This window comes from Pholcus phalangioides, unplaced genomic scaffold (assembly GCF_987345545.1).
Source record: "Pholcus phalangioides strain wild (caught in Gottingen) unplaced genomic scaffold, Ppha-v1.0 ptg000015l_1, whole genome shotgun sequence".
NCBI classification, from domain to species: domain Eukaryota; kingdom Metazoa; phylum Arthropoda; class Arachnida; order Araneae; family Pholcidae; genus Pholcus; species Pholcus phalangioides.
Genome location: NW_028301608.1, coordinates 104,368,508 through 104,425,634, shown reverse-complemented (window position 1 = coordinate 104,425,634; position 57,127 = coordinate 104,368,508). Strand labels below are relative to the sequence as shown.

The window sequence follows — 57,127 nt, the reverse complement described above, 5'->3', positions numbered from 1 at the left end:
GAATCGAGCTCGTTCTTTCCTATTGAGAGAAACAAATGACCAAATCAAACGATAATATCTTCAAGAGTGAAGTCAAGCTGACATTTTTCTACGCTATCCTGTATGTTAAGAGCAAAGGCATCGAGTATCACACTAATGCTAATGCCAAGTCTCTGTGGGTGCCAACTTTCACAAGGAATGTATCATATTTTGATTAGTCTCCACACAACGCTATGGTTTTAGGCAGAACTCCCTAAGCAGATGGGATGGCAGATGAAGAGGGTATGGGCCGCTATTGCAGCGGCAATTGGGATCCCGGCAGACCGCTTATGGTTATGGTATGCGAACGTTAAGGCCTTTTATACATGTTTAGTTGGTAAGTGATTAAATGATTTAGCGGTTAACCACAGGGTGATTCAAAATTCAACGTAGTTCTTAGGGGAGATAGAAAGCACAAAACAGAATCACATAGGAATGTATCCCAATTTTTTTTGTGCATACCTGTGGAAGGTAAGAACTTTGAGCATTTGTTGTGAAACTTAACGTGTACATATACTGTCCTCGTGCAAAGCATCGCTAAATAAAGAGTTTTTCCGCCCATTATTGCCTTGTCATTTCTGCATCTTCGTTTATCCTGCAGCTGATCAGGTTAGGGGGTTTCCGGTCATACATTCCTATGTGATTCTGTTTTGTTTTTGTGTTTTCTACCTCTCCTGAAAGTTTGTACGTTGAGTTTTGAATCACCATGTATAAATAGATAAGTAGAAAGGGATCAGGCTTATTTTTTCGATTAAATAGGCATTTGCGCGTGCAGCAGTGGGCGTGGCCTCGTATTATTCAATGATCATTCACAACTTGATTACCTACGTTACACAGATTTTAGAGCACTTGAGGACGTAAAATTTAGTCAACTTTTTTATCAATTAACGTGTGTTAACGGACCTTTACAGTACCAGCTGACAAGACATCATCCTATCTCCAGGGGTGGGGAGAAAAAACTCACGAAATTCACTTCAAATTGAAAATTTCACCCCCGCGTAACTTACTCAAACAAGATCAAGAATAAATTTATTTTCGAAACCACAGAATATACACAAGAGCGAAATTGAGATTTGCTAATAGATAAGTGGCAAATGCTTGAATTTTCGTGTTACGTAAGTGTTGTGTTGAAGGTCCACCTGCTCTCTGCGGAGAGACCTTTTCAAATTATCGACCGATTCCCATTCGCAGCTGGAGAGAAACAAACTTCAGCCGAATACTATTGCGCTTATTCAAACCTGAATTTTCGTGATGCTAGTCCATCACGATGCCCACATGACCGCACAGCAACGAAATATCTAACCCCAATTAACAATATATCGGTGATTTCGAAACAGGAAAATTAGTGTTTTCGTTTTCGAAGCTAGGTGTTTTGGGAGTTTTTATCGCAGTGAACGACATAATGATTAGCTTAGCTTCCGCCATCGTTTGAGAAGATTGTAGAGTAACGGTGAATGGACTGGCAGAGGTGTTACGATTTCTCATGGCAGTGGCATTCACCGCTCTGCAACTCCATCCACTATTAACCAATGATCAAACAATGGTTGCAGATGTGTTTATCATGGTGTTGTTCGCTATGGCAGTAGCAACCGGACTACCCTTTTTTGAAAACTATTCATTCCTCCCTCAAAGTGTTTGAATCACTGAAACGTTGTATGTATATTGGGGTTAAACATCATCTTCGGCCGGAATTACACTATAGACGTTTGATAAAAGCTCTTTAATAAAACTTGAAAATTGCAACCAATAGGCCTATTGTTACATTCGAGCGAATGTAACCAATAGGCTTAATGGTAGTTTTTCTAAGTTTTGTAAAAGATTTTTTATCAAACTTTTATAGTATAATCTCGGCCGTAGGCTTACTATAACATTTTCGTAGCTGATGTTTGATGATCTAATGCCAACGAATGCAGCCTGCATATAGCTAGTCAAGAACAGACTCTATTTTACTTTGGCGGGAATTGAATTGTTTGTAAATAGTATGTTTGTGTTTCTCATTTCAGTTAAATGCGTTTAGTTTTCAGATTTATTTAAAATGTTATTCCTTCAAGCAAACGATTATCTGAGTTGTTATCGGAGCTTTACGTCACTTCCTCATATCGTCTGCATTCTTGAAAACAAACGATTATCGATCTTTTTCGACTAGCCATCGTAACTCATCGAGAATGTTATTCGAGTTTTTAGCATTGACTGTAAAACCATACCAAAGAAAAAAAATCTTGTCTATAAATTGACCCACAAAAATAAAAAGAAATTGAATTGCGTTTATAAATGTGCGCTGTCTATGTCCTCCACCCCTTTTATCATAATCTTATCTCAAAACAAACCCAAACTATGTTTTTGATGGGATTTAAACCTTCAACTGTGGAATATTTTTCTGAAAAATGCATAAAAAAATTGAAGTTTTTCTCCTCTTTTTAATTTTGTGCATTATATTAATAAGAAAAGCTGAACAAACTAAATTTTGCCACAAAAGGAAAAAAATCGTCCAATCACGAACATCAACTTTAATAATTTCTGGGCATGTCAATGCTAAAATAAGAGGCCTTTAAGGTGGCGAGATACCTCGTCAATGCTGGTTAAGGGGTTAATCATAAAGTTTTAATTAGATTAAGTAGTTATTTTGCTGTGTTTGCGCCTCGAAATCAGAAAACTGCAGAAAACCAAAAGTTTTCCCATGAATTATTGCAGTTGACCATACAACACATGCACAAAATACGTGCTTATATTCTTTAAATTTTTTCCCCAACGTGTAAGTTGGGTATTTCTTTTCCTCTTATTTAGTTTTCCTCTGTTCCTTATTTAGGAACATCCAACGCTAGGTACGCCCCAACCAGCTTCATACGTATGGTTCAAAGTTTCGTTATTTGAGCCTTAATTATGGTTCGATCCTCATCCTGGATGAATTTCTCACTAAAAAGGCCGATAAGATTCCAGAAACTGAGCCAGAGATAAACGCTTATCACCGATAACGTGTTTCGAATAATCATCATCATTCAGAAAAACCTGTTCTCAATATTGCACCACATCCCGTTACTCTTTCTTCTCACACAATTGTGTAACATTCCCAAAAAAGAATCACGAGAAAAAAAGAGTCAAGGCTTTTTTGTTTTTTCAAGACATGGTGCAATTTATGGATAAGTTTGTGAACGGTGAGAGAAATAATAAAAATGTATAGCTTCGTTTTATCTTTGATATTTTAGACACCGGGTACACGTGGTGTTCATGAGTCATCCGTTTCCGTTGATGTGAAAAACTATGCAGTTCTGCTGATAATCAATGAAATGATATTATCTGTATATTTTTAGTTCGAATGAAATGCGAATCTAAATGATAATATGATAAATAGTCAAATGTGAATAGCCTTTAATCATGCGTTCATGTGAAAATTCAGATATTCATTATTTCCGTAAACATTCAGGAACTATTGAGGAATTTATTTTATAAAAGAATGACAACATACATCGAGGGCGGCTTAAGCGAGGGTGTCAAGGTTGCTGTGCATCCGGGCGGCAATTCAAGCTTTAGTGAGACACAAATTAAAAAAAAAAGTCCCAGTAGTGAAAATGCACATGATATCACGATTTTGAGCCATACCTCGACGACGAAGATCTTTAGAAAACTTGAGGGAACAGAAAAAAAAACCCTAATATCAGAAATGAGGTGGTATGGCCATTGGCAAGAATATACTCTATCGCAAATGGGGCAAGTATGGGGGTCATTCAAGTATTACGTCAGCATCGATGGAAGGGGGTGGGGGTTCGGATTTGCTGACTTTTGATGACAAGGAGGGAGGGGGGTTTGAAGGTTGCTTACGTCATCAACCACCCCCTTTTTGAAGATATGAAATATTCTAAGCTGCTGACGAAATTTTGCTGACGGGGGGGGGGGGAAGGGGGGGTCAGTGTTTTGCTGACAAGCGGGGGAGGGGGTCAAAAATGGCTGAAAATCTGCTTACGTAATACTTTAATAGCCCCTATGCATTTTGGTGCCCCCACCCAGTTATTTTTCTGGAACGGTCAAATAAAGGCAAAGAAAAAACTTGGCTTCTTCCTTGTGCGACTCTGGAGCAGCAGAAACTAATTTGAAAAAATTTCATAATGAAACTCGCCTCGTTATACGTCTTTACGGGCAGTGGCGTAAGAGCCGGGGATGGTGCGGCATAACAGGCATTTACGGCACGGGTCAGAGCATCCACAGAACTGGTTCAGAAACTAAATTTTACAAGGATGAAATTTTACTGCAAAAGGCTTTAGACGAGCACCCACAGGTTAAGAAATACTTCCGACGTCCCTGTTTTTACGGAAAAAGTAAGTAATGATCATAGCCTCTTCACAAAGGAAGGGCTGGCACGGCTCCACAGCCCTGCTGCAGATCAGCAGGTAATGATTGGTAACGATGGCTCATCAATAAGAGCTGCAATGTGGATCAAGTCATCTGCCGGGATATTTATGATTTATGAATTTTTTTTGATTTAATTCTGATTACTTAAGAACGGTTCTAATCCGGGTTCTAAACGGTTCTAACGGTTTAAGAATCCGGGATCTAAATGCCGAACAGTTTCTTAAAAAGCGGAACCTATGGTCATGGACATTGGTTCGGTAAACAATGGGGTGTGTGTGTGGTTTTATGCTAAAACATGAGGATTATCGCAGGTCGAACTAGTCTAAAGCCCTGTCGGCCTCCGCCATTGTTTTGTTTAAAGGCGGCATATGAGGCTTTGCACCCGAGCGGTGCGTAAGCGTGAGCCGCTCCTGATATACATACAAAAACAATTAAATAGAGAAAAATAAACAATTTATTTAACTAAAAATAGCAATTATCACATGCTTCTTCCGAGAGGAATCAAATTTGTTCTAGCTCTCTAAGCGAAGTTTTTGTCATTTTACTCGAAATTCTTGTTCACGATTTCGCGAGAAGAGTCATTATGATTTCAATTTTTTTCCCAATGTTTGCGTCTTGTTAATATTATCTATACTAACATTGGCATTAACTGGAAAAAAAACCATTTATGGGTGTTAATTGTTTTGGTTTTGGCGTTATTTGTTTTTCTGTCATGTATTTTGAATTAAATTTTTGAGATTATTTCTTAATTGGAATATCACTTCATTTTTTCCATGTAAGTGTACATTTTCATCTCCATTAAAATTTAGTCTCATAACAAATATTACATACGTCACTGTGAAAGCCCGAAGACTACTTCACCAAACACCAACTCTGACGCCATATCGCTACTTGCAACTCACTGCCATTAATGAGATGGAAATTTAGGCGCTGTCTATCCGTGGTCTCCCCAAGCTCGTTAGGGCAAAATATCTTATCTATATCCTCCCTCGGGTTTGAACCTGGGACCGTGACAGCAATCTTCACGGTGGTACCCAAGCATCTTACATCACTCAACTCGGGCAAAGCCAACGCCATCTATAGCTAGACTTCTGTAGTTATAGGAGGTGTTGGTAAAGCCCGGAAACTGGAAAAACCTAGGTTATACCAGGGTGAGTTGGTAGAAGCCTTAAATACGCTTGTCAACGTTTTCATTTCGAACTTTCACCAAGGCAAAGCCCGTTTTTAATGAATCAATAAACCATCATGAACGAACCATCCTGACGATCATCCAATTAGTTAAGAATTATAATCACTTGATAATTACAGTTAATTAATTATTAACAAATAGACATTTTAAGCAACATGAAAGCTTACATAGTTCCTGATGCTAACTATGTAATTAATTAATACTCTAATTACCATAAACTCATTGGTTAATTGATTTAAAGTTCATGCTGTTCGGCGAAAACTAAAAAAACCCGTTTTTAATTAATCAGTTGACCATCATGAATCTATAAGCTCCTGACACTAATTAATAAAAAATTATAACTATTTAATAATTATAATGGCGTTATATTGGCTATCTCAGTAACTTGTACATGTTAAATTAATTGTTTATAATGGTCAATCATTAATTATTTCATTAATTAAATCATTGCATTAGTTGATTAATTAATTATATGGGGTATAATTAATATACCCACACATGACAAAATAAAAGTTTAACTAAAAACTTACAATAATCAATTATTAATATTATCAATTATAAGTATAATTGATTTGTTAGTTATTAAAACACTATAATTGTTAACTAGAATTATTAAATAACTACAATAAATTATAATTAACTGTAATTATTAACAGGGCCGTCTTAAGATCATCATGGACTCCCGGGACAAGTGGTTTTTCTGAGGCCCTACCCGGTAAATTCTAGAAAACTTCGACCTAATCTCATTTTTGTGAGGCCCCCCTCTTTGCTTGAGGCCCCTGGGGGCCATGCGTTAAGACGGCACTGGTTATTAAATAATTATAATTATTAAATAATAAGTGTCAGGAATGTTCATTCATGACGGATAATAATTGATTCATTAAAAACGGGGTAAAAGTCAGAAATGAAAACGCTTACAAGTATATTTCGAACTGTTACCAACTCGCATTGGAAAAACCTAGGCCTTCTCAGTAAATCCTAGGATTTTTACCAGTGTGTGTGTCTTTCGGTTTTTAACACATATATATTAACAAAATAATTTTGGATGCTATCTTAGTTACTTTCAACTGGTTATATATATATATATTTCGTTGTCCGTGAATTGGTGAAGATTCCATCATATTGGGACTTTATAAAGCTTCGGAGCTTTCCTCGAGGACTACGCATCAGTATTTAGAACTGAATTGCAAAACACAATAATTTCAACTCTAACTCAACTTTATTAAAAACCTTCAGACATCAATGACAAAAAAACATTCAGACTTTAATGGGCCACGCGCGTGTTTTTCATGGCCTCAGTTTACTATCCTTGACCTGGACAATACCTTCAACATGCATACGATTCTTTCAATAACAAAACGTGAAAAAGAAAGATGTGGTCTCATATATGTGATATGCAAGTTATGCATAGCATAGCCGGACAGTTCGGGACGGTCGGAAGGATAACTAAATCGCTAATGATCTAGTAATAGAGAAAAATCTCGGTAAATCTCAGGCCTTTTATCAACCGAGGCAAGAAAGCGCGGCGAGTGACAGGTAAGGAAACAAGACAAATTGGTGTTTTTAAAAAAATATTCTTAAATTTATCTTACATTTACCATTATGTACCGAAGGTGCATCATTATTATTTTTTCGTAAATAAATTTACCTGTGATATCGGTATGTTCTTTTATTATATACATTTTCGAGGATCGTCTCCATTTACCGAGGATCGAGCTTGATCAATTAAAGTAGGCCGTAGGTAGTTAAGTCTGGTAGGCTTACCAGATATCATCGAGAAAAATCCGGGAGATCACTAACTGTCGCTAATAAAAAGTTGCCAGACTTGTGGAAAATTGCCAATTACGGATAAAATTGCTAAAAGAATTGCCGATTGGGCGGGAAATAGACGGTTACTGAAAATCGCAGTGTATTCAAATATATAGGCGTGGAAGCCCAGGTCGAAAAGATACTCGCCTAAAGTACCAAAGGATGTTTAGAGGTGGCGCGAGTTCGATAACCAGAGTTCGTTCTTGCCATAAACTTTCCTGACGCTGAGGTACAACAGAAACGTTGACAAGACCACAGAAAAATATTGCTACCGCAGTGAGTCCCACATCGAGGGTTTAGTGCACCAACTCTCGATGGTTATAAAAAAAGGTTGCCATTCGGAATCGGCCATAAATTGTAGGTCCCGGTGAAAAGAAAGATGTGGAAGCCCTCGTGTGCCGAAAATGGCCGTGATGAGACAAAATCATCAAATGATATTAAAATATCTTAACGAAAAACATTGAAACATGACAAAAATGTGAGATGGATATTTATTGTCACAACTATCATAATAACAATTTACACATGGGCGGAAATACGGAGGGAGGATACATATAGAAATCGGGTGATACACACAATACATATGTGTACGTATATATTGAAATAATCATTATGTCCGACAATCATTATTGGCATTAATCCCCGCCCCCAAACTTTCACGTCTATCTCCGCCTATGAATTTATACGTTGCGAAAAGAAACACTTTCATCCCGATTTTTCTCACTCAGTAAACAACGAAAATTCAATTCTCATTGAAAAACGGGACATTTTTGTAATAATCGGTACGATCACGTGAAAAGATGGGGGGGGGGGGGGGAATGTTCCTTAAAATACAAATCACGATGGAGCTGCACTGACACCCTCTATGAAAGTGATGGGGAAACTTTTTTTGGAACGGGCCAAAAAACGAAAAATTTTTTGTGGGGCCGGACATATTCGGACATTGAATCGCAATTGGTAGTTTTATACTTAGAAATTGAAGTGGCGGGATGTGCTGTATACTGCCACGATTTCACTGTAAATGAGAGACAATGGTTTTTTTTCCTTTACAAGTATGAAAAAATAAATAAGTATGCAGTCGAATCGTGTGTTGTAAAAATGTTCGTTTTAAAATGAGATTTTTTTCCCCCGTTTTAACGAATACCGTTATATGGGGGAAAAAAATCTCATTTTAAAACGAACACTTTTCTAATTCCCCAGATACGTTTACATTGGAACAACGCAAACAAACGTGGAATTCCTTTATAACGAAGTGATTTCGCCGGTTTTTTGGGGGTTCGTTATTACGTTATTCTACTGTATTTCGATAACTTTATGCATACTTATTACGTGTGTCTTTCATTTTTGGCGTTTCCAATTTTTTTAAAATCAATTTCTATTTAAATTAGAGCTATATTTCCAATGTGCAAAAAAAGGAACATCCCCTCAAAGTAAGAGATGAAGTTTTTTTGCCCAGAAATATACTGAGAATTCGAATTTTCTGGATTTTATGCCGAAATGGATATTTTGGAAAGAAAAGTGATTTTTCTCCTCCGGGAATCGAACCCTTGCTCTAACTCCGGATTAGCTCATGTTCCCGGTATGCAAGGGGAGCCGGGTTCGATTCCCGGAGGAGACAAATCACTTTGCTTTCCAAAATATTAGTTTCGGCATAAAATCCAGAAAATTCTAATTCTCATCCCCTCAAACTATTTTTTTTTTAAATTTTAAGTTTCAATACTATTATTTTGAAGTATTGTGGGCCAGATAGAACCTCCATGTGGGGCGTAATTTTCGTATGAGTAATCTATACTATGTTTATCGTTTGCATTTTTGAGAAAAGGTTAGGTATTGGGTCTCGCACATAAAGTAATCACACAATAAGAAAAATAAAAAAAAAAATCCTTTATATTGCTGTTTTGAAAAATAATTTCTCACGGTCGCTCTCCTACAACAAAGAAAGAGATCACACGATACTTTTAACTTTACGAGTTTTATCACACTTCCAATAAACAACCGTCCATTACGTTCCATTTTATCAAACAATAGCAAGGTTTGGCGCCGAGTTTTTCAACCTTTTCAACAGTTTATTTTCGTATATTACCGTCTGTTTTTCGTTTTCCTTAAAAAAAAATAGACGACGTAAATAAGTTCCGTGATATGTAGAAAAATATCCCTAGACATACTTCCTCCCTTTCCTTTTAAATCCTTCACACATATTTCGTTTTCTCCCTCCTTACTTGGTACAAGGGCAACCAAATTAGAAACTGCTAGAAAAAGAGTTCTTTGGACTGATTTTATCTTTATAACTAATTTCTCTCTCCTCTTTTCTTTTCATTTATTATTAAATTAGAAACCAATCTTTCATCAACTGGAAATCTCTCGAGTGGTATGTGAAGAATAAGATGTACCATGTGTCCCAAAAGTTTATGAAATCTCGAAAAATGTATTTTTCAGACGAATGAACATAAATGCGTGAACGTGTAATAAATATTGTATATTTACAGACCAGATGCGATTGACATTCAACAACTCATTTGAAAGAAAAAAAAATTTTTATACAAAAATGAAGAGGCTGTCCCAAAAGTTCATATAATAATAAAGTGCATTATAATTCCTGACAAACACATGCTAATTAATAACTGATAACTTTCCTATTATTTTGAACGACATCAAATAAGCGATCTTCCATTGAAAGAACTAAACTTTCTGTGGAAGTTGTGTGTTTAAACTCTGTCCCAGTAAATTTCTATAGCGTGTATTATCAATGCATTGACCGAGTTAACTACTGAACCAAACACCAACTCTGGCCATATCGCTATATTGCAATTTACTGCCATTAGTGAGATGGGTTGGAAGTGAAGGCGCTGTCTATCGGTGGTCGCCTCGAGTTCTGACCGAGTTAACTGTCGCCTATTAGAGTAGACTTGATGAGTATATTGCTGAGATCAGGGCTGATCGGTGGCCAGTCCAGTAGAGCAGTGGTGAGCAAACCGTAGGTCGCGATCGCCCCTCTCCTCCCCCGGGAACTAGACTAGAGGGGGGTGCGAGAGATTCTTCAAAACAAAAACTTCAAAATAAGAAATTCATTTTTATTTAAAAATATGTTAATAATACTAAAGAACGCCTTTATTCAGCTTAGCTAATTACCATGTATCATTCAATGTCATTTTATCGAATTCTACTTGTACAATATATCGTCTCCGTCATGCCATAATCACGAATGTGCATTGCCCTTGCAAAACAGAACATATGGGAAATGACGTTTGAATGTTTACTCTACCCATGTTACTCTATGGAAGTTATTTTCCTAAACTGTTTTGTAACGTGTGTTTCAATAGGGGATACACATTCGCGTTTCAAAGACAACTTGGACAGCAAAACAAGATATCCAAACAGCTGATAAAAAAGAAAAAAATTTGTACATTCGTGCTTCTGGCATGCGGCGGACGATTTCAAGTTAGTACTTTTACAGGGTGAATCACCCAATTTCCTCAAAATTGTATATTTATTACAAGTAAAAACACAGAATCTTCTATATATATAAAATTGATTTTCTGTCTGTCTGTGTGTGTGTATGTTCTCTATACAAATCTACAATTTTAGATCGATCGTCGCCAAATTTTGCATATATAGCAAATGGGACCCGACTTGAACGATAGGCTACTTTAAAATTTCGTCAGAGCAGGGCAAACGTCCCAAATGGGCAAAAAACTGCCGCGCAACAATGGGTTTTGGGCCTCAACAATCACTTTCCGAACGTTTACTTTGGTTACCGTGGTTCCCTAGCAATGCGTTTCACACGTGTATATGCCTTTACAATGGTTTGTCATTTCTTCACCCTTGCCATTGTACGTATAATATTTATGCCTTTATAATGGTTCGTGCCACATTTTCAATACTCGCAGTAATGAGGTTTTTTTGAATGACGTCATAATCATCAGCATCACTTTGAGGGTCAGGAAAAGGGTGATCCTCATAGAAATCAGAGTTAAAATTGCCGATTTTTATGCAGAAATGTGGAAATTTGGCGGGGTTTATTGTCACATCAATAATTTTAAAAATTGTATAGAATTCTCGATTTTTGAGATATTGAGTTCGCTTAGAGATATACAAAGCCCAGAAAATTAAATATGATGTAATTAGCCGGACCTACGTTCGAGTTAGATATTCATGTAATAACATTGATTTCAACTTTTTATTTATATCTTCTCAAGCATGAACATTAATGTTTCCGTATTGTCTTTTAATATCAACTGCATAAATTCATATAGTTTAGGATGTTTTAAAATTAATTATGGACCCGTAAAAAGTACATCGAAAAAATTCCACAGCTTTATTTAAGCATTTTTTGAAGTTCAAAGGCGCAATATTGATGAACTTGGACACGGTTTGCATGTCCCTCAAAGAAAGAGGGAGATATCACGCGTGATCTAAAAAAGCCTCATTGAAGAAAACCCGGGAAACGCCGGGTATTATAGCTAGTATATATATATATATAGCCAGAACGGGGCAATTGACATAATTTTTTGTTTTTGAAAAAAAATATATTGTTGTTTTGTTTTCTTACAATATCATTGTATTTTTGTGATTATTAAATTGTAATGTGTTCATAGAAACATTTGCAGCTCTCTTAACTAACCCATTTGTATTTTTAAAGCATATTTTCAACTTGGTACCCCGTTCTACCCCGGGTTCCCCTATATAAGTATATATAGAATGATATGTAATATCATTATATAATACAAGTGAGTTTTGAACTTTTTCTTTTTGTGGAAAATTGAATCCTATGACCTCCTGTAAATTATTACCAAGTTTGATAACATTTTGTCCAGTAGTTTTCCTTTTATGGCCATTTCAAAGTGGAACTTTAATTATAAAGACCCTGGTACATTAAAAAAAAAAACATATATATGTAGTAAAACCCATCATAACGGTCATCCTCAGATGTGATCATCCCTCTTTTACGGCTAAATAATAATTTCCTATGTTTAGTCATTATCTCTCTGTACATTTGGATGTTAAAATATGATTTTTTTTTCAATATGCAACCTCTTCAAATTGCCGGTTATCAGAAAAGCATTCTCTTGAAGAGGTTTCATTGTAAAGATTTATTAAGTTTTCGTCAAGTAGTGGTAGTAGTATTTCATAAGAAAGGCCTCAACACGTTCTGGAGAAATATGAATAGTTTTACATTTCTATATATTCCTACACACATCTATTGTCTACATAACTATAATTTGAATTTTTGTACCACTCTGTTTGGCTTTAGAATTGAAGCCAAGTTCAGAAAAGTTCTTGAATGCGTCGTTAGAGGGCGTTAAGGTGGTGTTATCTGATAAGATATGTTTATTTTATTATACTTAACCTCTTTTCGGTTGCTCCATCTGCTTCCGTTCAGGAGATATGAAGGGTTTTATCCTAATCTTATAATCTATATTGCTGCGATGGAAGAGAAGCATTGTCGGGAAACTTACTTTTTTCACGTGGGAAATTTTGGACACCATTGTTGCGTAGTAAACAAAACCAGTTCAAGGTCATATCATAACATTGTTCGAAGCAGACCTTGCTCAAGGTCATCGAGAAAGCATTGTTGTTGAATAATGTTTGTTTACCAACACAATCGCTAAGCAGCAATGGTGCTGTTTTTTGGTGGGAGAAAAATTTTAACGGACAGCGGCCTCCAGCGGATCTTATTGGGAACTAGACTCGTGGCTTTCTTATCAGGGTTGTCAGGGCAGTGATTACCAGATGCGGGGCCCTCAGCAGAAATTAATCAGAAAAGATAACTTTCTATCATTTCTTAAATTATTCATTAGGGGTCATTCAAGTATTACGTCAGCATCGAGGGGGTTTCGGATTGGCTGACTTTTGATGACAAGGGGGGGGGGGGGAGGGGGGTTTGAAGGTTGTTTACGTCATCAACCACCCCTTTTTGAAGATATGAAATATTCTAAGCTGCTGACGAAATTTTGCTGACGGGGGGGGGGGGGAGGGGGGGTCAAAAATGGCTGAAAATCTGCTTACGTAATACTTGAATGGCCCCTTACTTTCATCTTTTCGTGAATGATTCTCCTGAAAATTTGTTCGTCGCTGCTTTCGAAGATTAAACATGATATTTATCAGCTTTTAAAAAATGGAAAAAGAGACTTTTGTCAGCTTTTCAGCCAGCAGCACAGTAAGTCTGAACCTCCATGAAGGCTACCGTCAGATCCAGCAGGTTCGATCTCAAGGATTAGCCAAGAAAAGTCCTTTCTCTGTCGGACCTGAGAAGACAAACGATAGATGACGTCTTCTCAATAAGCCCTCATCAAAAGTCCCCTCCATGCCCAAGACGAGGTCGTACGTATAATACAGTCGAATCCCGTTTTTACGAATACTGTTATAGTGAAAATCTCGTTTTAACGAACACTTTCCTAATCCCCCAGAAAGGTTTACATAGGAACAATGCATAAACCTGGAATTCCTTTATAACGAAATTTCGTTATAACGAAGTGATTTCTGTGGTCTCTTGGAGTTCGTTATAACGGGATTCGACTGTATCGCTTTGTAGAGAAAGATTTCCTACCCAACTGGATCGGTGGTAAATTGCGCTGTGGTGTTATGACAGGAGTTGGCGTGCGATGGAAAAGAAAAGAGAGATAAAAAGAGATTCGGTCCGCGCGGTCCAAAACTAGGCAGTTTGTGAAATATTTTCATGGAGGCAAAACCACCTATAGAAGGTGTGTTGCATCACCTGTAGTATTTGTCAACCTTCTATAGGTGGTGTTGGCTGGTGTCCTTCTGGTGTTCAACTTCCCTATTTTAACTACAAAAATGCATCCCTACGATTAACTTTCTTTCTTTAGAACCGAGCACAACTCAGGTCTATCGCCATGGGCAATTTACTACCTAGTAAGTTGTGCCGGAAGTGTGTACCTAACAGTCTGAATGTGTATCTGGTGTTGTGTCTGATTTTTTCTGTACTGCCATCTATATTTCAGAAGTGAATTGTAGTGATTGAATATTTGTACCGTTTGTAGGCCTGTTGCTCTCTGTGGCGAGACTATCCTATGGAGAGATCGGCAAGCATTCGCACCTCGAGTTTGTTTTTAGGACCAAAGTTTTGGAAACAAAAAAAAAAAAAAAAAAAAACAACTACAGCTTATCACCACTGTGGCAACAGTGGGGTTTTAACCCGGTTGCTCGCGATGCGAGTCCGTCCTCATGACCACTAGACCACCACAACTGCACTACGATTAACTGAAGTAAAGACATCGGAGCACCAAGTTTCGCCTTCGCTGCGAGAGGTGAGCGGCGTCTGAGAAAATGCGTGAGAGATGGCCGGCCAATCGACACACTAGTACTACTTAACCGTGCATGCACCTCGTGTACATTCTTAAATACAAATACAAATACAACGCCACAACAGGCAAATTGCCCAACGAGGTGGCTGACTTAAGAACATCATGGATCCCCGAGCCCCTACCTACTACTGTTACACCACACATGCACCCCCCCCCCCACCGCGGAACCCCCCCAACGAATCGGTACATGCGGGAATGTGCGTGTACGTGTAGTGCTACCTGACGTAAAGTTTGTTTATGTGTAATGCTTGTTATGTGTAGTGCTGTCATCTGCCCCCAGTTTTACTAACTATGAGTGAAGTGTTATGGTTGGATGATTTACCGTTGTAGGACTGTTGCTCTCTGTGGCGAGACTTTTTAACGGGGAGATCGGCTCGCATTTGCGCCTTGAAGTTGGGAACCACAGAAAACCAACCTCAGCCGACCACCACTGTGGGGTTCGAACCCGGATCCTCGCATCACGAGTCCGGCACTATAACCACTCGACCACCACAGCGTCTTCTAACGAACCTGTACATGACAGAATGCGTGTTCTGAGTGTATGTGTCGCCCTAACATATTTGTGTTGTCAGGGTTATGCTTGTTTCAGGTTCTTGCTGGTGCTGCCATTTGTCTTCCATATTTTGAAGCGAAGATGATAAGTGCTTGAGTTTTCGTATTGTGTAAGGGCAGTCGCCTGTCGTTATACCGACTCTTCCATTATAACGACCGTTGCGGCAGGCCGTAATTCTTTCCCTATTTCAGCCATGTCATTTTTTATCCAATATAAGGGCTGGTAAAATTCATTCATTCCATTACAACGACCGAACTCCAGTCGGTTTTCCGTTTTTTTTTTGTTTTTTTTCGCAAAGAAATGGACAAAATCGGTCGTTGAGTGTGACCTTGACATATCTTGACATATGATGCTTGGAGAAGGAAAGAGATAGAGCGTTGTCGTTTTTCTATACGGAAAACCCAAGGCACGTGTTGGACGATGTTGATGTGTCCATCACACCCCCCCCCTCCCCCACTGTACGCTTTCCATTCTGCTTTATTTTCTCACTTGGTGGCTCACTCCAACTTCCCACGTGGTTGATTATTCGCAAATTCACTTAATTTCTCAATTTAAGAATATACCAGGTAACTGAACTTATTTTTCAATTCCGAAAATTCAGTGAGCGCTATATCTTTACCGTATTCCTCCCCCGCGTCGATCGTTTCCGTCATTCCCCGCATTTCGTATCCGACAGCAAAAAACAATAAAACCTCGTCTCGTGGGGGGGGGGGGGGTATGTACGCCATTGCATCTGGAAGTAACTTTCAACCGTTCCTCCTTGTACAAATCATTTACATCAATAGATGTTTATTACCTTTTCTTGGATCACATCTTCTAAAACAGTACAGTAGACTCTGGACTATCCGGCCTGACGTGGCTGACGGGGGGGGGGGGGGGCGAATAACATAAAAGACGGATAGGCCGGATAGTTCTATAAATACAAATACTCATTCCTTATCTCCACCCATTACCATCAAAAAAACACTTTTCATACCAAAACTCATCCCTTATACATATTTTCTGACCTATAAGTACAGGCGAGTACTTAACAAATGATTGTTATATGTATTGTGAACTGTACGTTTTAAAAATTTATTACGGAGTTGATGGTCCAAGAATAAAAATATTGGACACACTTTATGTTTTAGGATAAATGATTTTTATCTTGCATTGCAGGAAACATAAGATTATATACGTTACACAGTATGAACACATACTGTACACTTTTAAAATTAAAAAAAAACCCGAATGGTTCAGTTCTTACAAAAATCATTTAAACTTATTTCACTCTTCATTGATAAATGATAACGCGAATGTCAAAAGGTAGGCCTCAGAGATGAAAGTGTCAAAACGTGTCAGTTTTTAGTTTTCTAAAAGTCCTTGATGTAGATGACTGAGGGCTTCTTCCCTTTAGTGTTCTTTCGTAATGCAATGTCCCTCCATTTATGATCCAACCCGCGCAAAAGCCTGTCTAGTTTTGAGGTGTGGCTATCACAGCGAGGGAGATTTTAATGGTCGATTTTGCGTAACCACACACCCAAAATATATTTGTTTTGCAGCTTGGAATCACGGAGAATTATTATGTGCTGTATTAATTTTTAACCAGGCCGAAAAGTACGAAGAACGCAAAGTTGATAATCTACTGTACCCAGTCTGACATGTCACGTGACACTGAAATACTTGAATATTGTAGAAAGCAAATGACCAAGACGTCCAAGTACTTCTGGTCTCCCGATTCTCTCAACTTGGACCCAACCGAGCACGTTTAGATCAATTCGATCGCATTATCATCGTCTTTATAAATAGGTTCAGGCACGCATTTTCAATTAGATAAACTGCAGTCCATTTCGTTCTAGAAAAAATGCAATAACTTTTTAGCGTGTGACGAGGTGGACGAGTGGTTAAGGCGATGGACGGCTAATCCATTGGGCTCTGCCCGCGTGGGCTCGAATCCCATCCTCGTCGAGTCGATTTTTGTATTTTCCACTTCTTTGAAGGAAGTTGATATGGTTTATTGCAGTGGTTCTCTCTCTCTGAGGTGCAAAACCTTTCAGCAGCTTATTGTGTCATTAAAAAAAAACTTGTTGTAGTCTGGACTACTTACCCCTACTTTACCGCACACCAACTCCGCAATTTCCAACCAGAGGAGTTGGGTGGGAAATGAAGGGGCCATCTATTGGTCACCTCAACCTCGTTAGCGAAAAAAATATCTTATCTATATTCTTCTCCGGGTTTGAACCTACTACCGTGACAGCAATCTTCGAGGTGGTAGACGAGCATCTTACAATTGGCTCCACTCGGGTTTGTTATGCTGATGCTGCTATCATCTGTGTTCCGTATTTCAAAATGGAAATGGTGGATGCCCGAAGGCCTGCCAGCTCTAAGGTTTCGTGCAGCTCGTACTGCAGAAAACCGTTCGTAGTCTCGCCTGCGTATTGATCATACATGACCATACAATAAAACGCAAATCGTTCAAAAAAAAATGTAAAGGATACTGGGATATCACGCCGGATAACATATGAGTAACTGGAATGAGTATTACTCGAAATGCCTGTGATTTCGATGAGATGTCCAGTGATAACCAGAAAACTTTCTTCGAAGTCTTGGAAAGGAAATAACGGAGAAACATGACCTCGTGGGCGTTTCCAAGATTGTACACACACACAAAAGCTATCGTGTTACATACTACGGTTTAGCTGCTGCGTAGCAAGACCAAAAGCAGCCTTGAATAGCACTATTTTTTAGCTTCTGCGCGCACTTCCGCGACTCTGTCTATCTTTATCAGAAACGATTGAAATAAATAAATAATAAAAAAATGTAAAAAAAAACCAAAAAAAAAACGTTCGTTTGCCTCGTCTCTCGTCTTTTTTTTTTCTTCTCACGAATGCACAATTTACTATCAACATAGCAGACAGATATGTATTTTTTCCCACCGAATATATATGCTTGCTTTTTTTTACCGTCTGTTTATGTGAGAGCCTTGGTGGTGGTGAACCATGATATAAAGAAAAAAAAAATCTCGGTCGAAAAACGATGATTAGCGATGATGCGCTGTCATTACACGAAGGTCAATCGATCGACCTTAGGAAAGAAAACGAAAAAAAACTTCCATCTTTTCTTTTCAATCTTATATCGACCTCTTATATAGTATCAATTTTTGGCACCTCCAAACGATGACAGAAGTTTTGTATCTTATTGGAGTGATGGGAGGGTCCAAAGAACAACCCACGTGCTAGTGAGTGATTCGTCGATGAAAGACTTATACTCGTCGGACTTTTGACCGAGGGCTTCCGCCGCCAACGTCAGCTTTTTTGCTATTAATAAACTAGGGAATATAGAACCAGTCGTTATCTCATGTTGTACCTAAAGAGCAGTCCCCGTACTTGGGGATAACCGATATAAACAATGGTTTGATAAACAATTCCAGTATTTTAGCACACAAACTCGAATGAAAACATCGTTTTATTAACGCAAGAATTGAACGTTACGTGGAGCGTAAAGAAATGCAATGAAAATTCGGAATGAATGTCCTGAACCCACACTTGGGATGTTATTCTTCTAGGAGCCACTAAAAAATCCATGTTCATTCTTTGCTTCAATTGACAGGTATCACCAGTCTCTTGGATCATCAGGGTTTTTAAAGATATCCATCTAATCATCTATTCTATTCCAATACGGACCATGTGGTAGACCGAGGGCGTTCGCAGGATCGACTTTTGGGGGAATGGGCACAAAAGGCGTCTGTGGGGAGGGGGGGGGGTCAAGGAATTTTTGTAAACAAAAGTTTTGAGTTACAAACCATCAAAAAACTTTTAAATTAACAGAAATTTATTAAAATACTAGCATATAAGAGGTAAGGTAAACTAACGTAAGTGGAACCACACATGATTTATAAAATTCAGTTAGCTTCTGGGAACGATTTCTCGAGGAATTTTTCTCTTTCGTATTTACTGTATTTTTCAGTAAAAATGTAATTAATACGATATCTGCTCACACGAGGTTGCAAGGAGCTTTCATATGGAGGAGTTAGGCTTGTGATCACATGTCGCTCTACCCGTTGTGCTCTTTATATTTCAAGTATTTCTGAAAGTGCGAGCTGGCCTAATATCAATTTCATTTTTGTGTCAATATATATATATATTTTTTTTTCTTCCTTTCTTATTATTTATGTCTGTCATTTAAATATAATTATGACATCTCTTTGGGATAAAGTAGGAATTAAGAGAGTTACACTTTTTTTCCCTCACGTTTTACATGTGTTGGGGCAAATGGAACCCAATGCGTTTACAAAAATTCCGTACCTATTTGTATTAGTTTCATCACCTGTAGTACGCATGTGAAGAAAAGAGATAAAGCTGTTGAATCAGCACCAGCTGTTTCTACAGACTTTAAAGAGGAGTATCTCGAAATAGAGGAAAAACGAGAGAAACCTCATGGACATAATCTCAAAAAACATTTCAGAAACAAAGGTTTGTCACTGGGTTCTCGTCAAGTTCACAAATGAAAAAGCAAGAGAGATTTTTGTTGGGCAAATAACTGAAGTGTTGAGAGTCGTTAGGAAGCAAAATTTGGAAAAGGAATCGTTACCACATCTACCTTTCAATAGCCCAAACGAGGTAAAAGTATCATATTATAGGTGATGACGTTTTGTCCTTTCCCCTCAAGATTGATGTCTGAGAAAATTCACATTTCTCATTTGCCTTCATATAATTTAATGTTGGTTAGTATTTACAGGGGCAGGGGGAATTATTAGATTGTGAGTTTTCTACTTACTGAAGTTCTTAATAAACATTGTGATTTTTCTGATGTTAATCAGCTTTGTATACCAAAATAATAAAATGTTTCAGCTGTTTAAAATTTAAATGATTTATCCCCCTTTGTTTAAGGTTCTTTCATTAATGAATTATCATTTTATGAATGATTTTAAAGCACAATCAGCCTCAGGTTCAACTTGCCTCCTTGAAGGGGCAAATGGAACCAGCTTCCAACTAAAAAATGAAATTAATCTTGATAAGGGGAAGACACTGAAGAAAATGGAGTTAAAGCATTAGGCCTGGAAAGAGAACGGTTCAGAAAACCCAGTCATGTTTTCAAGAAGTTTCGTCGAGACTTCTCCAACGTAGGTATTACGTTTAACTTGAACTAATAAAAAAAAAAGAGATTCCACTTACTTCAGTAAATTTTATTTTCCCTTTCGATATTTAAATTTTTTTGCGAAAATATTTTTCCCTCCAAATACACCTCTGTAGTAGACATCATAATATCAGCTTCTTTAAGTATTCTCATGCGGTACATGATTGACTGTGTTGATGATTATGAAATTCCGCAAAGGAATGTGTACGAGGTGAAGAAATACGAAGGAGGTTTGTTTACTTCTGGAAATTCGCAGGAAACGCGCTTGAACTTTGAAATGTTTGTTGAACAAAAAACTTGTTCACCTCTAGACGTGCCTACGAGGCTTGTGTATAGCTTGATGCCTAGTGGGCTGAATTAAGGAAAGAATTAATTTTGGAATTAATGAAAGGATTGATTTCAAAATTAACGAATACTCTGAAATAATGAAAAAATAATAATTTATGAATAAATTAAAGAAATCATTTCAGTAGCATACATGTGATAGTTAAGAATAAACGAGAGCCTTCAATAATTTATGGGGTCCCGTTTACCGCATGGTCCTGGGGAGCCTCATGTACCGTTGACCCACCCATTAATGTCACTGTTTTGTATTTTTGCTCAACATAGAGCTCTCAATCTAATTTCAGACATGTTTATAGTAACGTAAATCCTGGCACATTGGTACGGAGGGCATCTACATATGTATAATTTTCTCCTCACGAAAATAAACTTAATCACTGAACAATTTTCAATTTTAATCTTGAATTCGACGATATACTGCGCTATTGTATTCAAACTGATGAATTCGAGATTTTTTTTCTTCAATCTCCCGACCTTGATTACAGCTAAGCGTCGTAATTTAACCCAGTTTTTATAGTATAAACTCTGTGGTATCGGTGATGAATAATGAGTAGATTATTAAAAAGGATGCAGTTTTCTTTTAAAAAAAAGATAATGAATGATATTAAGTTACTCTTGTAATGCTAGACTAAATAAGAGTGATGATTTTGAAAATGATTGTTTGGAGAATGTGACCAGAGATCCAGTTTTTGATATAACTTACATCGTATATTTTTTATTGTTGATATTAACGGAAAGGTAGTTAACCAAGGTTTATATATACGATGCTTATTATTGTTATTATTACTAATCAAAATGAAAAAGCTCATTTAAATCGATTTTTATTAAAATTAAAATATTCTAGGCAAAATACTCTTCTGTGGTTGAAGTTTTACTTCCACGTCTAGGTAGGATATACGAGAGAAGGGCATCATATATTTTGTTCATAGTCATTTCAAGAGAACTGAATTAAAAAAATATATATATATATAGACCACATTCTTCAGTACCGCCTTCTTTTAACGGCTATCAAGTGGTGTGTTCCGAATCCATCAGGGGCCTTGAGGCCGATCCGGCCAATTATAGAATTTCATCTGGACTGCAAAGCAGTGTAAAATACCGTCGAGCCCAGATATAAAGGAGTTTGAAGGGAAATCATGAAACCCCCATCAAAAATGCCTTTTTTCTTTAGGCTTTCTCCCGATTTACAGCAGGTGCAAATTAAAAAGTATAGGAAATATGTTCCATTGAGAAATCTACTTTACACAATATCTGGGCAATGTCAATGCTAAAATAAGAGTCTCTTAAAGTGGCGAGATAGTTCGTTAATGCCACTTTAAGGGTTAAACGATCTTGATGTGTCAAAGTGCTACAGAATTAGGGGATAGACAAAATTGTTTATATCTTCTAGCACTACTCACCTGCATCCTTTTTACCATCTGTCAACCTTTTTACTTAAAGGAACTTTGTAGCAAATTTGAACGATGAATTAACGTTGGAGTACTAGCGATAAATCTCTGAAACACCGGTTGTATTATATAACATTTAGGAAATCAGGGGGGGGGGGAATTATAAGAACAGTAGGTTTTGTATTGCCCTCAGCCACCAACCAGCTCAAGTTATGATTTGTAGAAACGTGAAAATCACAGGTTTCCTGAGACATCTGTAATTGAAAGTAGTAATAGTAGCTGATATTAAATGCTAAAAATTTCGACAGTCAGTGTACACATTCTGAGAAAAAATTATACATCATTATCTCATTGAAGAGATGTTAAAAAAACTTAAAGTATAATTTAGTTTTAAGCCTGCTTATTTGTCAACACAAGATAAAAGTTCAAGAATTTTCTACTAGGTGGCGTTTTGGTTAGTTGCTACGGTGTAGCACATGTCCAATTCAGTTATACCCATGCACTTCTTCCATCGTTCTATCTTCATCCATTCAAAAGTTATTTTAGTTTGAAGAACTCGTATAAAATGAAATGCCTCTTACACTCATTTTCAACCGCTTTGGGATGCCCGAGAGCAAAAAAGGATAAATATTTGAGAGAAATAAAGAACATGGGAAATTTCACATAACCTTGAATAACTCCTGAAATGTGGCACATAGAATTACGAAAGTAGCGTAGTGGCATAATAATACGGGTACGCGCCAAATAATAAGAAAATTTAGAACGCCACCTGGTGGAGAATTTAGGAACTTTTTGTATTGTCTTGAAATCTAAGCAAGATAGAAAAAAAATTTAACAACCAGGTTGTAGTGAGGCATTTAGTTAATGAAAAACTTACTTAACATAAACTTAATGATGCATATGAAGACATTGAAAAAATTAACTATACCTAAGTCAGGCGTGATCACTACTCGGTATTTTGCTGCTTATTCATGCCTTTGTAGGTTGTTGTTATGTAAATGCAGTATTATGTTGTAGGTCTGCCTGCTTTCTGTGAAGGAGGGGGGGGGGGGGGAGGTGTCAGTGGAAATCATCATTCTCCTACTAAAAAAAATCTTAAGAAGCTACAAAGCAAATGATTAACTATGTACGGCTATCTAACACCAGACAAGCTTACGAATTCTATTTTTTCCTTTTTTTAGATTGTGACAAAGCACAGGTCCTACTATTCCACATAAAAACGTTTTACCTTTTTTTTTTAATATTAAATCAAGAGGGGTCTGCATGGCAAGAGATTTGGAGACGCTAAAGCATCGGTCCATGGACTATATTACATTTGGAACAGTATATCGGTTATCGGTTTAAGATCTCCAAAGTGCTTGCAGAAAGTGGCTGGAAAAAAATGTAAAAATGCATTGATGCTATAGGATCAAATGATTTGAAAAAAAAGTGAAATTTCTCACGAATACCTGCATAAAAATTAAAAGTAGTCCGTGTTTGGAGAAGCACCAACAAGTGTCTTATGTAAATAGTCTATTTCCTATTTGCCATATGCTTCATTGGAACATATTTAGGCTTAAAAAAGGTTCTGCCGTTCAAGCACCAATATTTTCACGGAGCAACAAAAAATCTTGGACGGAGCACAGTTTGGAAACCACTAATTCATACAATTGTGAAATCGTCTTTCCCCATATACGATCTCGTTAGAAAATAAACCTCGGTGAGGGTTAGGACCCAGCGTAAATTTTCGATTCTGGTTCTGGCTTCCCAAGTCAACGCCTTCTTCTTGTCCGAGGCTCCCCAAAAGAGTCTAACAAGAGACTGCTTCAAAGACCGAATAGACATACATCAATATCACCAGCTTGCCGCGACGCACTCTTTGAGAACCACCGCCTTAAATGTTTCCTAATAAACGATGAAAATCAATCAAAGTTCAATTGAGATGTTTCTTGCACTAAGGAATTGGGTTAAATATCTTTGTCTGATACGCATATACTGTCAAAACTTCCGTTTAAGAGATGTTCAGAACAAGGGACACCTCTATTTGAGGGACGAATGTCTGTGCTTCCTTTGAATAGGATCTCGTTTATTTCTGAAAAAAAGAGCACCTGCATGTAAGGGATAAAACGTCTTGTTCCATAAGTGTCCTTTATTGAGAGGTATCACTCGATACCACTCTAATTGGCTATACCCAGAAGCGTATTTACGGATGGGGTAAGGACTTAGAGGGCTATAGCCCAGGGTGGAAAGTTCGGAGGGACAGTAAATTTGATAAATGAGTGATAAAAAAAAATTAGAAAAAAAAATGTGGGACTTCACGGCAAAATGCGTACAATCCAAGACAATAAAACAATAAATTCACCTCTGGCCATACCTCTCTGGGGCCATACATTTTCTATATAGAAATCACTGCACTTTAGCGGGAAATGTCAAACCTCGATGACATGTGACCAAAACCTTCTTCTGACATCGTGGGTGGACACAATTACATGTCAGTGGGAACACTATTTTCGCACTGACCCATGTACGAGTATATGGGTTATAAAACGTATCCACGTAGACAATCGTGGTGCTAGCGGGAGCTCTACCATACTCCCTTATCTGGTTGTTACACGAAGCAAATATTTCCATAGTTGCTGAGTAAACCGGATTCTTATTTTGCCGTAGAGGTGCACTTTACATAGCGAGAACAATAGAACAAAAGACCATCATCATATCTATGGCATGGTAAAGGCAGGAAGCTGACTCTTGAAATATAGAAAGTTTCAAACGTTATTCATCATCATCACCCACACGAGTACGTTCCAGACATGTGAGTGAGCACTATCACGTCTCTTTCTTTTCTCTCTTCAATGTCAAATAACATTATCTTATGAAAACATTGCAAACCATGCCACGTTCCGAGTTTCCACGAACACAAAACTTACCCGCACCTGGGGTTTGGGTACAAGGAGACGACTCTCCCAGGGAGATAAAAGCTTTACTCACACAAGTTAAATGTTTACCTAATAATAAATTTAATCTACGTCATTCGTCGCAAAAAGAAACATACACACGTACTTTGACTTGAGTATGAAAAAAAACCTTACAATAAGTACAAAGTTCTTGCACCACAACAACATATCAATCACGTTAGTATGTGACTTCGTTTCATGTTACAGTTAAAGAGGATAGTTGACGTGAATTGCGTTGATTTTGAGAAATTTATGAAACAGTAACTTTGTTTTTGATACATACTTACGTGGAATTTCTTCTCCTTGTATTTGGAAAGAATTTCTCTCGAATTCAACAATTTAATAAAACTTTGAAAAGGGGGAATTGCAGTCGGAGACCCCGATGATTCGAGCCAATGTACACCGAACCTAACCAACACCAGCGCTATAGTAAATGCCGGAATACGTGTTCTGAGTGTATATGTGTCCCCTAAAGTATTTATGTTGTCAGAGATGTATTTGTTTCGAGATCAAGGTACTGTTGCTGCTACTTTACCACGCACACGAACTTTGGTCATACCGCCTTTCAGCAATTTACTACCAATTGAGACGGATTGGAAATTAAGGCGCCATCTATCGGTGGTCGCCTCGGATCTGTTTAGAGAAAGAACTTATTATCTATGTTCTATCCCCAGGACCTAACTCGCGAACCTCATGGAAACATAGCCTTCATGGCGGTAGACGAGCACTACAAGTTCTAGTTCTCAATCTCTAATCCACAAGTTCGAGATCTAGCTAGTACTGCTATCTGTGTTCCCATATTTTAAAGTGAATATGGTAAATGCTTGAGTATTCATTTTATGCAAGTATCATGCCAAAGGTCTGCCCACTCCATGCCGAGAAACTTTTTTAAATGGTAGACTGGCTCGCATTCGCGCGTCGAAACTACAATAGACTCGGTTAATCCGGGTATTACAGAGTTTCAGCATTAAATGAAATAAATAAAGCCATAAATGGTGAAAATTACATTTACACAAAAGTTATTTGTAATTACTGTATAGTGCAATAAAATAATCACATGAATATAGTATAGCTGCATGAAATACTGCAGCGTATTTACGCTTTATGACATTTCGACGATTACACGCGGACACGGTGCTTTTAAAAAATAGTCTTTCAATGTCTTCTGTCATCGAACATTCTTAAGGCGCGTATACATTAGCGAGTGAACTATGTAATGTAAGCAGTCGCAATTGGTTGTTCAGTAATCTGTACGGTGGTGTGGATGACAAGCTAATTCTTTTTGGGCCGTTGGAATCGGACCACCGGGAGTCGGTTTTTTCAACGAGCAGAAAGGCAAGAGAAGGAGCACCGAGAAATTCATGTTCTCAAGAACGGATTAGAACCTATTCAGGATGTCTTACCTAATATATATGGATTCTTAACCTATGGTCACGACCCAGACTTGGGTCGCTGGGGCTTTCGAGATGAGTCATTTAGAGCAACTAACAGACTGGGGCTCTAGAGAGTAATGAGTCCTGATTCAAATTTGATTCGCATGGGCTCCCGAGATGGGTCGTGCAATAATACGTTTACAGTCAGCGATTCTTGAGTTATGGGTCACGAAATAAACTTGATTCGCAGGGGCTGTGCCGAGATGGGCCGTACAAATCCACTAAAACAGCCAGGGATTTTTGAGCTGTCGGTCACGACCCAAACTTGATTCGCAGGGGCTTCCGAGACGGGTCGTACGAATTTACTTACAGCCAGGGAATATTGGGCCTGGGGTTTAAGTGTGTCACAACCTAGATTTGATTCGCAGAGGCTTCCTAAATGAGTCGTACAAATCCACTTACAGTCCTGTTAGAAATGCACTTATTGCATCACAGGTTTTATCAAGTTCGAAAAATAAATAGTCCTATGGGTCGCGAAGCTGATATTGTAGGTGATTTCGGGTCTCTACTAAAAACGGTTAAGAACTCCTACCTTACATGTTCTGCTCGTTTGTGTATACGCGCCTTCAGGAAGCAACCAGGGTGCTAGCGAACGTAAAATTTTTGTCTAGTCAAGAGAATGTTGAAAATGTATTGTTATAATCCTCCTCGTTAAAATTAAACTCTTAACCATTCTCCTCCACCCTCCAGCTAAGATACAACCCAGAGCTTTTACCGCCCCACTGATTGTTCCAGCGCCTTTCCCAAAGGGCGAATTCGCTTCTTTTACGAGTGAAACCTTTACAACTCATGGGGGGCTCTTTTACATGCTGCGACATTCCCTGAACGAGTTTGCAGCGATGCTAGTCGTTTAGCACGTCATTTTACTCTGCACCTAATTTCCAAAATGAATTCGTGAAAAGTATCTCGGATAACCCGAAACTCGGTTAATCGAGGCTCGGATAATTGAAGCCTTACTGTATCTAAAAACTATTTCTTCATGGCGATAAAAGTGCATATTTTCTTCATTTCGGCCCGATATCGTGACCGTCGACATGATCATAAGTCAAAGAAAAGTTCTTATGTCAATATTAAAAACTTCCTGTTGGCCCTGAAACTTTAGCTATTAAGATCTGCACTTTTTCCGTTTTATATTATCCCATCATCAACTCGTTTCCTGTACAATTTTTTATTTGTTTCACTTCCCTGCATTTTAGCGTGCGTAATGTCGATTGACATGCAGTCGCTGTCGGACAAGAAAAGACAGAATAAAAGAGAACAAAAAATAAAACTCTATGCCAGAGCACACGAAGGATTATAACCTCCATGCATGATGTATTGTCAATACGTCTACCAGCAGGAGAACTTTTCTAGCTCCTGTCTGACACACAATAGACCGACATGAAATAGCTGCTGGTTTTTTGTTTTTCCCGTCGGTCGAGTATTTATACGTCAGTCAAGTATTTTCGTGAGGGCTCAAGTTAAGAGTAACTATTCGAAGAACAAAATAGGTTCCGCCATTTCATTCGGAAAGGCCTCGAAAGGTAATTATTAATTACCAATATCGTTTCTTTCTCATTTTCTTCAGGTGCGTTTTTACTCCTTTCCAGTGACGATGATGCATCGTGATTTATTCTTCTTGAGTTAAAATTACGTCTATCAAAGACGATATTGATACTAAGTGAATTTTTATTCAATAATGTTACATTAAGATTTCGCAATAACCATATTTTTATGTTTAACATCACTGTAACGATCACTCCATTCGTTCACCATATTTTAATAATGTAAAATATATTCCTTATGCACAATGCTATTTTAAATAGAGCTCCGCTTGAATGCCACAATGTAAATAAAAAAAAATCGAGTCCTCTTCTTCCATCTTTCAACATAAAGTGAAATCTCGATATAACGATATTTCTTGAACCAAGAAAAAATATCGTTGCAGAGGGATTGTCGTTGTATCGAGAGGCATCACCATCATCACACACACACACCAAAATTCAAGCTGTTTTTGACAACTTGTCCAATTCAGAGTTGATAGCACAGTCAATGCCCGTTAAAACGACCCTCATCGTCCTGTCTGGACGTTATATTGGAAGATCGTTATATCGAAAAGAAAAACATATAGGTTATTCGATATATGAAAACATTTGAGGCATGTCCTACCAGTCGTTGTTATGGAATGAAGAGTTGACTGTCCCACCAGAATATGCACTTATGAGCATTTATTGGCCACACAAAAGTCATAGTTAGTAAATAAAATTTAGTAGCATGTTTTGACCCTCTCATCAGGGTTCACAGGGTTCAAAATTAACGAATACTCTGAAATAATGAAAAAAAGAATAATTTCTGAATAAATGAAAGAAAACATTTCAGTAGCATACATGTGAATAAACGAGAGCCTTCAATAATTTATGGGGTCCCGTTTACCACATGGTCCTGGGAGCCCCATGTACCGTTTACCCACCCATTAATGTCAATGTTTTGTATTTTTGCTCAACATAGAGTTCTCAATCTAATTTCAGACATGTTTATAGTAACGTAAATCCTGGCACATTGGTACGGAGGGCATCTACACATGTGTAATTTTCTCCTCACGAAAATAAACTTAATCACTGAACAATTTCCAATTTTAATCTTGAATTCGACGATATACTGCGCTATTATATTCAAACTGATGAATTCGGGATTTTTTCTTCAATCTCCCGACCTTGATTACTTCTAAGCGTCGTAATTTAACCTAGTTTTTATAGTATAAACTCTGTGGTATCGGTGATGAATAATGAGTAGATTATTAAAAAGATGCAGTTTTCTTTTAAAAAAAGATAATGAATGATATTAAGTTACTCTTGCAATACTAGACTAAATAAGAGTGATGATTTTGAAAATGATTGTTTGAGGAATATGACTATAGATCTAGTTTTTGATATAACTTATATCGTATATTTTTTATTGTTGTTATTAACGGAAAGGAAGTTAACCAGAGTTTACGATGCTTATTATTGTTATTATTACTAATCAATATGAAAAAGCTCATTTAAATCTCCGTTATTGTTAAAAATCCGTTAATTGTGCAACATCGACACAGGGCCGCAAATAGATGCTTGGTCACCCGGGGCAAGCGCGTATTTTGACGCTCCCTTGTAATGTTGAAGGAGAGGTTTCAGAATGAAGTTTGCGCCCCTCGACTGCTCCCATCTAGTGCGGCCTTGCATCGACAACTTCATCAACACTTTTAAGGGTAAGGTGGTACAAAATACCGATGTCAATAGATGCCCTCGGAAGAGAAAATACCAGCGAGGTGATTCAAAATATACTGAAGGTGCTTTTGAGCGCGACATAAAAAAAAAATCTCTGCGAAGAGTATCGGTGTAGAGGGATTTATCGCAGTAAAGGATGTCGTTGTATCGAAAGGAATTTAATATTGGATTATAGGCAATTCCAAACCAGATTCGAAAAAAATATCGTTGTAGAGGGATTTATATCGTTATATCGAATATCGTGGTAGCGAGGTTTCACTGTATTATTCTAATGATATTACTGCTCCATTGCACGATTATGAAAATTTCAAAAGACACATTATTTTCATCATCATGAGGTGGAGTACAGAGAAATTATGAAAGGATTCGATGCGCAACGTGAACACACTTGTTGAAATTTAATGTATTTATTACATCACACACATTGGGTTGTATATTCAAGGTAGACTCCACTGGTACTGACTGCCATGCATTCGTATAAATATCATAAAAGGATATTACTTCTTGCTCACTGTAGTGATTCGATGCCCGTCTGTTTTTCCCCCCACACAATAAAGTAATATATTATGTGTAAATCAGAAGGAATGTGTGATAAAAAGTGATGTTTCCCAGAATAAATAATGGGACAAGAAGGCTAACAACAGCGTAAACTGCAATGAGATGACGATGAATAGAAAAAAATAGAAATTTGCAGAATATAATTCAATAGGAAACCTAGTGTAGGAAAGTTCTAGAAACATCGTAAGTATTGAAAAGTAGCTATTGTTTGATCATTGATCAGTTTTGTCGCACCACGGTCATTTTCTGCACGTGAGGGCTAATTAGTGCTACCTACAATTTATTGCCGATTCCGAATGGACGGCACCTTTTTTTTTATACTCACCGAGAGGTTGGTGCGCTAGCTCCTCGGTGTCGGACTCCCTGCGGTAGCAATCTTTTCCTGTGGTCATGTCGCTGTTGTACCCCAGTGTCAGGAAAGTTTATGACAAGAACGAACCCCGGGTATCGAATTCGCGACGCCTCTAAACATACTTTGGTATTTTACGCGAGTGTCCTGGGCTACCTCACCCAAGTAGCTATAGAAACTCGTAACTATAGCAGTAGCCGGGCAGCTTTGATTAGTAGCCGGGCATTAATCTTGATCCCTGAACACATTACTGCCATGCCCCCAACATGCCCCCAACACATTACTGTGATGCTGATAGGGCTTCAGCCCCCAAGGCCCGGGACGATTTTTTTTATCATTTCTGTGTTTTTTTCCCCGCTATAAATTCATCATAACGAGGCCCTGAAAGTCTGCTTTTAGGCCCTGCAAAAGATCCCAGTCTAGGGGCGCTGCTCCAGGATGGGGGGGGGGTATGGCCACTGCACTAAAAGATTCATTATATCCAGGCGTGGAAAAAATAAATAAAAATGATTTTTATTATTGTTCGATTGTGAGGGCGTTCTAAATACTGTATGTACCACCATGTGTGGCATTTCACTTGTGTTTCACTAATAGTCTAACCGAGGTTTAACCTCATTTATTCACTTCTTTTTATTATTCATATTATAAATTCACTAGCAAATCAAAACTTCAAGTGGGAATGAGTTTGCGCAAAAATTTCTAGACTCCTATGGGCCTACATCAGAATCCAGAGAAGGAGTGCTATTCTTCCTGAAATGAGATTCACGGGATCAGCCCTGCTTGGAATCCCACTTTTGTTTCTCCCAATACAACTTTGCAACATACAGTAGCAGTCGCTTATAAGAATCACGTTTGGTTCAGTCATTTTGATTCTTATATCCGGAGATGTTTTTCTTCTATTGCTCCTATATAGTTACCGCTGGAGTACGCAAAGAGTTGGGATGGGGAGGGGGTCGCTAAAGAAAAGATTATGATGTTTTTCTGAAATAGAAAAAAACGCAACACACCTTACTAATTTCTTATTAAATATAAAATTTTTAGTCATAATTTTTAATTTAATTCTTAATATTTTAAATCAGTTTGAATATCTATAGCATATCGAAATCCCTCAGACATCGTTCGTTGTCAATGTAGACTGATGAAAATGTTACATACTAACTGTATTACTATTGTATTATTGTCCAAGCGGATAACTCATCGATGTTTCCCAAAGTTAGCAGTAATGGTCCGGGGAGGGGGTTCGTAGGAGCTACGGGTGTTTATTTTTTTCTTTTTCTGCCATAAATCTCTTGCTGATAAGTTCTGTAATTGTTGTTGCAACTAGGTATTTTGGCAGCTTCCGCAAGCACTCATTTTGCTGCCCCCGTATAATGTATAAGGAGCAGTAAAAGAGTGAATTTGGTGCCTTCTTCTGGTCCAGCGCCCGGTGCCCCAGACTCATCTGCAAACCCTCCCCCCCCCTTCCCCTCCAGTTGCCGTCCTGATTGTCATTCATGGAAGCTCAGTCAACTACAAAGTGCTAATCTTCACTGTTTGGGAGGAGTACAAAGCGCAATGCCGTCTTAACGCATGGGCCCACCCTGGCCTCAAGACAAGAGATCTCACAAAAATGAGATCTGATTGAAATTTTCGATAGTAAACAAGTAAATTTGTAGGCAAGCATTTTTAGCCGGGTGGAACCTCATGAAACTCCCTTGGCCCAGGGTGAGCCTATGATGCGACACACAATATATATCCATTCATATATATATATATATATATATAAGTAAAATTAGAACAAACGAGACGAAAGAAGAAAAGGAAAAATATACAATAAAAAATGTATATTTTTAAAATTTTTATTTTGAATTTTTCAACACATATGGTTTTAAATGTAATATATCTTCTTGAATGTATGTTATAAATATATATAATCTTGTGAATAACAAAAATATTTTACAAGTTCCCACTACTGAGATAAACGGTGACAGAGAGTTTAGAAATTCATATAATCGAAGATTTTCCTACGTTAAAATAACGTTTGGTTTTCGTTTTGCCGATTTGATTCTTATAAGCGGTGACTACTGTTTTTTTTAATCGATTTAAGTCTCCAGTCACTCTGCTTTATCGAGATTATTTGTTTATTTGTTAGAATATGCGGTTGACAACGTTTTCATTTTCATAACGTGAAAATTGGAGAAGCATGTACTATATTAAGAAGAGGTAATAATCTTTTTCTATCTCATAAAAATTCTCGGATCTGTGTCGTTGGTTCTTTGTTCAAAGCATATCACGCGGAAACTTCTGGGTGTGGCTTCTGCTCGAGTGTGAGGAAGCCAAAACAGCGGCGAACTGCCGCAAAATATACGCATTCACCAAGAACCGTAGAGGTTACAACAAATACGCACCGAATCTATCAAACGCAAAGGTTTCGGTACAGCTTCCACGAAAATTTCATTCCATCAAACCTATTTGTATTTCTGGAAATACAATTACATTTCTATAATAATTATTAAGAAATAACTACTCTCACAACCTACTCATAAAAACCTCATGAAAATAAATTTAAAATTCCAAAAAATATATTTCTTTCAACTCATTAAAAAAAAAGTAAAAAAAATCAAACCTTCTATATTTAGTTTGCACTATGGTCTGAACTCGGATATAATTAATTCAAATACGTGTTTTGACCTTCAAATACCGTTTTATAGTGTATGATAAGCATTGAAAGAAGTGTTGACCTTTGTGTTTAAATCTTTCATCCGTTAGATAATACAATAACCATAGTAAACTTTATTTACAATAATAATAAAAAAAATGAAATAGGCACATGTTGTACACGCTGAGATCTTGGTGCTTCGTATATCTTATTTGAGGAAAAACGCCTACTCGACATCAATCAACGATGAACTTTGAAATTATATTATATGTATATTCTTTCCTTAATCATAACTAGTTTCAGTATCAACCAATAACAAACAATTTTTGCTTCTGTATATATATTTTTATCCAGAAATAAAAGAATTAAAAGTAAGAAAAAAGAAGTTGATAGCATACACAGAAAACTTATCGTTTTTCCGCTGAAGACTTTGTACCATTGCCGAGTCCCATGACATACTTCATTAAATAGTGTGTATTAATAATATCAGTAAGGGGTTAGACGAGGGCGGGAAATGAGAAGGGAGGGGAGGGAGACAATTTTTAATTTTATTTTTTTTTTACTTTTTTTGTAGTTTACATTCAAGGAAATAACAGATGATAACATTATTTAATGTGCCATACAGCTTTGAACCGGTCTGCGTGGTTTTGTCAAAAGGGAAGTCGCAGGGCCCCGTATCTTTTTTTTTTAAAAAGCGATAGCGAACTTTTCGCACCTCCCTAGTAAAAATTGTGTGTATATTATAACAGTGTTGCACGTGAACACCTCGTGGACTTTTCTTACAACCTTTATCAAGACTTCTTTCAATCAACCAAAAATGTGACGTAGGTTGTGGCGGGATGTATATTGGCCGATGTCTGCTCTCGCGCCAAATCATTCTCGTCTCAGATAACGTGACCTGATGGCGTCCATTTTGCAAGCATCTCCAGTGTACGACGTAGCCATGAGAGATTTCCCGTGGACATGCCGGTATCCCAGGAATGGAATTTTCCTTGGTAAGCCCGATAAAATTGACAGTAATTCTTGAATAGTAATCGTAACAATGATTAAATTCTAAAAAGTTTTATGCTATGAAGTCGTTTGTCAATTTTTCTTGGAATTATCGTTTCTGCCACGTGGCAAATGACCAAGTGCGCAGCAGGTTTTTAGATAACTCCAAAAAATAAACCTCGATTGAGAGAGAGAACATTGAACGTTTCCCTTAAGAAATTAATTAGTAGACAATCGAGTCTTAAACCATATACAGTAAAACCTGTCTAAGACGGACCTGTATGAGGCGGAAACCTGTCTTAAACGGAATCAAAATTTAGCCTTTTCAATGATTAGTGCTTTCATTTGCACCTTTATAAAACGTAAATCTGTCTATATTATAATATTATTTCAGTCTATTGACGTTCCGTTTCGTACGGGTTTCACTGTATAAAACGTCGAGTTATAAAATAAACACCACAAAAAAAATTCGATTATACAGCTACAAGCTTGTCCTTTTTTCTTTCATACAAACATCTTGTTCATAAGTCTCAAACTTGCCATTTGCGTAAAGGAACCATCTCTCGCAAAATTCAAAAATCTACCATTTTGAAATTAAAAAAAAAACAAACAAAAAACTACTCATTTCTAGTGTAAGGCTTGAGGAATTGGTATAAAATGTTTATGATGTAAATGTAAGGATTTATAACAAAAAATAAAGTATTACGAGACGAGCATGTTTTAGGAATTCTTGTTCTGGCATATATATATATATATTTTAATTTGAAATCAACAAGAATGGTTGCTTATCATTTTTACCACATCGACTACAAAAATAGACTATCTTCATGATCAACGATCATTTCATATGCATACGATAGATATAACTAAACTAGAACCTACGATTATAGTGACTGTGAATGGATTTTGTCCTGTAGGACTGTGTAGGACTAGTGGGTAAAATACTTTTTGTTGTGCCAAAAACCTACAGTTGTACGGTGACTTCAACGCCATCTGTTTTTCACAATTGGAAGTGGTAGGCTACCTATCCATGGTCAGGAAAGATTCTGATAAGGACTGGACCAGTTTTAGACTAATCGGAGTTTAATAAAAATACTGTTCACATCTGGTTTTCTCATGAGTTATGTGATTCAAAGGAGACTGCTTATCTTAGGTTAGAATGCGGGGGGGGGGGGGAGAGAGGTTTATTCTTTTAATCAGATTAACTATGAATCGAAACTTAAACATGAACATAAAATACGTTCAGATTTAAACCAATGGTTCTTATGTAATAACATCGATGGGGAGGGGGGGGGGTCCGATTTGCTGATTTTTTATGACAGGGGGGGGGGGGTGGTTTGGATAATGCTTCCGTCATCAACCACCCTTAATGAAAATATGAAATATTCTTAATGGCATCTTATTGGGTGCACCAAAAACTAGAAAAACCTTTCGATAGTTTGTGGACACTTGAAGTAACATCCCCCTATTGATAAGTGCCCTACAGAACCACTTTAGTGATCTCTAAATGTTTCGCGGATCCAAGTGATCTGGAAGTGTGTCCGGGCCGCTTAAGTACTCTGGAACTGTGCCCGCATCGTTCAAGTGATCCGTAGTTATGCCGCGGATCACTTAAATAGTCTGAGAATGTGCCGCTGGTAATTTAAGTGATGTAGAACCACACTGAGGGCTGCTTAAGTGCTCTAAAACTATGCCACATGTCACTCAAGGAATCTCTAAATGAGTCACGAATCGCTTAAGTGATCTGAAAATGTCCCGCTTGGTTCATTTCTACAAAATTAGGTTTGAGGAGGACAGGTCACATCAGATAACCCCCAGGGCCATATTTGATCCGTGGGCCAAGGGTCTTTATGCGATTTACCATATATGGATTAGAGGGTGGATCACAATGAATTTATTAAAGATGAATTTTGAGTTCATCTTCAAATAGCATTAATATGTATAATAATAAATTTTGTTCGTGGGGGGCACGAGCCCCCATATCCCCCCCCTTCCGCGTGTACGTCTATGATCCCACCAACATGCGTTAGGATTCAGAGGGGCAGAGCTGATGACGAAATTTTGCTGACGGGGGAGGGGGCGGTCAGAGTTTTGCTGACTTTTGCTGACAGGAGGGGGGGGGTCAAAAATGGGTAAAAATTTGCTTTTCCAAATTACCTTCACCGCTTCAAAAAACGAGGAACAGATTATTGCCTTTGTGGTGAAATCGGCACTCTCATCCATTACTTGACAACATGTAAATTAACTTCACATCTAAAGCGTATGGCTGTTCTTTCTACTAAAAATGCCACACTCTGGATCAGAGAGATTTGAAAAAACAAAAGTAGAGTGAATAAAGTCAAGAAAATAATGAGATGGATAGAAGACAATGATGACAAAGTGATCCCACAGACGCCATATCAACCAATAGTACAAGTACAAACTTCACCACCTCGCCATTCACAAAGAAAAAAGAAATTGATCAACTGTAAAGAAGACTGAATTAAGATTTAATATGGAATATAGAATTATATGCTTGATTTCGGATTGTATACGTAGATTGCGACCTCGCAATTGATTTTATACCTAGATTATGATTTTATACCTAGATTATGATTTTATAGTTGTTATGATTGTAATGTATATTTTGTAATTATGTTTTTTTATAAATAAATTGCCAGAGGTATCTAGTCCGTGAGGACAATGAGCCGATATTGCCATATGGCGATGTGGCCTGGGTATCTTTCGGTTTGCGAGTAAAAGTTTGCTGACGTAATAGTTGAACGGCCGCAAACCAGGAAATAAAGTAATATGAAGTATAAAACATGTGATGCATGCTATATATATCATAACACACACAAATAAATTCAGCATTATATCCTTAGAAGACATAACATGCATAATTAATCGGTCACTATGGTAAGTGGTACCAAAAGCAATACCACATCCCAACTACCACCACCAAATGAATTCAACAAAATACGATTGGAGATGAACGCACTCCTTGTTGTTTCCAATTCCGTCATTTTACTAATTCATTTATATTGTTGGCTCATATATATGAGGAGGTAAGAACTTCATGATCGTTCTTAATTTTATATTTACTTACAATTTTAATAACTCTTTAGACGTGTGAACATTACACAACAGTTTTATCGCGACGCGCGTTAGACCAGGTCGATAAGATACTCGCCCTAAAGTATCAAAGGGTGTTTAGATGTGCCGCGAGTTCGATACCCGGTTTGTCCTTGTCAGAAACTTTCGTGACACGAAGGGGGGGGGGTACAACAGAAAGGTGACATGACAACAGAAAAAGATTGGTACAGCAGGGAGTCCCACACCGAGTGGTTAGAGCACCAACTGCTCAGTGAGTATAATAAAAGACTGCCGTTCGGAATCGGCAATAAATTGTAGGTCCCAGTCTAATTAGCCCTCGTGTGAAGAAAATGGCTGTGGTGCGACAAAAATGATCAATGATGACACATCAAGCAAATTTATTCCACCAATGTCACTCTAAGATTCCCAAGACAACCATGACATTTTTGTTCGTAAACCTAAAAATTCTTAGGTCGGGGAGTGCTTATTCCTCTCGCGACCTTTGTAAATGCACGGCACGTACTCAGCTGCAATTCTTCTTTATCTGATTCACCAAATTCAAGAAGTATACTCATTAACTGCTGTCCGACCCAATGTAAAAGCAAGGCTATTATAAACCTGACGTCGATAACTACGCAAAACGGGTCAAGTCTCATCATATTTAGATCCAGATTATTATCTCTTGCGAAGCGCTTATTCTATGCTTATTGTTTATCAGTTCAATTTTCAACCTTGTGGTTACGTGTGTATTAACATGTAGAAGGGATTTCAAAATGTTTCCTAATCAGTCAAGAGACTCGCTTGTTATCAGCTTTGAATTTGAGACAACTTGAACATCGAATCGACGTGTATGGGGGAGAGGGAAACGAGGAGAGGATATCATAAAATAGTTTCGATTTCGTTATCATTTGATTTTTTTGACTGATGAAACGTGATGCAGATAATTCTACAACGGTATGATGTAAGTTCTAGCAGGGATCATTGTAAACACTGAAAGAGAAGAGAAACTCCAATCACTCAATCTCGAAGAATCAGAGATAGGATCGAAGATTAAAAAAAAAAAAAATCTTGAATGAAAGGTAAAGATGACGAATGTAATAGAGAAGCCATAAACGAACACAGATAAAACTTTACACTACTAGCTCACCAAAAGAACAGATAAATGACATCAATAAAAAAAAAACCCGGTAAAATTTGTGAAAAATTATGGCTGTTGTGACCAGAGGCACCGACACGAAGAAAACATTGTAGGGAAGTAGATAGCCCCCTCCCCTTGTCTACAAGATTGTCCCTTGTATACAAGATTTAAAGATGCGCCCTCACGACACATCGCTTTGAATTCACACTCGGGCCCATGTGTCCAACCAGTAGGATGGTAAATCCTACGTATGGATGTTTGTTTGCGACATAGGCTCAACCCATGGCCCTCGGAGTCATCTAATGTAGCCCGCGAATCGAAACCTAATTTTGTGAAAATGAACTAATTGGCACATTCTCAGATCATTAAGTGACCTGCGGTGCCGTTCCACATTACTTGAGTGGCCCGTGACATATTCCCAGATCATTTAATTGGATCGAGGCACATTCATTTACAGATCACTTAGGGCCGTATTCACCGACATGGTTTAAACCTGTAGCTACAATTTTTGGATCAACGTAGGTTGGTTAACCAATCCATGTCGATCTCTTATCAAAAAATTGTGACTAAAGCTTAAACCATGTCGGTGAATACCGCCCTTAAGGAGATAAACTTGAAGGTCTGGGGTGGGGAGGCAAGATGATGATTTTGTCAATATATGCGTGCACATACTGTATATTGGGTCACCCACACTCATTTTCCGTGTTGGGGGGGGGGGGCAATGTTCCTCGTGTCTCCTGTATCTCCGCCCATGTCACTGAAGCAGTCCGAACATATTCACAGATCACTCAAGTCACTCTCAGCAAATTTACATATCACCAGGGCCTAATTCCAGAGCACATAAGTGACCCGTGGTACACGTGGAACACGATCACTTGCCTATTGTGTTGAGTCGGCCGCATCGAGCTTAATCCATATAGTCAGCCATACCTACTTTACTGCACCATATCTCCGGTCATATATAGCTAATACGGTAATTTCCAACTAGTGGATTGGGTAGTAAATGAAGGCACCATCTATTGGTGGCTGCCCCAGGCTCAGTAGGTAAGTAACTTGTTTCTAATGTTCTTGCCCGCATTCGAACCAGTGGACCTTGTTGCATGGTACGGCAAGCCCCAGCGTCAAAGGTAGAATCGACTGATCTAATGTATATGTGAATTGACATCATCATCATCGTGCCCCCTTCGAGACTTTCAAGTCTATCTCCGCCTATGCCTTGTCGGTAATCTTCATAGTGGAAGGCGAGCATCTCACCATTGCGTTACTCGGGTGCTCAGTAGGCCGAGGACAATTTTGCCGGGTCCTGGAGCCCGGGACAATTTTCGTTATTGTTTTGGTTTTTTTATGCTATATATTCACTTTAGATGGGCCCTTGAAAAGATTGTTTTGGGGCCCCTCCAATGATCCCAGCCTAGGAAGCCCTGCTTCAGGATGTGGATGGGGTGTCATGAATGAAGTGGTCCGCACCACAAGGCTGTCATTTCAACTTTTTCCTGGGGGGAGCACATGTACTCAATGTTGTATGTATATACACGGCCGCAACTAGCTGCTTGGTCAGCCGGGGCAAGCACGCATTTTGGCGCCCCCGCATAATGTTGAAAGAGGGGTTAAAAAATGAAATTTGCGCCCATGGGTGGAAATACGGGGGTGGGGGAGCGTGGGGGCAATGCCCCCCCCCCACGTCAAAAAGGGGGTGGGCAGATCTAATGTATATGTTGTGTAGAAATTGACATCATCATCATCGTGCCCCCCCCAGCAATAATGACCTTGCCCCCCCCAGACTTCAGAGTCTATCTTCGCGCCCCCTCTAGTCCAGCGCCCAGGGCACCAGAACCACCTGCATCCCTCCCCCCGCTCCTAGTTGCGACCCTTTGTACATATATATACACACACACCATTTTTTGTGTATTTTCAAAAACCAGGAGGGGCAACAGCCCCACCCTGACCCCCCTCCCAAATAACGGGCCTGGCCAGCACTCCCCTAAGGATTGAACCACCCTTCACCTGCATTCGGTGTCCTCGATTCGGTGGTTTATGCCGCATCATCGCTTCCAGTCTACGAGTGTGACGTCATGCGCAACAGTACGAGACTCTCCTCCTTTGTTACACGTGCAAACATTTCTGGGAAAACGTGGAAGTGAAACTCGTTAAAAATAAACGGCTTGCCCTCAATTGCGCCTATTGTTTGTTGATGGAGGCTGGCTGGTCAGTGCTGTGGGCGAGCTTTTACCGTATAGATAGATATTTTTAGTGTTGACGGATGTTGAAGTTTTTTACACGTGAGTGAGTGCATGTAATTTAGCAAATTAATAGATATTAGAGAGGGGCTTTGTTTTAGAGTTAATAGGAAAAGAAAGCATTTTTCATGCAGAACCACGTGAATTCCTCGCAGCCCTTGCAAAACGGTGATGGTAATGATGGTGGTCATTACAACAACAACGTCTCTGGAGGTAAGTGCGTGGGGCGAAAGGGGAGGAGAAATGAACCAATCTCTCTCTAGATATCATTCCTTAAAAGCCAAGGCGATTGGCCACTCGCAATAATTCAAATCTGTCATAATTAAGTTTCTCTGAACAGGAATGGGCCTGATCTTTCATTGATGGGGAAATTTGAGTGCAGTGTCTGTCATAATAGTTCGATGTTGATCATTGATGGTTTTCAATGGGTTCTATTCTTTGTTGTTGCAAAAATGGTATGATGGTCTATTCTAGTTTTGAATAAATATAAAGGCCTCTTCTCACTGTGACTGGGTCCAGTCCCCATGGCCCCTATGCTGGGATCTTTTGCGGGGGGGCCCCTCTGTCACTTTTAATGGGCCCCTTCTGTAATTAATTTATAGTGTGAAAAAGCAGAAAATGATGAGAACTGTCCCGGGCCCCAGGGCTAGAGCCATGCCAGTCCCCCTCCTCGGGCAAGCATTAATTTATGGCTTTCAATACAAAGGCTGTAGAATAATGATAATGGGAGGTTTCTAATACCTACCTTACCCCAAGCGTCTTCCTTTGAAATCTCTGCTAAAGTAGAAAAAGTCACGCTGGTTATGATTGCTGATAGCATTTATTGGTTTATGCCTATCAAAGACTTTTTAAATTATATTTTACCTTAATTTACCCTGCGTTGGGACCCAGTCGTAGTGAGAAGTGGCCTTTACAGTCACTGGCGATTCTGTGATTTTTCTCAACCAATATCATTCTCCCCATCCCAAAGCCAACACCATTCTTGACAATCCTAGCTGCTCACGCGAACTCTTGGTAATGCTCAAGAACAGCCAGGAGTATAAGTATATTTCGGAGGCTTTTTTGAACGGCAGGGAAATATGATGAAAGTTCTCAACAGAGGCGGGAACTGGAAAGTCATGTTTCACAAGAGATAATATATTCCACTGCTACATTCTAAAAGTTCGAAACTCGTTTTATTTTTGACAAATGAATTTAGGTATCTTTTTTCGAAGTACCCCCCAGTACCTTCATCACTGCTTGCTGCACTTCTTCGGAACCTGAGAATCATTGCCCCCTTGGGCAGATTAATTACCCGAGGAAAAAGTCACATGGGGTGAGATCAGAGCAATAAGCTTGTTGTCAAAATATCGCATTACAATACTTCCACAAGTAATCTGATACCAGCAGTGGCCTTGGAGTCCTCAAAAGTCCCCTCTGTCCCTTAAATGCCTATATGATTCGGTAACGCTCGAGCAACCAGATCTTTGGAAGGCCAAATCATGTGTGCTCCATCATCATAATGCACTGTCTCACGGGTCCCTCCTGGTCTCAGGTTCATTCTGTACTTTGCAAAAGTGATGACAATACCGGAATGGTAACATTATCCATGATTTTAATAAGTGGCATCTACTGTAGCAACCCAAACGCTTGTAAAGTGTAGAGTTGTTTAAGTTCTATCGCTATTCAGTGTTTTCCTCTGATTTTTCTGTTACCTAACCAAGAAAAAATATGTAGATAAAATTACCAAAAGCACGTAGTAATAATTTGAATCCAGATCTTCGAAATATGCTGAAAATGGATTTTTGGCAGGGAATTTCTCGAAGATTTTGACAGGACTGTCTTAAGGTGAGTCCACGCTGTGGGAGCTTGGGTTCCTTCCATCCAAACACTCTGATTGTGACTGGATAATGTTTCGTTGCAAATAACACCAATTGTTCCATGCTTGTAAGGTAATTTGATTTATAACTTAAATGTTTCTTAAAACAAATACAGTAGAACTCCAGTTATCTGAATTGATTGGAACTAGATCCCGTTTGGGTAATTCACAAAGAAATGGTTATTTCTTTGTAAAAAATAAATTTTGCTTTAGCATGTAATGTAACTTAATGGCTGTAAACATCCATCAATGAAGATGGGACGCGGGTAAATCTTTCCTCCTCTTTTTCCCCTATGGCACAACGAAAAAGAAGTTAGTTTCGCCAAACTATCCACATTGAAATCTTAATCTTACACATGTAAATAGGGATCAAAAGTGACAAGACTAGTTACTCATCGTCCGTGTATCTGCTATCGCTACACCACTTCTTTTCTTTTTTATGATTCACCAATGAGAAACTTTTAAAATGCAGATTTCACCGATTTCTTTTTTCTTCTCCAAAGTGATTCGGATAACAAGAGTGTTATTGTATGAAATATATTTTCTATGACAAATGCTATAATAATGCATACTAAACAAATTATGAATGTATTTCTTTTCTTCATTAGTGTATTTTATGTAACTAAAATGAACATTCATTACTATTGTAACTAATCCTTTTCTCTCTTTCCTTATAGGCGGAATGCCTTGGTTGGCACATCAAATGAGTGCTCCCAGACCCGTGGTAATATGTGGACCTTCGGGGAGTGGGAAGTCCACTTTGCTGAAGTACCTGATGGATGAGTTCGGGGACTTCTTCGGCTACAGTATTTCACGTGAGTGAAAAAAAATCTTCATTGAAAAGTTAGTGTCTATTATCTCAAATATTAACTTCGAAGGGAAATTTTTTTCTTCTAAATTTCATTTTTTTTTAATAAAAATTTTTGCGGGGAGGTCAAGCTAATGAAAATATATCAACAGAAAGTAACCAAGCTAGGAGCGCTGGGGCAAATAATAGATCAATTTGTAATTTCATGATTTGTTTGCTGAAAATTAAAATTAACAATGAAGTGAGGAATATAGAAAATCTCTCTGGTTCGACAGATTGGATTAAATCAGATGTAAGTAGGTGCAGTTGCCCAGGTCGATAAGATACTCGCCTAAAGTACCAAAGGATGTTTAGAGGAGTCATGCATTTGATACTCGATTCGTCCTTGTCAGGAACTTACCTTTCTACAATTGTAAACCAAAGTGGTTGAAAAATCTCACGGATTGGCAAAAATAGACGAATTACTTAGTGGATTGGCAAAAAATAAATAATTGGGGGAAATAGTTTGAGGACCGGTGGTATTGAGATTTTGATACCTGGTTCGTCCTTGTCAGAAACTTTCCTGACACAGAACAGGTGTACAACAGAAACGGCGATATGACCACAGAAAAGGATTGCTACTGCAGGGAGTTCCCCATCAAGGGGTTAGTGCACCAACCTCTAGATTAGTATAAAAAATCAAGGGTGTTTGTTTTTCGGATTTGGCAATAAATTGTAGGTTCCAGTCTAATTAGCCCTCTTGTGCAGAAAATGACTGTGGTGCAACGAAAAATGATCGGGGGGGGGGGGGCAAATAATTTGAAAATAACAAATAATAAATGCAATAAATAATTTGAGGACCAGAAAAAACAGTAAATTAGGGCAATTATTTCAGACCAAGAAAAATTAAAAATAATTTATGGGCCAGCTAAAAATAAAAGGGATAAAAATAATTCATAGACCTGTGCTGACGGACTAAGGCAGAAATAAACACCAATATAGACATGGTATAATATTTATTGAATCTAAAACTTTCGAGCGCTTTATGAACTGCTCAAATCTTTCATGGACCGGCACTAGTTAGTGGACTAATGATTGAAGAACACTAGTCTATTTGGCACTCGTGCAGAAAATTACTAATGTGACAAAAATGATCATTTGTCATGGCAATTTCAGGAGTTGGGGTTGCTAACAAAGGTGCCCTAAGATTAAACAGGTGTGCCACAAAAAGTAACAAAAGCAAAATTCATTTTCTTGTGAAGGAAATCTCTTCTTTTGATATATATTTAACAAGCTAACAAATTAAATATGCGAATTCCATTTTATTTCAATTTGTGAACGGTATCATTCTTTGAAATCGAAGTCTGCATCAACCTTGTATTAAAACCTTAAAAGTTAGCTATAGGTATGCACTTCTTAATTGTTTTTCCTTTTTATTTGTTTTCTTGCGGTAACTTATTTTCTTTTTTCTTCAACAGATACCACCAGAAAGCCCAGACCTGGAGAAAAGTCTGGCAAAGGTATGTCATACCTTTAGTTGTACTTCATGTCGGCAATGTGGCTATTGCCTAAAATGTTCTTCCATCAATAAATGTTGGAAATGTATTTGATTAGTATACATGGATAGAATCTGAGTTTGAGCTGTTTTTCTCCTTTTTTTTGTTTGCAGATTATTACTTTGTCGATGTGAATGACATGGAAAACAGTATAGCATGTGGCGAATTTCTTGAATACACCACTTTCTCAGGGAACATGTACGGGACAAGGTAAGAATTTTTTATTGTTTTGAGAAAACATAATTTTTATCTGCTTTGTTATTGGATAATGAATATTGCGCTTATCTGTCGTTCTAAAAAGATGTTTCATTTTCTTGCAGTAAGAAAGCTGTGAAACGTGTCCAAGATCAGGGACGAATTTGCATTCTTGACATTGAAATAGAGGGTGTGAAAAACATCAAGAGAACTGATCTGAACCCATTGTTCATATTCATCAAACCACCAAGTATTAAAGTTCTGGTATGTTTCAGCATTGATCTTTTATGTGTTCCATATTTTATTGCATAATGATAATTACAGAAAGCCTGAGAAGGTAATTAATTTTAAAAAACTTAAAAAAACAATCAATGTTAAAAAGGGAACCAGTTTTTTTCCCTATTTTTCTTATAGAGAGGTACATCTTCAATTGCATGGGTAGTTAAAAGATTGAAGAGCTTGCATTCAAAATGTATTTCTAGTGGTTTGCATATCAAACCATTGTACTATTAACACTAGCTCGGTTAAAACCCAGATAGAAAAGAATACCAATTTGGCAGTTCTAACATATGCTCTAACCTACATTGGTACCAATTGACTGAGGAGGTATAATGGTTTTTTACAAAGTTAGGGTAACCAAGCACTCTGTGTTGTCCGTTTTTCCCTATAATTTTAGATTTATCCTGTGACAACACGCATAAAAAAAATAATTTGATCATATGCTAGTTCCGAATGGGTAATATTTGGTGCGCTAATATAAGAAATATTTGATGAGAATCAATATGAGAGAGAGATCTGATTTTGTCATATCAAAATCTGGTCGCTGTACTGAAAGTGATATATGATCACAACTATTGGATTTTTGCTTTAAAACATTCATCAAAGAAACAATGCAATAATTATGATTCATATGCAAATGCATTTTTCTCATGTTATGGCTGGACAAATCTATTGTTTGACATGCCTGGAGCATTTAAAAATTTTGATTAGGTATATGTATTATTGTCATATAAAATACCGATTTTGGGCGTGTATCATTTTGAGTTGATGCCAATGGGCATGTAATTTTTTTTTAAATTTGTCCATCCTAGCATTATTGAATATTTACATCACTAGCATTATTGAAACACATCTGTAACTATTACTGAAATGCTAGAAACCTAAATATTTTAGTAAAATGTTTAATATATATTTCAGGAAGAACGATTGAGAGGCCGAGGTACAGAGAATGAAGAAAGTGTACAGAAGCGTCTCGCCAGAGCTAAAGAAGAGCTGCGTTACGGTAAGTTTTCTCTTCATGCTGATTTATTTCCTTGTGAAAAGCTATTTTCTTACTTTAAAAAAAAAGTTTTAAGGGTTTTAAAAGTTAAAAAATTTGTTCTTACTTTTCATTCAATTGCATAAAACACTACATGCATTGCAGAATAAGTAATCTCTATAATAAAGTAAATATCTTTAATATATTTTCAGGTGAAGCACCAGGAAACTTTGATGTTGTTCTTGTTAATGACAATGCTGAAGAGACGTATAGACAGCTGAAGACATATTTAATGCCGGTAAGAAATGTTTCATTCACCTCAATGCTTTCTTGCTAGTTCTTGTGTGTGTGTGCGTATTTTTTCTCTGTAGTAGGCTATACTATAGCTGTGTTTCTAAACTTATGGGCCACTAAGATAATTCTTCGACAGTGTTGGAAATCTAATTTTAATTAAATGAAAATTATATTACCAAAAATATTTGCGAAGGTTCACAAATGAAGGATCAGACTAACACTTTGTAAGTTAGAGTTTAGTTTAGTGACTCATCAAATTTTCTCAGATATTTTGTTATTTTTTGAGTCTCAAAATTGTTGGGAAACGCTATTTTGGATGAAGTATATTCTCCTGATATTTTTAAATGTTGAGCAATCACAATTTAATGGAGGGTCTCAATTTTTTTTTATTCTGCTTTATATTCTTTATTTTCTAATATAAGAGAAAGTAGGGAGACAGGTTTGGGTATTTTGTGTAATCTGTAAAAAATAGGGAGGGGGGGGGGAAATTGGGTTCAAAGCCAAGAAGCTCTGAACAACATTCTTGTCTTTGTGCAGCCATCCAGAATCACTTTTGAACTGTTGGTCCCAGTCTGATTAGCTCATCATGTTTCATTGTGCAACAAAATGGTTCTGTGCGATTCTTTCTTAATTGCCCTTAAACAGCTGTCACGGAGAGTGTTATTGCTAATAATAATCATCTTAAAATAAAAATATCTACATTAATTGTGTACTTTAAAGGAACTAATTGTTCATTAGGCAAATATGTATTCTGTTGAATAATGTAGCACTGTACTGGAAATCTTTTTGACATTGAATTTAGCCATAATAGTATTACCTCTTCTCGAAGTTATTATTGTTTTATTAATAGTTAATTGCAGTGAAATTTTGCTCATTCTTCTGAAAAATGAATTCCAATATTAATTGGAGTACAATCCCTTTGCAGCTTTCAAAGAAGATTTGTAATGCTGCCTCGTCTGGTCCTCCTGGCCTTATCAATTGGCGTCAGAAAAATGGCAAAATAACCAAAATTATGAACAAATTAATACAAAGAATGAATTATAAAATGATATTTAAAGCTGCTTTATTCCTTTCAAAGAAATAAAAAAAAACCATTGCATTTGAAAACTGATTCCTGATTTTCTTCGTAAGCATTTTATTTCTGTATTATAAGTACAAACTCGTTTATTCCTCCCCACACAAAAGACTCATGTTAGTTTTTAAATTAAAAGTTTTGAATGTATATCACTCGAAGTACATTTTTTTTAATTGATTGTTTTATTATAGTGTAAAAATGTGTTTTTCAACATTAAGTTTTAGTTTATCAATTTTTTTTAATTTAACGAGTTAGAAATGAGAAAAGACAATTAGGTATAGCCACGAGTTGACGATCATAGATATTGCACCTATTTTGGATATACCCGCATTCCCCATCTACTTACGACTTGAAAAGCCTAATTGTCAGAAAATCATCTTGGAGTACATTAGTTCCTAGACTTTGTTGCGTGTTAAAATTTTTATCTTACACTTGGCGATAAAGTGAATTTATTCAAGTTTTGATGCAGATTATAAAGTTAATAATTTGTGGATATTTGGGTGGTCATTGTAATCTACATTTGTGCTGAAAAGTTAAGGAACAAACTGGGGTAATATCTCTATTGTAGCGGGATGATGATCTGGACAGATTGCTATTGGCACCTGCATCTACCTTCATGTTTTCACTGAGATTCAGAGACAGTAGTGCACACTATAAATATGACAGACTTGCACCACATGCTCACATTATTTCTTTCTGTCACAGGACCTGATGCAACGTTTGTAATTGAAAAGTTAACACAGTTTGTGTTGTCTAGTATTACGTTCAGTCTGAAATGCAAACTCGTGTGGAATAGCCATCCATTTCTTTTGACTTGAATCCAAAAGGTTATATATTAGTCATGAATGGGAAACATTGAACTGCTCTCCATGACCCTTTCCAAAGCTTCGGTCAGTTGTGAACAAGTCTTTTGCTAAAATGGGCCCATGGGCCCAGAAATCACAAAGTGCAATTGATAATATTAATGGTATGGATCGAAATTGGTGAGCCTATGCATAGGTGGTTATATCCCATATTGGCCGACATTCTCCACTGAACTTTTTGTGGTTCAATATATAATTGTTCTTTTCTGCACCAGTTATTTAATTTTGAATTTTCTATTTTCTTTGTAATTTCAACACAGAGTGTCCCTTGCATTACCCTATGGTCTGTGTAAACTCCAATTAAAAAGAATTGAAACATTTGCTTTTATAAGCATTTTTGATTTTGTTGCTTAACTTTTGACCATTAGTGTAATTATATTTTAATGACACGCATAATACAGTCAATGCTCAATTTTAGGAACCTCCAATTTACAAACTCCTCGGTTCCCAAACAATATATTATTTCTTTAAATACCTTTACCATTCATGGATTTTAGGGACTAATTTTTCAAGTCCGTATAGGTTTGCAAAAATAGGTGTTGGCTGCACAAAGAATGGATGAATGAATGAACATATATATACTTAGAAAGCAGGAGATACTTTTACATTTCTGCAGTTGTCTATTTAAACAAAAGGAATGGTGACAGCATTGTGAGAGTAATATGATCACATTATTCTACTCCTAAATTATTTCCCATTGTGAATGAAGCTACAAGAAAAAGCAAAAATTTCACTGCTGTTTCAAAGCCTGATAAAGTGAGGCATTGTGATTACTTGAATTTAATTTCTGGAAATGGTCAAAAAATAAATTTATTTTCTGTACTAGAAAATTTGGGACTTTTTCGTGTAATCTTGGTATAAATTTTAGTAGTCATCTTCGAAGGAAAATGAAATTAACATACACAATAAAGAAAAAAGAATATTTCTTGTCTGGTGAATAATTAAAAATACGTTGAATCAACTCATGAATTAAACTTTAAAACTAGTTTCCCATTAACTTGCGAATGATAATCGCTGAAGATGTACAAAAGCCTCAATTAGTATTTAGCTTTTGTGCATGTGGAGAATCTGCCACAAGTTGTTCTCTTACATTAGATTAAGCTTGAGTGGTGCTGTAGTGTTGTATGCACGATATGTGCATTAACAGTGTTAAAACAAGCTCAACACTTATTAGTGCAGCACCTGTCTAAGATACTATTTTTTTAAATATTTACGAAATAATCAGTATAAAATTCTGCACATGGGTGTACACAGAATGTTCTGGGGAGGGGGTTAAAAAAATTTTTCTTCTTAAGAGAAGAGATTCAAGTTTTTTCCCTACAAAATAACAGTATAATCACGGCTTGAGATTGGGGGGGGGGGGGCGGCTTTGCATATGCCAATGATTCTGCACAATTATAAGTAGTTGAATGAAATTATATTTGAAATAGTGATCTTTAACATTTGAAGGCTTTCATTTTGCTGAAGTATTTTTTCAAAATGAAAATTAATGTACATGCTGTATCAGCATAAAGACTGCAAGCCTTTCCGAAAGTTACTACAGTGAAAATCCTGTATAATGATATTACTGTCTGGTCCTGATGCACTTTTTACAGTGTTAACCCTTTATCTACCAGATTATGAAAAAATTAAATAATATGTAAATTTTTAAGCTCTTATTTCTAATTCTCAAAAATCAAATTTTTTTTATTAATTAACCTGGTACTTCAAAGTACCATCAGCACGAAACGCTTACCAGAAAATAAAAAAAAATACCAATTCAAATATGTTAAATAGTACATCATAATGAACATTTATTTTACCATCAAAGAAAACCATAATTTATTTCATACATTTATTAGCGAACACTTTGTGGGTTGAAGTGTTTTATTGCATAACCCAAGAGTGTAATGAAGTAAACACTTTTACAGGTGCAAAACATCTAAATGAATTTCATTAACATTTAAGAAACTAGTTCCACACGTGTAACTGTTATCTAGTAAATTGGCCATGCAGTCTTTATACTTCAAAATACCAACAACCTATGTAAGGGATGTTACTGGGGTTAAAAAATTGGTGGTACTTTAAAGTATCATCAGTAGTCAAAGAGTTATAGTTAATATTTTATCTATAACAACCCCTTTATAATGATACATTTCTCTGGTCCCTTGAGTATTGTTATATAGGCATTTCACTGTATTTCCCTGTGCTCATTTGTTCTGACAAATAATGCAACTTAAATTTAGAATTAGTAGACTTTTGGCTATTAATTTAAAAAGGAGGTATTTTGGTAGAGTAAAGAATGGCAAATATGTACATAAAATTTTTATTATAAACATGTCTCTATCAATGAACATTCTACCACAGTGTTCAGTTTAAATGAATATTCTTCAATCGAAGTTATATATGTTATTTGTTGAGAAATTAATTAACCTGTTTAATTAAGCAAAAAATTTTTCTTGATCTTTGCAGGACATTGAGGAGTTGAAGAGACAGCGCAATCATGGGAATCATTGACAGGAAAGAGGGGGAAAAAGTGAACTGTAGTTCATCTTTTTTCTTTTCGTTTCCAGTTGAAATCTCAGTAGCATTTGATCTGCATCATATAAACATTTAGTTCTAGCAGCGCCTATTTCAATGCAATGTGAATCGAATGCATTTTGATGTGCATTTGTGTTTTTTTTTCCAACGCTTTGCCTGCAAATATCTTGTGATTCATGTCATTCATTCATTGCATTTTTTCTTTCATTTTGTAGTGGTCATTTATTTATTTATTTTGTATTTTTGTTGGGTTACTTTTTTTTTTTGGTAAAGTTCTGAAAGAACGACAGTTGTGATTCCTATGTGATTTTGCATGTGATGTCAGTCGTAGATTATATCTGCATTTTCAATTCTTTAAAATTTTCAAAAAATACTATTCGTTGTCTTGTAAAATACAGCCATTTTCAAAATATGTTATTTAATTTGTGTATATATGTATACTTTATGATTGTCATTAATCTTGAAATACATATCTTTGGCATTTAAAGGTTGTGAATTTTCGCCGAAAGAAAAATGTATATTTTTCATATTTTCTGCTAAAAGATACAATAATAATACAGATGGGAAAGAGCAATAAAATAATCCCAATATTTCTTTTTTTACTTTTATAAAATGTTTTTTGCTTCAAGGCCAATATTTCTTTTTGGTAACATTTTCTTTTGTAATTAATTTCCCTGTTCTGTTTCACATTCTGCAAGTAATTAATTTGTTATCTCTCTCTCTTCCCGTAAACATTATTCGTAGATGTGTTCTGTGAAAATGTAAATAAAATGTTCAAAAATTACTTTGTGATTGCTTATTTATAACACTTGTACTTTAGATTATAATTTGGGTTTGTGGTGTACCCGAGTTCTTCAGTGGAACCTCTTTTAATGGACACTTCCTGTTGGTTGACACCTTCCATAACTGGACATTTTTTAGAATTCAATCAACCGGCCTCCATGTATTTTACTATCCACCAATGGACACTCCCTGAATGAATGAACGCCAGAACTTCCAGCGGACACTCCTTATTAGTGAACAAAATCTTCAGTCCCAAGGGTGTCCATTATCAAGAGGTTCTACTGTAATAACATAATGCTACATTGATGCAAAAAACACACACTTGAGAATTTACTACGTTTGCCGAATGATTTCATGAACTAATTCATGAACTGACACGTTTTATGAGCTAGTTCTTTGGTCCCAAACAAGATGTCATTACTTTGAACATCATCTAAACTTCTAATTTTGCAAACCATTGTTCAGGTCTATTCAAATTCATAAAAAAAATGATTGCATGTTCTGTTGACGCACTTATTTGTAAACTTTTGGTTATACTGTGTAATATGAGAAGTGAAACAGTTGAAGTTCCCTTTGTCTGAAATAAAAACGGCTGATTAGAAAAATTTTGGATTTTTTATTAAATATCTTCTTACGGCTGGGAAAGATAAAAAAATTTTTTTGGGGAGTATATTGTTTTTACACACAAATTCGCGGGCCCCGCAAAGATCTCTTAGCAGCTAATATACAGTATATCATTGAAATTTAGGGTTCTGAGGGTGAATGTACCTGTGTGGGGGAAATCGGACCCAGAAAATTTGTAACAGTAGTGAGTTTAATATTTTCTTCAAACTGTTGAACACATTTGGCAAGGTATAAATTGCTGTCTTTAATTTTGATTAGAAACTCCATTCTGTATTTTTTTATACAGTTCTATTTGTGCTTTTATACAATAAAACCCCTCTTAATGAATTCTCAGATGCGGTCACCCATTTTTACGGCTAAATAATATTTTCCCCCCCCTTATTTAATAAAAGTATGTATTTCAAATAGGGCTGGTCCGATTAATCTTGTCGGTTAATCGATCAATTGTTGATGGCAGTTAAAAATTTTAGTTGAGTTAATCGACTCGATCAAAATTCGATTAGAATTTTTATTAAAAGTTTATAATTTAACTTGATTTATTTTACTAAACCGAGATTAAATATCTTAATTATATTCATTTACATAACATTTCAGATAAGTGTCGTATTTAAAATATTTGAATCAAATTTTTCGACATCAGGGATTCATTCGAGTTGATTCAACGAAAACAAGTGATAATTCCAGGATATGACAAGCTTGTTTAGCATATTGTCCCCCTCAATGCCAGAGACATGAATGTGCAAATTTTCACTTTTGGGTTTATAAGCTAGTTGGACCACACACTTGTTTTGCTAAGTTTTTCAATAAACAGTAAACTCTGTGCTCTTACTGATAAACAGAGGCAGATTTATGGTTTTTTATGGCGTCATTTCTAATTCAATTTTCTTGACCACTCACAGTGGCGGATTAAAGTCAGTAGAGGCCCCAGGCACAAAAGGAAATATTGGGCCCCTTAAATTAGAAAAGAGCCCTTTAGAATCCTGGGTCTGCAAGCCTCTACGGTTAAATCCACCTCTGACCACGTATCCCTCAAATTTGATGTCCTATGCCAAAGCCAGCTTAGTCCCCGCCTCCAAGTCACTCTTTGGGTCACTTGCATGCTTGCCCACTGCTTGGTCACTTACGTGCTTAGTCTTTCAGACGCTCACTGATTTGATCCCTTGCTCTCGAGGCCACTCTCTTGATTACTTAGTGATCTGGACCTTCTTTATATGCCAACCTTTTGGTCACTCGCTTGCACGGTTCTAAGGCACTCTTTTTCCGCTCACTGACCTGGTCCCTCATTCTTTAGGTCATTCCTAAGCTTACACACTCTCTTGACCTGGCTTCTCACTCTTTAGGTCACTCTTGGTCTCACGACCTAGCTCCTCACTCTTTAGGATACTCTTCTAGTCATTCATATTACCGCTGTGGTGGTCATAGTGACGGACTCGTATGGCGATAACCCGGCTTCGAACCCCACAGTAGTGATTGGCTGAAGTTGGTTTTCTGTGGTTCCCCCAACTTCGAGGAGTGATTGCGAGCCGATCTCCCCGTTAAAAAGTCTTACCAGAGAGAGCAACAAATAATTATTACACTTCACTCGTAGTTGGAAAAACTGACGGTAGATGACAGCATTGCACATAACAAGCAAATTACAAAGTAAAATACTTCACATTTGGTCCTTTCTTTCAGACCCAGCACAACTCAGGTCTATCGCCATGGGCAATTTACTACCTAGCGAGTTATGGCGGAAGTGTGTGTACCTAACAGTCTGAGTGCGTATTTTAGTAATTTATTTTTCAGTGCTTATTATATAAATAAGCATGCCATCTATCAAGGAAACAGTTATTTTCCGGATATTATGCTGAGGTGAGCTCGGAAAGAAAAGTCATCACGTCTCCGCCGGGACTCGAACCCAGGCCCTCTTGCATACCGGGCACGGGTTCTTGCATCACTTGCCCGGTATGCAAGAGGGCCTGGATTCGAGTCCCGGCGGAGACGTGATGACTTTTCTTTCCGAGCTCACCTCAGCATAATATCCGGAAAATAACTGTTTCCTTGATATCTCTGGCTGAGAAAAAAGCCATCTATATCTCTCTAATGCCATCTATATTTCAGAAATGAAGTGTGATGATTGAATATTTGTATCGTTTTTTTTGGCTTGTTGCTCTGTTGGAAACCACAGAAAACCAACTTCAGCCGACCACCACTGTGGGGGGGGGGGGGGCGGGGGAGGTTCGAACCCGGGACCTCGCGATGAGAGGTCCCAGAGGCCGATGAGCGGCTCACGTTAGGTCCACAACACATGCGTGTACAGTTTCCAGAATGGTCCAGGTCTACTTCGACCACCTGCTAAAATCTTTTCATTGAGATAGAGCGGCGGGCCATGATCTGATGAGGAGGAGGAGGAGGTCAATCATATTCGGCGGGTCATGATCTGGCAAGTAGGAGGAGGTCATTCACATGCATGCATACTCATTTTTTGATCGCTCACCTCGTACTCGTACACAGTGGGCCCCTCTTTCGGACTCTCCCTGACCTGGTACCGTGCTCTAGGTGGCCACCTCTTTAGGTGTGATGCCTTAAGAGAGGGTTGCGGTGCACCCGGGTGGCAGATTGATCTTTAGTTAGGCATCAAAAATTTCAATGTTAAAAATTCAATGACATCAATATTTTGAGACATACTTTGGCGACGATGTTGAGAAAACTTGAGGGAACAAACATTGCCTGGAACTGTTACATCAAAGTAAGAATGCACTCTGTCATAAGGGGCAAGTGTGCATTTTGGTGTCCCCACCCCGTAACTTCTGTCAAATAAAAGCAAAGGAAAATTTCGGTTTTTCACTTGTCTGGAGCACTGGAAACGTCTTCGAAACAAATTTCTCAATAAAAGTCGTATCGTATAATACTCCCTATTTGCAGGATAAATGCCAGTAATGATGGCTTATCAACAAGGGCGGCTTATGCGAGGGGTCTGGTGCACCCGGGCTGCAGGTTATAAGGGGCGGCCTTAGATAGACATAAAAAATGTAAGAAATTTCCATTAGTAAAAATTCACATGATACCACACTTTTGAGCCATACCTTGACGAAGGATATGTTGAGAAAACATTTAGGGACAGGGCCTATATAACCGTTATATCACAAATAAGAATATATTCTGTCACAAGAGGCGCAAAGTGTGTATTTTATTGCCCCTTCAACCAGTAATTTTTCTAACTGTCATATAAAGGCAAAGAAAAAATTCGGCTTCTCACTTGTCCGATCTCTGGAGCGTTTTTACTGATAAATGTAAATTACGATCGCTTATCAACATTTGTGTTGTGGATTACATTATCTAGCATAATTAATAACGATAAAATAATCCTGGACTAAAGAATGAGACAGTTCCTTTAAAAAGCGAAACGTATGGTCACCAACACTTTGCTCAGTAAAAAATGGTGTGCGCCTTCGTACTAAAAAAAACCAGGTTTTTTCCAGGTTCCCCTAGCCTAAAACCCTGTTAGTATCTCGCAAGAGTCGTCTTTAGGGGGGCGGTACACGAGGCTTTGTACCCGGACGGAAAGTAAGCATCAGCCACCCCCGTCTTTAGGCCGCTCTTTTGGTCGTTCACTGAACTGGTCTTGCTCTCTCATGCCTGAAGTAGTCGGTTCGCTAAATTAGTTCCTCGCTTTCTAGGAAGAGGTGGATTTATGGTTTTACCGTCTGTAAGAGCTATGCACTAATTTTTCCGCCCTTCTCCATTTTACTAATTTTCTTGACAACTCATTCCTCAGAATTGTCGACCCACCAAACTTGCCAACCACTATGTTTTCCTGTAAATTCACCTCTGGGCCATGACCGTCTTAAGAACCTTATGGGTCCCGGGGTAAAATAATTTTTCCGACGCCCCTATCCAGCTAGAAATGCTTGTCCACCAATTTTCATACTCACTCTAAAAAATTTTAACCGGATATTTTTATGAGACTCTCCGTGCCTCCCCTGCTCTTGAGCCCCCTGGGCATTGCCCGGAGGGGTCATGCCTTAAGGCCGCATTACATTGCTCTGGGTACCAGAATTTCTTTCCTTGTAGTTGCCGCAGTTATATCCTGATGGTATCAATTTATGAAATCTTTTCGTTGAATACGACAATTTATTAAAAGAATTCGAGAGCAAGAGTAGCGACACGGATCGATCCCATTGAAAATAACAACAACAAAACGCACCCGATGAATCGGTCACAAAGGAACAATCACCTCTCCTGAAAACAATCTTTTCATATTTCTGGGTTTGATACCTCTGCTGAATATATCTATACAATTCCTATAAAGTTTTAAGTTCGGCTTAACGACAATACGAACATTTACGTCATTAAAAATGGTGACACGCCGACAATTTTTCCGTTTGGGTGGAGGCGCACATGCGCACACAGTGACCACATAGACACTCAATCTGTCTTGTGGCAGTCATTATAAAGACAATATCGTCGAACATCGTGATGTTTATCGCGAAAATTCCGACCTAGACAAGGGGTTATCGGCTACACACACAGCAGCAGATGAAGTTGATTGGGTGTACGAGTTCATTCGGTTATCAGTGATTTCGATCGCGTGCTTTCTCTTAAATGGTCGCCTGTATGGATTTTGGATTTTGAAAGAAAAAATGGTCGAGGGTATTG

General features: G+C 37.6%; 1 protein-coding gene and 1 non-coding gene across 16 annotated transcripts; both read left to right on the top strand.

Annotated features, from left to right (window-relative positions):
* Positions 1-17,103: 17,103 nt before the first annotated feature.
* TRNAS-GCU (transfer RNA serine (anticodon GCU)) lies at positions 17,104-17,185 on the top strand. The gene has a single exon. It is a non-coding gene; the product is annotated as a tRNA-Ser (tRNA).
* Positions 17,186-27,628: 10,443 nt separating this feature from the next.
* On the top strand, positions 27,629-51,067 carry LOC149077249 (guanylate kinase). 15 transcript variants are annotated; one of them, XM_089245008.1, is made up of 8 exons: positions 27,629-27,972; positions 43,212-43,349; positions 44,800-44,841; positions 44,991-45,087; positions 45,198-45,336; positions 46,270-46,354; positions 46,543-46,628; positions 51,014-51,067. In XM_089245008.1, exons 2-8 carry the CDS (start codon positions 43,217-43,219, stop codon positions 51,056-51,058), a joined length of 627 nt encoding a protein of 208 aa, XP_089101134.1. In that variant the 5' UTR covers positions 27,629-27,972; positions 43,212-43,216; the 3' UTR covers positions 51,059-51,067. The 15 variants fall into 15 exon arrangements, with proteins under 15 accessions (XP_089101134.1, XP_089101130.1, XP_089101123.1 ...); XM_089245004.1 differs by lacking the exon at positions 51,014-51,067 and adding an exon at positions 47,550-47,731 and having other exon boundaries at positions 27,891-27,972; positions 43,212-43,377; XM_089244997.1 differs by lacking the exon at positions 51,014-51,067 and adding an exon at positions 47,550-47,731 and having other exon boundaries at positions 27,896-27,972.
* The last annotated feature ends 6,060 nt before the right edge of the window (positions 51,068-57,127 follow it).

Coding starts and splice junctions, on each gene's coding strand:
- LOC149077249 (XM_089244993.1), top strand. CDS start 34,138: ATGGCGTCCATTTTGCAAGCATCTCCAGTGTACGACGTAGCCATGAGA. Junction 34,232..43,211: donor CAGGAATGGAATTTTCCTTG/GTAAGCCCGATA, acceptor CTTTCCTTATAG/GCGGAATGCCTTGGTTGGCA. Junction 45,337..46,269: donor CACCAAGTATTAAAGTTCTG/GTATGTTTCAGC, acceptor TATATATTTCAG/GAAGAACGATTGAGAGGCCG.